Consider the following 72,089-nt stretch of genomic DNA (forward strand, 5'->3'; position numbering starts at 1 on the left):
ACTCAGTTACCTCTGCTGCAGAGGGTAAGTTCATTAGAGTTACCAGCCTCAGAAATTGAAGCCCAAATAAATGCTTCACACAGTTAAAGTCACAGACACATCTCAAAATCAACTGTTCAGACTGCGTGAATCAGGCATTCATAGTCGAATTGCTGCAAAGAAACCACTACTAAAGAACACCAATGAGAAGGGACTTGTCTGGGCCAAGAAATACGAGAAATTGACATTAGACCAGTGGAAATTTGTTGTTTGGTCTGGAGTCCAAATTGGCGATTTTTGGTTCAACCGCCGTGTCTTTGTGAGTCGCAGTGTGGGTGAACAAATTATCTCCGCCTGTGTATTTCCCACCATAAGGCATGGGGGAGTTATCATGGTGTAAGGGTGCTTTGATGGTGACACTGATTTATTTAGAATTCAAGGCACACTTAACCAGCATGGCTACCACAGCATTCTGCAGTGATACGCCATCCCATCTGGTTTGGGCTTAGTGGGACTATCATTTGTTTTTCAACACTTCCAGGCTGTGTAAGGGGTATTTTACCAAGAAGGAGAGTGATGGAGTGCTACATCAGATGACCTGGCCTCCACAATCCCCCGACCTCAACCAAATTGAGATTCTTTGGGATGAGTCGGACCGCACACTGAAGGAAAAGCAGCCAACAAGTGCTCTGCATATGTGGGAACGCCTTCAAGACTTTTGGGAAAGCATTCCAGGTGAAGCTGGTTGATAGAATGCCAAGAGCGTGCAAAGCTGTCATCAAGGCAAAGGGTGGCTATTGGAGAATCTCATATATCAAATATATTTTGATTTGTTTAACACTTTTTTGGTTACTACATGATTCCATATGTCTTATTTCATAGCTTTGATGTCTTTACTATTATTCTACAATGTAGAAAATAGTATAAATAAAGAAAAACCCTTGAATGAGTAGGTGAATCCAAACTTTAGACCGGTAGTGTATATTCTTGTCAGTATATGTGTCCAGCATGTCTATATAGTTTCATATCCTCTCCAAAAGTGTAGTAGTTCTAATGCATTTATATATTCTACATTTTGGGTAGATTCACACAACCCAACAGTGTGTTTACCAGGACTATACACAGGATACATAGAGACGTGCCTGGGAGAAACAGGAAAGAGACAGGGTAGAAACAGGAAATAGATAAGAGAAACACAAATTGGAGGACATCATTAATGGACTTCCAATACACTACAATTGTACATGTCAACTGATTGAAAATAGGCCATATAGATTTTTATTGTAATTATGCCATGTGATCAGCTCTTAGATAATTACCTGTGATGTGTTCATTATTGGAAGATTCATTAGCTGTGGGAAACAGTGAGACATAGTAGAAAGGCAGACAGCAAATTATGATGGAAGTCAAACGTTGCACCATACAGCACAAGCAAGACCTTGGCACCTTGCTGGTGTTAAAAACATTGAAAAAAATTATACATTTATTAACTGATTTTCAATTATAAAAAAATAAAAAGGTGAAACAAAGACAAAAAGGAGCCTCTAATGCTATGTTACATTATATTGCATGTTTTGACTATACCACCCCTTAGTTGTTACATAGGCAAAGGGGAACCACAAGTGATTGGTCAGGAAATGTTACATCAAGATGAAAAAGACATACCTTTAAGGTGGAACTCTGTGGTGAGGATACCGCCACTTGGCTCTGCTTCAGAAGGGAGGCTTCTGGCAGTGCACGGGCCCTTAAAAAATATTAGAAGATAGTGTTTAATAATGACCTCTTTGCTGATCAGAGCTGTATACAACCAACTCCTGATAAATGTGTGTTGTGAATGCACTAAATTGGAATATGCAGATAAGTAAAAAGTATGCATTTTAATAGGACAGTGAGTAGAAAGCATTGCACTTAAGCAGTTTTTAGGTGCAATGACAGTTTGCATTCATGGGTCATTCTATAAATTAAGGGGCCAACATCAGCGTCAACATTTCAAAATTGTTGGATATACATTTAAATATGATTTTCTTGCAGCTTCACATTTGTAGTTACAGGAATAAGAGTCTAGATAAGCACAATGATGCCATAACTCCACCTAGCAACAACAAAATATTCAAAAGGTCACATGAAACATGGACACCACATGTTTCTTTGCCTATTAGCCAGGTCTGTTTGTGCTTTAGTCAACTTCTCTATCATTTACAGCCATGCTAAACATTGCTTTAGAATGGATATGATCAACAGCATTTATGTTTTAGTTAATATAACAATGTAATACAATGGGTTCTGTCAGAAAAATCATTGAAAATAACCAATAATGAAATCATTAAAATCAGTAAACTCTTCAATATTGTGTTTGGACATGTTTTAACTATTCTTGTGGGGACCAGAAGACCCCACAAGAATAGTAAACTAACAAACATTTTACCAACTGGGGACTTTGTTAGTACCCATGAGGTCAAATGCTATTTATCGGGGGTTTGGGGTTAAGGTTAGAATTAGTGTTAGGGTTAGAATTACACTGAGTCTAACCCAGCTTTTGGGTTAGGGTAAGTGTACTGGTTAGGGTTAGGTTTAGCGGTTAGGGAAAATAGGATTTTGAATGGGACTGAATTGTGTGTCCCCACAAGGTTAGCTGTACAAGCCTGTCTGTGTGTGTGTAGTGTGAGTGAGTCTGTATCTGAAAACTAACCATCAAATTCTTGCTTCCTCTGTCTTTTTCCAATACTCCTTGCAAGTCCTTGAAAGTGCATTGGAGCCCGAGGGGAGGAACCTTTAGTTCTCTCCCACAATGTACTTTGAGAGGGAGGTGAGGAATGGAGGGAACGAGGGAAGAATCTCAATTGCATTTCCTTGATTCCTCACATACTCTCTCCTCGCCTCCTTCTCAAAAGCCATTAGATAAGAAGTTGAGGAGAGGGGCCTCTGACGAGGAGCGAGGATGCAATGAATCATGCAATTGAGATTCTCAAGGACAGAGGATGCAAGTAGTTGACAGCTGTTCATATTTTTAGACAGTGTCAGACTGACTGAGAGACTGAGCTACCCCTAGCCCCTCAACATCTGCTCTGTACAACTGTCTGGAAGAGGTTAAGTCTTGGCTGCAGAACAACTCCAATTCATCAGCAGCAAGACAGAGGCAATGATTGTAGGCACACCCAACAGATCACCAACTCATCTGCCCTGCTATCAATGGCCACATCATTCCCCTCTCCTCAGTCATCACCAACCTTGGCGTTAAATTCGACCCTGCACTCTCCTTCAATGCCCACGTTAGTCACGTCTGTAAAACAATCATCACCTGAAGTACATCTCCCGCCTAAGACCCTCTCTCAGCGCTTCTGATGCAGAAAAGCTTATCCATGCATTCGTCTTCTCCAGAATTGATTATGGGAATGCAGTACTTGGGGGGGCCTACCTGCAAACTCAATTAATACATTACAGCTCATTCAAAAAACAGTGCTGCAAGGATTCTGACAAACCAAAAAGTCTGCCAACATCACCCCTATCCTTGTTGACCTCCATTGGAAACCTGTCCCTCAAATAATTGTCTAAATAGCATTGGACCTGCGTCCCGGTCAGATCTACTCTCCTCCTATGAACCTCCATGCACCCTTTTTTAAATATATGTATTTTTTTTGTTCACCTTTATTTAACCAGGTAAGCTAGTTGAGAACAAGTTCTCATTTACATCTGCGACCTGGCGAAGATAAAGCAAAGCAGTGCGACACAAACAACACAGAGTTACACATGGAATAAACAAGCGTACAGTCAATAACACAATAGTTGAGGGTGAAGCCACGCCAAATGGCTTCATGCACCCAGGAACCATCTCCAAACTATGGGTGGACTTTTCTCCCCATGCACCATGGCTTTGGAACTCCCTTCCTGACAATCTCAGACTATTTTTTTTAATGCACTTTTAGTTTATTCATGTACAGTATCACGAAAGGCGCTTTACAAATGTAATACATTATTATTAATACTGCACAGAGTCTCGACATTTGTGGAGATCTGAGAGGGCTTGATGGGTGGTGACATGGTCAGCTCTCCATCTAACTCTGATAGGCTTGGCGGAATTTTTGTGGTATTGCTTACACCTGTCCAATCCTCTCAGTGTTTAGGGGTAGGGGTAGGTGCTCAGGGTTGTTTCTGGACATGACCCCACAACCCTTTGGGTGTGTGGTGGACCTACAGTACAACACTTGTGGCATTGTTTGGATGTTTCATTCCATTGCTATACAGATTTGCACCGGTGTAAGCTGGACACACCTATGTCACCCTATTATGTGTGTATTTCAGGAAATGACTTCCTGAAGTCCTAAGCAGCTGATTGGTTCGCCCCATTGATGATTGGAGCTCTGCCACACCCTCTCGTCAGAAGATACAGCTGTTTTCAATTACCGACTCCTTCTGCAGTTTTAAAAGCCAGTGTTCCGTTGTTAGGAGGAGAGAGCTTCTTGGTGTGTCCTGTGTTTTGTTGGGCTTTCTGAATTTTTGTCAAGTATTTTTATTATTATTTATTATTCTGTTTCATTTGTTCCTGGGGGGGAAGGGCAAGGCACCTCGGGAGTGCTTAGGCAAGAGGCCTGCACACTAGGTAAGACCTGGGTGGACCATCCCCTGTTTTTGGTTAGTGCACCCGTTAGTGCTAGTTAGGTAAGTTGTGGGTGGGTAGGTAAGGTAGGAGAGGGGGCTCTTTAACTAACTTTCTTTGCTTCCGTCCAGCCCATTTTCCCCAAATGACCGTGTGACGGAAATAAATTCCCTGTAAACGGTAATATATTCTGCCTCGTCATCCTTACCCGCATCTGCAGTCACATACCTCTTTCACTCCACGGGGAGTTGAGTGTAGCAGGGTGTTGCGTTCCCTCAAAGACGCGTGCGTAACTTATATGCAGAAAATTGAAAAATAAGACATCTTACCTCAGGAATCTTGACCGCCTAACATAGACACAAATGTTCTGTCAATCCTCGAGATCCACATTAATTCCCTCACTTTGGCTGTTGTTCAAAACATGTGCAGTATCACACAAGCTCTTTATCACTTGACTCTCATTCATAAAATCCTTTCCTGAATCAACTGGTATTGTGCAATAATGTCCCTACACAACTAAACAGCTAGACAAATACTATGCGTGATTATTGCAGAACCCCCTTAATGACAGTATAGATTTTTTTATTAGTCATGTTAAAGTTACTCGTTCTGTTAAAAGCATTCCATTTTGAAATCGCATAATTATTTTGAATATGTGTGCCCATGAAAACCGAGTCCAACAGCAATATCCAGGAATGTTACAGTATCAAGTTCAATGTGTAATTCAATTCTTAAATTATTAGTATATGATATAACAACAAACAGTATCATAAATGCAAGGAAAGAAAGTTAATGTTTTGTCACATATTTGCCAAATCCGTGAAGACGCCAAGCATGAGAAAGGTTTTGATTTAACTCATGAATTAAAATGAATGTATCCATGTTCCCCCTTTATATCTTAATGTATTCAAATGAATTTGTTTAGCTAATTATTATTGACTTTGTAACAGTTCTAAGCAGTTGTCCACAACAAGAAATGCTCACTGGTACCCTAGTTTATGGAAAGAACCTTATCCAGTATCGACTTCCTGGCGACTACGCAAATGTAATGACTCCGTTAGTTTTGCTTATTTATCACAAATGTCCCATGTTACATATGTAGGATGGTAAAATATCATACTTACTGGCTGACATGATAGTTTTTCCCCGTCACAAACCCCAACCTCGCAGTGAAGCCAAACAGTGGACACCTTCTCCTGGCGCTGGAAGCGGAAGGAGTTGAACTTGAACATGGAGCGGCTGTCTTTGGCATTCTCGAAAATGGTCACAGTTTTGTCATACGAGCAGCTGTGAATCAGAGACCTCAATTGATTGAATGTTTGATCAAATGTTTGAAAAATATAGGAACAGCTGTATCACCTGTACGAAAGTTCAATGCAATTCAGTATGAATTTGTTTATTCCACAAAGTTGGGTTTTGATCGGCAAGCAGTGCAAATTAGGTTGGTTACCACTGAAATACCTGTTGATGATGAGATTCCACCTCTTCTTGTCTATTGAGTAAGGAGTGGGTGTCGCCCAGCAGTTGCTTATCACCACTTTGAATCTGGGGGAGGAAAGAATGTTGGACAATTATATTCAAGATAGGGGGATTCGGGGGCACCTCCCCCTGATTTGTGTTTTGAATTATCATCCGCTTCTATTTCTTCATTTCTATCCAGAGAAGTGATCTCTTTAAGGGTGAATGGATGTTGCATGATACAAATACAGTGCTTTCAGAAGTTATTCACACCTCTTGACTTTTTCCACATTTTGTTGTGTTACAGACTGAATTTAAAATGGATTACATCATTGGCCTACACACAATACCCCATAATTTCAACGTGGAATATTGTTTAGAACGTTTTACAGATCAATTAAATGTGAAAAGCGGAGATGAAGGAAACCGCTTTCACCATGAGGCCAATTGTCACGTTGTATAAAGGAATGGAGACATACGTAATAGGGGGTTTTAATACTCCACCCAAAATACAACATGCCATGAAAGCCACGGGGACAAAGCCCAAAACAAACACGTATACAAAACAGGTATGTAACCCAAACAAAAGAGCGAGGTTAAACCGCAAATACACGGGACGAGACCTGGAATAACGAGTACACAACACATGCAGCTTGGAAGCCGATACAACAGCACAGGACCAACGGACGTGGTAACAATAACCAACAAAACAATGGTGAACAGAGGGCACGTATACAACTACTAATCAGGGGGAATGGGAAGCAGGTGTGCATAAAGAAACAAGTTCAGCGATGCCTAGAGGCCGGTGACGTAGACCTCCGGAGCTGGTGCACGGAATGAGCAGCAGTACCGGGGGAATCCTTGACACCAGTGGTTACAGAGTTTACTGAGTGTGATAGGATAAAACAACTACATTGTAGTTACTCCACAATACTAACGTAATTGACGGAGTATAAAGGAGGAAGCCTGTACAGAATAAAAAATATTCATTAACAAGCATCCTGTTTGCAACAAGCCACTAAAGTAATACTGCAAAAAAATGTGTCCAAGAAATTTACTTTTTTGTCCTGAATAGAAAGTGTTGTTTGTGGAAAATACAATACTATAAGGGCACAGGGCGAGACCCAGATGCAGACACAGGAGGCAGATGGTTCGAGTCTCTGATATTTATTAGTAACCAAGGGGCAGGCAAGATAATGGTCGTGGACAGGCAAAAGATCATAACAAGGTCAGAGTCTAGGAGGTACATAGTGACAGGAAGGCTCTAGGGCAGGCATTATGGTCAGGCAGGTGGGTTCAGAGTCAAGGCAGGCTTGGGTCAATACCAGGAGGACTAGCAAAAAACAGAGAAAAGGAAAAAGCAGGAGCATGGAGTAACACACTGGTTGACAAAACAAGACCAACTGGCACAGACAGAATACACAAGTATAAAAACCCAGGGGACAATGGGGAAGATGGGTGACACCTGGAGGGGGTAGAGAGAAGCACAAGGATAGGTGTGACACACAGATCAGGGTGTGACAGCAGTGGAACGATGGACTCTAGAGATGAGGAAAGGGCCAATGAAACAGGGGGAAAGTTTGCGGGATTCCACCCGAAGGGGCAGGTCCCGTGTGGATAGCCATACCCTCTGCCCAATGCGATAGTGAGGGGCTGGAGTCCGGCAGCGGACCGCTTGTCGACGATACCTGGAGTTGGTCTTGAGAAGCGCCACCCAGGCTCTTCTCCAGGTATGCCGACAGTGGCGGATGAACATCTGGGCCAAGGGTATGTTGACTTCTTGCTCTTGTTCTGGGAAGAGCGAAGGCTCATACCCTATGGAGCACTCGAAAGGTGAAAGTCCCGTGGTCGAACAGGGAATAGTGTATACTATATTTCTGTATTTAATTTTCAATACATTTGCCAACCTTTCTAAAAACATATTTTAATGTTGTCATTATGGGGAATTGTTTGTAAGTGTGTGTAAATGGGTGAGAGAAAATGGATAAATGTAATCAATTTTGCATTCTCGCTGTAACACAACAAAATGTGGAATCAGTTAAGGGGTGTAAAAACTTTCTAAAGGCACTGTTTGTCTCCAACACCTACAGTTGAAGTCAGAAGCTTACATACACTTACGTTGGAGTCATTAAAACTCGTTTTATAACCACTTCACAAATGTCTTGTTAACAAACTATAGTTTTGGCAGGTCGGTTAGGACATCTATTTTTCAAAAAATTGTTTACAGACAGATTATTTAATTTATAATTCACTGTATCACAATTCCAGTGGGTCAGAAGTTTACAAACACTAAGTTGACTGTGCCTTTAAACTGCAGGAAGGAGACGAGCTCTGTCACCTAGAGATGAAAGTACTTCGGTGGGAAAAGTGCAAATCAATCCCAGAACAACAGCAAAGGACCTTGTGAAGATGCTGGTGGAAACAGGTACAAAAGTATCTTTATCCACAGTAAAATGAGTCCTATATCGACATAACCTGAAAGGCCGCAATGCAAGGAAGAAACCATTGCTCCAAAACTGCCATAAAAAAGCCAGACTACGGGGTGCAACTGCACATGGGGACAAAGATCGTACTTTTTGGAAAAAATGTCCTCTCGTCTGATGAAACAAAAATAGAACTGTTTGGCTATTATGACCATCGTTATGTTTGGAGGAAAAAGGGGGAGGCTTGCAAGCCGAAGAATACCATCCCAACCGTGAAGCACGGGGGTGGCAGTATCATGTTGTGGGGGTGCTTTGCTGCAGGAGGGACTGGTGCACTTCACAAAATAGATGGCATCATGGGTCTTCCAAATGGACAATGACCCCAAGCATACTTCCAAAGTTGTGGCAAAATGGCTTAAGGACAACAAAGTCAAGGTATTGGAGTGGCCATCACAAAGCCCTGACCTCAATCTTATAGAACATTTGTGGGCAGAACTGAAAAAGCGTGTGCGAGCAAGGAGGCCTACAAACCTGACTCAGTTACACCAGCTCTGTCAGGAGGAATGGGCCAAAATTCACCCAACTTATTGTGGGAAGCTTGTGGAAGGCTCCCCGAAACGTTTGACCCAAGTTAACAATTTAAAGGCAATGCCACCAAATACTAATTGAGTGTATGTAAACTTCTGACCCACTGGGAATGTGATAAAGGAAATAATAATCTGAAATAAATCATTCTCTCTACTAATTATTCTGACATTTCACATTCTTAAAATAAAGTGGTGATCCTAACTGACCTAAGACAGGGAATTTGGTACTAGGATTAAATGTCAGGAATTGTGAAAAACTGAGTTTAAATGTATTTGGCTAAGGTGTATGTAAACCTCCGACTTCAACTGTATTTCCCCCCCACTTTCACATATTGTTGTATTTGGTCAAGTGTATTTGCTTTATGCAGGGCAAGGAATATCTATACTGAACAAATATATAAACGCAACATGCATAGTGTTGGTCCCATGAGCTGAAGTAAAAGATCCCAGAATTTTTCCATATGCAAAAAAAGCTTATTTCTCTCCAATTTTGTGCACAAATCCAAGATAATCCATCCACCTGACAGTTGTGGCATATCAAGAAGCTGATGAAACAGCATGATCAGTACAGAGGTGCACCTTGTGCTGGGGACAATAAAAGGCCACTCTAAAATGTACTGTTTTGTCCACTAGAGCTGTTGCCAGAGAATTTCATGTTAATTTCTATACCATAAGTCGCCTCCAACATTGTTGTAGAGAATTTGGCAGTACCTCCAACCGGCCTCACAACTGCACACCACATGTAACCACTCCAGCTCAGGACCTCTGTATCTGGCTTCTTCACCTGTGGGATCATCTGAGACCAGCCACCCCAGACAGGTAATGGAACTGAGGAGTATTTCTCTCTGTAATAAAGCCCTTCTGTGCGGAAAAACTCAATCTGATTGGCTGGGCCTGGCTCGCGCAGTGGGTGGGCCTATTCCTTCCCAGGCCCCCCATGGCTGCCCAGTCATTTGAAATCCATAGATTAGGGCCTAATGAATTGATTTAAATTGACTCCTTATATGAACTGTAAATTGTTGCATAATGCTTTCATATTTTTGTTCAGTATAAATAAACATTTGCTAAATATATATACATACAGTTGAAGTCGGAAGTTTATATACAACTCAGCAAAATACATTTAAACTCAGTTTTTCACAATTCCTGACATTTAATCCAAGTGAAAATGAGTTAGGATCACTTTATTTTCAGGTTATGTCGATATAGGACTCGTTTTACTGTGAATATAGATACTTCTGTACCTGTTTCCTCCAGCATCTTCACAAGGTCCTTTGCTGTTTTCGCACCAAAGTATGTTCATCTCTAGGAGACAGAACGTGTCTCCTTCCTGAGCGGTATGACGGCTGCGTGGTCCCATGGTGTTAATACTTGAGTGCTATTGTTTGTACAGATGAACGTGGTACATTCAGGTATGAACCAGACTTGTGGAGGTAAACAATTTTTTTTCTGAGGTCTTGGCTGATTTCTTCTGATTTTCCCATAATGTCAAGCAAAGAGGCACTGAGTTTCAAGGTAGGCCTTGAAATACATCCAAAGGTACACCTCCAAATGACTCAAATTATGGCAATTAGCATATCAGAAGCTTCTAAAGCCATGCCATCATTTTCTGGAATATTCCAAGCTGTTTAAAGGCACAGTCAACTTAGTGTATGTAAACTTCTGACCCACTGGAATTGTGATACAGTGAATTATAAGTGAAATAATCTGTCTGTAAACATTATTTTTTTAATTACCTGTGTCATGCGCAAAGTAGATGTCCTAACCGACTTGCCAAAACTATAGTTTGTTAACAAGAAATGTGTGGAGTTGTTGAAAAGCGAGTTTTAATGACTCCAACCTAAGTTTATGTAAACTTCCGACTTCAACTGTATATACTGTATATTTTGAGTACCTGTTGCTGAGTCCTTTGGCTTCCATCCCAATGAACACTTCAGAGCCAATCTCTGATGTGTCAATCACATAGGGGGCGTCTTTGGCATACAGGAACTTGGAATTCTAAAGACATGAACACAGGTCAGTCAGTTATATTTATGTTCACATTAAGATGACTTTTACGACTTGAGTGATCCTTACAAGTAATGGACAAATGATTATCTCCATAATATTACAAAACTAATGTTAGCATTACGTTTGACACTCGGCAGCTAAGAACCTGTTTCGCGGGGCCAGACTAAGCCTATTCCTGGACTAAAAAGCAACACTTTATGGATCATCTCCATTTAATGTCCAAGACTAGGCTTAATCTGTGTCCGGGAAGTTGATGAGAACCTAAACCTGAGGTACTCACCGTGAACACGTTCATAGACAACTGTGAACTAAAAGTGCCTAAACTCCCGTTGTTGACAAAAACTGTAGCCACTCTGGAAGAAGCAAAGGGTTTAGTAAAAACGCTGAAAGTCATTGGGTTAGAATGCAAACGCTTTCCAGAAGGTACCGGCGGTGACCTAAATGCCAGGATCGGTGCTTACCTTTGGCTGAAGACGGCGTTGTTGACCAAGTAGGCGGCCCGGTACGTGCAGCTGAACGTGTAGTTGACCGGCTGGTTTCTGACTGTTAGTGAAGTGTCATTGGACACAATGGAGTTGTAGAAGACATACTTGGGGTCTTTACCACCAATATACTGGGAAAAAATAGCAGACACGCCAAAGAATGAGGATGGGTTGTTGATTCTTTAGGCCTATCGCTTTGCATTTAGCTGGAATACCTTGCTCAGACCTGCAACTCTTCATGTCTCAGGCAAGCTTACCCCCTCCATTAAAAGTACTTTCTCACCTCGGCGTGAGTGCCACAGTACGAGTTGTTTTTGGGCGTCAGGTCAGGGATGGTGAAGCGAAAGTACCCTGGGCTGTTGACACCGCTGTAACACAGCCCCCCTAGGGACAGCTGGCCGATCTCCCAGCCGTAGGGACACTCCGGGACGTTAGCAATGATGGCATTGGGGAAACATGACACCATCACATAGTCTGATAAACAACAAGCACAGAGAAAAGACGATCTTAGAGGATGCTGATAGAACCTGTTCCATAGTGTCATATGGATAGCGATTCCACTCTCTTTAAGGGAAAAAATACTCACCTGCTTTCTGGGGGGCACAAGTCCATGCTACCGGCAGTAGAAGTAGTAGAGCGCTTACAGCAGCCATTGTCAAAGGCTGAAAATAAATATCAGAGATAAATTGTAACACATTGATATGATAACGTCAATAAGAATTTAAAATCGTATATTCTCACCATATATAATAAGGTTTATTTGAGCTTGTACACATGCATGCACAAGCTGAATTTCAGTGTACAAACAAAAAGGAAAGAAAAATAAGAAGATTTTAGGGTGAAATTAAGTTCGGGACTGCAGTGGAGGGATGAAGCATCGTTGGTCTCTGAGCGGAGGGGGGGATCACAATAGCAGCCAGGGGAGTCAGATCCCAAGCCATTGTTTTGTTTAATCATGGTTTAATAACCAGCCACTCCTTCACAACCGCTGCACAGTCACAGACAGACATGACCAGTACATAGTTCTAGTATTAATTGGCATGAGCTGATAACGTCCGTTCCCGTTCGGATTTCTACATGGTCTAAAAATGCTCTCAGGGAGATGTCGGATGTTTAAAATAAAATAAAAAACTATTTAAGAGACTTAAAAATGGAATGAAATGACAACACGTTAGGTAAGGCCTAAATAAGGTTAAACCTAAGTGAACCATCTCTTTAACCTTACCATAGAAGATTCATGAAGGGTAGGCGGCTAGTTCTAGTCTGGCTAGGTTTCCGTCAGAGGGTCTTCGTGGTCTGTATTGACTGACTTGGAACTATAGCCACCACTGACAGCTAAACAGCCAAGAGGATGGATTTTATACTTTTACCGGTAAGAGGAACCCCCCCCCCCAACCCCGCTCACCTCTCCTCTATCTCAAGTCCCCTACTTGGCAGTGCCAAATTGGTAGCCCTATTGTGGAGCTACTCACAAAAGCTCTCTGTGAAGTAAACGACATTGACTTTCAAATGACTAACTTCTCAGGGGATCAGTGCAGCACACTCAACATTGCGTTAGTCTTTAACATTCCTTTCATGTCTTACTCTACTCTGATACTTCTAAGTTATATTCGATAATCAAGGGTTGAGCATGACTATGTTGCATCCCGAGACATATTTGAATCAGTATTGTGTTGATTCTAAGCATGCTCTCAGCTTAAAAATTCTATGCAAGTTAGATGCTCTGAAAGGGAGAGGTTCCCTCGCTCGCACGCACGCACGCACGCACGCACGCACGCACGCACGCACGCACGCACGCACGCACGCACACACACACACACACACACACACACACACACACACACACACACACACACACACACACACACACACACACACACACACACACACACAGTCACTCTTCCTAGCTCTTTGTAGATCACCTAGCATGTTTTTCGCGACTGGAAGTGTGGGATGCCAACCTTACATAACATGATGGAATCTGGGGGCTTCTCATTGTTAGCATGGGTAAAGAGCTGTAACTCTACCGGTCCCCTGACCCTTCCTCTGATTTGTATCTTCCATCAATCTCCCTCCAAGAATTCCCCAATGCTCTATTCTGATGCTAATGCTAACGCTATGCAGCCAGCTATGCCTCTTCAATAGCACTGTAATGTTTCCCAAACTGGTATATGAATGACAGGAGTGTCTCGATCTGCTCCTATCATTTTACACTTGATTAGTGGAAATGGCCTATTCTGTCAGACCAGACGATAGTTGTTCAGATTAGGATTTTTAATTGATGTAGCGTTTCATTACCATGGGTAAAAGGGACATTATCTATCACGTAGTCATCTCATTTCAAGTTCACAACACAAGCCATCGGTTGTGTGGATCCAGCTATGTCTCGATCCCACATTATATTTGCCATTTAGCAGACCCTTTTATCCAAACATACATTTTTTACACTGAATGACCCAGGAATTGAACCCACCATGCTGGTGTTGTAAGCACTGTGCTCTATCAACTGAGCCATACAGGACCTTCACCCATTAGACATTAGACTGCTTTTGAAGTATTAAAACATTTGACAAACTTAATGTTATGACCAGGGTTGGAGTTAATTCTACAAATTCCATTTGAATTAAATTCCCTCTCACTCTAAATTCCATTGAATTCAATTCAAATTGCAGGTCAGTCATGTTAGGTAAATTCCAATAATTAAATTCCCAATTCAATATTATCCTCAACAATTTCACAAATTCAAATTCAATTACCTCCACCTTTCAGGCTGATCGTGTCACTGTTCAGACAGCCTAGCTGGAAATATAGAAATTCAAGTTGAAATGATTTAAAACAAATCATGTTTTATACTAAATGCATGAATTCCATTAACTGGGAAATGCATAAATATTGAATTCCAATATCATTCCATTTCAAATATGGAATGTTTTTAACAATCCAATGCAATTCCAATTCTAACAGTCTAATTTAAATAAAAATGTCATAACTTGAGGATTGTGGTAATAAAAAATGTATTCAACGTATTGTCCACTTCATGAGTGAGTTCAAGAATTGAATTGGAACGTCAAACCCTGTAAGGAGCATGGTATGGGCTGCATGGTATGGGCCATCATCATGGAGAGAGGGGTCAATTAGGACACTTTCCCCCAGTCCCTCTGTCCTCATACATACAAGAAAGGGACACCAGACCAGGGACAAAAGCTGCCTCTATTTCATTGTATCCCACTGGGCTCTGTGAAACCCTATATCTCTGAATGATGAGAAATGTCTGTGAAACAAAGTCTCCCATCTCATCTCCACTTTGGAACACTCATTGGTAGTGTGTCTTGTCTTATCAGAGCCTCCATCACAGTTTAGGGATATCCACACATGCCTGTTTGCAGTGTTGTTCCGCTAAGATGGTGTTCTGTTCCCGATACCTTTTAAAGATTCCTCAAATAATGACGATGTCATTATTGTGTGGCGGTCCCTGCTTTTCTCGTGTTTGGTTCAATGAGAGGTAGCGATCACTATCAGTCTGTCCGAGTCGGTGACTTGACAGGAATGCTGAAAGGTCTGTACTTTGACATCCTCATGTATATATACAGTGTGTACAGTATGTTCCATTAAATCTATGTTCACATAAAATGAGCATTATTTGCATGGTCTAAGATAAATGGGTCCGTTCCAGAGTCAAAGGTAATTCAGGTCTGTATGGGGAACACACGTTGTGAAATGTTGGATCTGGATTGAGCAGGCAGCATGAAGTAGAGGCAATTTTCAAACATTTAATTTTAGGACGTGGTTGTCTTCATGAAACATTCCAATCAAGTTCCGAACACCAGTGGTTTGTTCGTTCAGCAGCCTTTGCTTTGCTTTCGCGTTTGTCAGTTACTCTATTGCCATTCGGCTTTTACTTTAAAAACCACGCTAGTTAAAATCACAAACATACTGTACAAAACACACAGAAAACAAAAAGGGACACAGGAAGTGTGTGTCTTGTAGGCATGTGGACATTTTATTTCATCATTCAACTAAGCACAAACTGTAATGTGCTCTCACCAAACAAGCTGCTATGTTAGCTCTGCACTAAGGATCCACTTGGAACATTAGGGCCGTGCTCCACTGCTCAGGCATTGGATTGCATCAACCAATGGGTGAACTTCTGCCAGTTCATGCTGGGTTCATAGACGAAAAAAAGTGTCCCGGCTGTCTCAGTGTCACTGCTTGCGTCGCTGAAATGGCCGCACCCTGCAAAGCGCTGTAGTAGCTCTCCACTGCCTGGCTCAAGCAGCAACACTGCTCTACAAACTCCAGCTCAGAGTGTTATGCTTGTTAATGCCCTCTACACGGGAGGTGTGAATTGCAGGAAATTACCACGTGCCATGTGCTAAGGTAGAAGTCATTAGCCATAGCCATTAGCCCAACAAAGAGAGCATGTTTCAAAGTTCAGGTATACTAGTTTTCAGGTATACTTATTTAATATTTTTATATTTGAGTTATTTAGCAGATGCTCTTATCCAGAGTGACTTACAGTTAGTTCATTCATCTTAAGATAACTAGTTGGGACAACCACATATCACAGTCAGAGTAATTGTCCTCATTAAAGTAGCTATCAGAAAAGCTATAAGCAAAGTCAGAGCTAGTTAGGGCTAAAAGAGTCAAGTGTGAGTGTTTTTCTTTGGGGGGGATTATTTAAGATACTCTTTGAAGAGGTAGGGTTTCAGATGTTTTTCGGAAGATGGGCATAAAAGCTGGTTCCACCACTGGGGTACCAGGAAAGAGAAGAGCTTGGACTGGGCTGAGCGGGAGCTGCCCTCCCATAAGGGGTGGGAGGACCAAGTGACCAGAGGCGGCAGAACCGAGTACTCGGGTTGGGGTATAGAGTTTGACCAGAGCCTGAAGGTAGGCAGGGGCAGTTCCTCTTGCTGCTCCGTAGGCAAGTACCATGGTCCTGTAGTGGATGCGATCTTCAACTTGAAGCCAGTGGAGTGTGTGGGGAGAACGACAAGGTGTTGTATAGAGAATGACAGGCTGTTGTCCAGGGTCACACCAAGGTTCTTTGAACTCTGGAAGGGGGACACCGTGGAGTTGTCAACTGTGATGGAGAGGTCTTGGAGTGGGCAGGCCTTCCCTGGGAGGAAGAGCAGCTCTGTCTTGTTGAGGTTGTGCTTGAGGTGGTGGGCCGACATCCAAGCTGAGATATCTGCCGGTGACGGAGAAAGAGAAAGTAGTTGAGTGTCATCCGCATAGCAATGAAAGAAGAGACAATGTGAGGATGTGATGGAGCCGAGTGACTTGGTGTATAGAGAGAAGAGGGGACAGATAGAACTGAGCCCTGGGGAACACTAGTAGTGAGAGTACGTGACAAAAAGAAGAGCAGTCTTGGTTGAGTGACCAGTCTTGAAGCTGACTGGTTAGGGTCAAGAAGATCGTTCTGAGAGAGATAGTCATAGAGAGTTGGTCAGAGAGAGATAGTCAGAGAGAGATAGTCAGAGAGAGATAGTCAGAGAGAGTTGGTCAGAGTAAAAAGAAAATAAAGAAGTGATACCGGTCTTTGACACATATTACATCAGCACCCGTCATGAATGTCCTTTTCTTCCTGAGTCCAACCTCATCCAACCCTCTGATATATTGCTGGAAATACCAGAAATGTTGAATCTCTGCTTGGTTTTGTGGGGATGCCTGCAGTAACTTCAAAACTGTTCTAGCTGTCGGATTTTGCTCTGCATAAATATTCTCAATAGCCTCTTTCCTCTGGAAAGTTTGTGACAGCACTTCTCTTGCAGCATCCAACATATTATCAAGAGCATACTTTGGCTTCTGAATGAGTTACTTATGTGCTACCTGTAAAGCACAGCTCTTGGGTTAGGTACTGTACACCCCCCCCCCCATGCTGTTCAGGAGATCGATCAACTTGTCTTGATCTTCGATCTTTAGATCCTCTTTAAGGGCTTTAACAACAAGATCTCTCTCAGAATGACTTAAAGTAGACACTAAATGCTCTCCAAGAATGAATGCCTCAGTAAAGGCAGATGCAAGTCGGTTAGCGAAATAGCCATTACCTTTCAATCCCTTTGCCAGTACTCTGCCGATAGATTGCCATTCGTCTTCTTGCCATCTCGGGATGAGGGACGGGACCCTCATATCCTCGCCATCAGCCGCAACGTCAAAAAATTCAGACCCAAAAAATCCAGAGTTAACACCCTTGAAACACCTTGTGCATGATCTCCTCTCTCATCAACCAAGGTGAACTTTACAAGGAGATCGACAATTTGGGGATTTTTTAATAGCGAATTGATCTCTATAAGTAGATTGACTCTATGTATTTTTATTGTGGCATGATCTCTGTTGCCTGGAGGGGTTGTGGCTTGACCTTTGACGTCTGGATGGGTTGTGGCGTGAACTACAATGTCTGGAGGGGTTATGGCTTGACCTTTGACGTCTGGATGGGTTGTGGCGTGAACTCCAATGTCTGGAGGGGTTGTGGCTTGACCTTTGACATCTGGATGGGTTGTGGCGTGAACTCCAATGTCTGGAGGGGTTGTGGTGTGACCTCTGATGTCCGGGTGGGGGGGGGGGGGGGGGGTTGTGGGAGGACTTCTGACATCTGGAGGGGTTGTGGCATGACCATTCACATCTGGAGGGGTTGTGGCATGAACTCTGACGTCTGGCGGGGATGTGGCGTGACCTCTGACACCTGGAGGGGTTGTCGAGTGACTTCTGACATCTGGGGGGCTTGTAGCATGACCTCTGTTTTCTGGAAGAGTTGTGGCGTGACCTATGACGTCCAGAGGGGTTTTGGCATGCCTTCTTAAGTCTGGAGGGGTTGTGGCGTGACTTCTGTCTTCTGCAGGGCATGTGGCGTGACATCTGTTGTCTGGAGAAGGATCAAGTGTAAAAGCAATCAGGTGGCAAGGTGTAAATACCAGTGTGTCATCCAGCTGATACGGAAGGAGTTCTCACAGGTGTGGTGCAAACTGTATCTCTGATATGTCTGATAGGTCTGAGCGACAGCTAACATCAATCCCTTCAGTGTTGGTTAAAGTGACAGCAACTGTAACTCATTTTGCATTATGAACAATTTCCTGTTTCAGCTCCTTGGTGATAAGGTAACATCTCAACACCCCACATTTCTTAAATTCCCACTGTGGGAAAAACTGTTATTTTGCTTGACACAAAAGTTCCTTTTTACTGAAGGTTTTTGGTACATTGATAACTCTGGTCCCCGCAAAACACAGTTTCCTAACTTTGTTTCCCCTCGTGTATCCACCTTAATTCAGTTGTTCTTGGGTTTCCTTCAGTAAGCTAGTTGCTCCTCAAGTACGCCCTTGAACTTTTGGAATGCGGCTCTACAGTGTCCTCTGATGCTGTGGGTTCTTTAGCCCCTTTAGATCACAGTTCACTACCTTTCTCAGTTTTTCAAAAAGGACAGTTCTTTGCATCTCTCACTGTGGACTCAATCCAAAAACGCCTTGTGGCAATCCTGTCCCCATAGTTCGACAGATAAACTGACAAAGCACTGTCCTCCATCTCCTCAAGTTTGTTGTGTCTATCTGCAGAGACAGAAAGGTAGGGAAATACTGTTGTTTGCTGGTTGAATAATTATAATCATGATTTCTATCTGATGATACGTCTGAGTCACGAGACCTATTCTGATACGCACTCTAGCTACACTCCTAACTCCAAACTTAACCCCAACATCCTTATGGTTTGCCTTACAATGCTGTCAGATAAAGCAAGATTGATAATGATTCCAATAAACACTACAACATGGGCTGCAAACGTGAGCTCTGATAACTGAAAGTACTGTGTTCCTTTGGGAACAGGAGAAGGGACAGGATGGAAAACACCTCATAGTCAGGGCTTTTCTGTTGAAAAACCTTTTCTGTACGCTATTCTTGCATGACTTTGGACCTTTGATATTTGGATGGGTTGTGGCGTGAAGGTTGTTCCTTGCCAGTGTCTGCTTTCCCAAATGTGAAAATGACACTATAAAAATGTCTTGTCTTAAAATATACAGTAGCCTAACTTTAAGGAATAAGATTCAACAATGTTTGACAGAGCTCCAGAGTTCCTCTCTGGAGATGAGAGAACTTTCCAGAAGGACAAACATTTTTGCAGCACTCCTCCAATCAGGCTTTTATGGAAGATTGGCCAGACGGAAGCCACTCCTCAGTAAAAGGCACATGACAGCCCTCTTGTGGTTTGCAAAGAGGCACCTAAATGACTCAGACCATGAGAAACCAGATGCCCTGGTCTAATGAAACTAAGATTGAACTCTTTGGCTTGAATGCCAAGCGTCACTTCTGGAGGAAACCTGGCACCATCCCAACGGTGAAGCATGGTGGTGGCAGCATCATGCTGTGGGGATGTTTTTCAGCAACAGGGACTGAGAGACTAGTCAGGATCGAGGGAAATATGAATGTAGAAAAGTACAGAGAGATCCTTGATGAAAATGTGCTCCAGAGCACTCAGGACCTCAGACTGGGGTGAAGGTTCACCTTCCAACAGGACAATGACCCCTAAGCACACAGCCAAGACAACGCAGGAGTGAGTGGCTTCGGTATAAGTCTCTGAATGTCCTTGAGTGGCCCAGCCACAGCCCGGACTTGAACCCCATTGAAAAATACCGCATTTGTGCTGCATCAGTTGCAATCAGCGGTGGACACAATAATTGCTGCTACAGTGCCTTGCAAAAGTTTTCATCCCCTTGGCGTTTTTCCTATTTTGTTGCATTACAACCTATAATTTAAACAGATTTTTATTTGGATTTCATGTAATGGACATACACAAAATAGTCCAAATTGCTGAAATGTAATGAAAAAAATTACTTGTTTAAAAATAAATAATAATAATTGAAAAGCATGCATATGTATTCACCCCCTTGCTATGAAGCACCTAAAGAAGATATGGTGCCAGAAGTCACATAATTAGTTAAATAAAGTCCACCTGCGTGCAATCTAAGTGTCACATGATCTCAGTATATATACACGGAGCACCATTAAATCCATTATTAAAACATTTAAAGAATATGGCACCACAACAAACCTGCCAAGAGAGGGCCACCCACCAAGCAAGGAGGGCATTAATCAGAGAGGCAAAAAAGAGACCAAAGATAACCCTGAAGGAGCTGCAAAGCTCCACAGTGGATATTGGAGTATCTGTCCATAGGACCACTTTAAGCCATACACTCCACAGAGCTTGGCTTTATGGAAGAGTGGCCAGAAATAAGCTATTGCTTAAAGAAAAAAACAAGCAAACACATTTGGTGTTCGCCAAAAGCCATGTGGGAGTCTCCCCAAACATATGGAAGAAGGTACTCTGGTTCGTGGAGACTAAAATGTTTTGGCCATCAAGGAAAATGCTATGCCTGGCACAAACCCAACACGTCTCATCAACCTCTCATCAAAGAACACCATCCCCACAGTGAAACATTTAAATGTCTTGGAATGGCCTAATCAAAGCCTAGACCTCAATCCAATTGAGAATCTGTGGTATGACTTAAAGATTGTGGTACACCAGCGGAACCCATCCAACTTGAAGGAGCTGGAGCAGTTTGCCTTGAAGAATGGACAAAAATCCAAGTGGCTAGATGTGCCAAGCTTATAGAGACATACCACGAGAGACTTGCAGCTGTAATTGCTGCAAAAGGTGACTCCACAAAGTATTGACTTTTTGGGGGTGAATAGTTATGCACGCTCAAGTTTTCAGTTTCCTGTTTGTTTCACAATAACAAAATATGTTGCATCTTCAAAGTGGTAGGCATGTTGTATAAATCAAATGATACAACCCCCCCCCCCCAAATAATCAATTTTAATTCCAGGTTGGAAGGCAACAAAATAGGAAAAATGCCAAGGGGGGTGAATACTTTCGCAAGCCACTGTATAGTCTACATTCAAATGCCGTGGCTAAAGTATTGAATAAAATAAGAATATATTTAATAGGGAGACCATAGAGAAGTATGATTCATACATCTAACCCATCTACATCTAACACTTTGAATAACCCTTTTGGTTCCAGGTAGACATAATCCATTGAAAAACACTACAGTCACAACACACTTTCTGTTCAGAGGCTGCTAACGAACAGCAAGCAGTACGTCAGTCTACAACTTCTATAATTAACAAGCTCAAACAAATTTGGCAAAACAAATAGATCACAAACCCGGGACCGGCATTCTCCCTCACTGACTGTTGCAATAATCCAAGATTAGGTGCATTTCCCCCGGCTAATGAACACACCCTGGCTTTACCTACTTTTCCCCTTGGACTTATGGCCTGCCTTTATACATGAATGACTAACGGTACCGTGAAGAAGAGGCATGCAAAATCTCCCAAATTCACATGTCTGAATTTGCATGATTGTATCATGGCCATGCATGTCTTGTTCAGTTATGATATATTGTTTGGCTACTTAATAGTTTGTTATGGGCCCTATTGGCATTGGGCTTTAGCCTATTGAAATGTTCGGCTATAGCCCAATAAAGTGTTCTTTATCGTAATAATGATATATTTCTCTTACGAACAATATTTTTGATTTGTTCTTATCTCATAATAATTATATACAAATATATATATATTATGAGTGGCAGCAATACTCCACTATAATTTTGTTATCAAAGCTTGAGTTTTGAAATAATATATGGTTTGATAAGAACCATATTGGCAGGCCAGGCATAAATCCATTATCCTGTGATAATGTATTAGTCCTACTGCCCAAACCTCATTCCTAGAGAACTGTTTTATTGGGTTAATGTTAAATTTTTTAAGAGATGTTTTTTAACTTTTTTTATCTGAGTGGTATAGATAGTGGTATCAGCTTGCTTTTTGATCACTTTGAAAGTGATCTTGACTCAGAAAAGGTTGGTGACCATTGCTGTAGACCAAGGGTCTCCAACAGTTCGATCGCATACTCCCAGGAGCTCGCAGCCCACCTATGAGTTGGTCACAAGTATCCGACACTGTGTGCTCCCAGCTACTATCCAATCAAAATATCATTGACATTATCACACCCCTGTTAAGTGACAATTGGCTTAAAAAGCCAAACGTAACACAATATCTGCCAATACATTTCCAGCAATATCGCCCCTGTCTGTGTGGTGTGCCATCGTGTAGCCAGTTGGATGGTAGACAGAAAGACTACCTGGCAGAATTATAGTGTGATTATTTGTGTCAATCAGTATGCCTCAGGAAGTAGGGGTCTGCAGCATCCTCTGAAAAATCTGAATTAAACCCATTAAAAAAAATGAAAATGGAAAAAAAGTGTGCACTGGGCCTTTACTAGTCCTGTATTAGCAGACTGATATATAAACACATCAATGACCTGGGGAAGAGTTGCAGGGGAGATGAGAAGAAAAGAGTATGCCTGTTTGAAAGCTAGAAGAAAAATAGTAGGTCGGGACATGTTCTTTTTTTTTAAGTAGAAAAGGCTGGAGAACCCTCTAGACCATTACTTTACTTACATTTGCTCTCCACTAGAAAGCGTCAAAGTCTCTCTTTGACACTGTCTGTCCTTATCTGTTGTCAGACCAGTGTTGATGACCCTCAGTCATCCATTTAACTGTACCACTAACAACATACACATATCTCAATGCTAGACGCAGTAAACTTTTTACAAAGGACACAATAGAAATATAAACCTCCCAAATGAGCCCATTATGATGTAAGTATTAAAAACAGCAAACGATCATCATAGGCTGCTTATGACCTCTACATAATGGCATCGTAGCAGGTTGTGAAAGGTTATGTCTTGTCAACTTTTAATGGATATGTGTACTTTGATGGTGTCCTAATATGGATAGTGTAAATGTAAGAGCTGTGTAGTGTGACAATCAGAGAAAAAGAAAACAAATCACCCATACAAAATAACAGCTTTTATTTTAGCGCTTATTTCGTCAGATGACATTGTCTGACATGACCAGATGGCGTGAATTCGATTTTAATAACGATTTACTTTGACAAGAAAACCCGTGATGGTAATTGGCCTCGCTAAACAGTGCATTTGTTAAAATATACAAAATGGCAACAAATGTAAAAAAAAAAAAACAACAACATGTTTTTAAAAAGACAGCCTATTTGTTGATATTTACATTATAGTACATACAGTCATATCGGTATACACACGATACTGACATAATAAATAACTGGTTAATTGATCAGTGTTCATCAAGGCTTTGGCGCTTGACAGGACCAACTTGTAGTGTCAGGGTGGTAGAAAAACTCCTTCCTGGAGAAACAAGGAAAAATAATGTGGTCAGAATCTGTCTAACATCATGCCATAAACGACATAGATCATGGGTTGTAATTATTACTGTATGACCATCGATGTTGTAATGATTTAGATAGTCCTCTGCTGCACAGGAGGCTACTGAGGGGAGAACAGTTCATACGAATGGCTGGAACGAAGCAAATGGAATGGCATCAAACACCTGGGAACCATGTGTTTGGAGTATTTGATATCATTCCACAGCAGTCATTTACCGCAAGCCCATTCTCCCCAATGAAGGTACCAGCAACCTCCTGTGCTCTGCTGCCATTCTTAAGTCTTTTATTGTGTACTCACTCTCTCCATTTGGGCTCAACAGCGCCACGACACAGCAGGCCTTCATCACATGGGCAGATCTGGTTGATGCTGAACGCTAGGCCACCTTCGGGAACGAAGCAGCTCTCATCTCGCAGCAGACGCCGCTTGCACAACTGCTCACCGTGATGACGGGCACAGCACATAGACTCGCCGCAGTCCCTGTCTACTTTACACCTAGCACCTAGACAAGACAGAGCCAAACCGTGAATCATTTCATGAAAGTGAATAATAATTAAATGAATGAATTAGTTAATGAAGGCATGAATTATACAAATCACTACTTGATCAATTAGTCAGTAAACATCCTGTCACCCTGTGGTCATCATGAAACATTTATCTCTTGTATTATTATTTGAAATGCAGACAGGTCCCTCCCTTAGTGCCAGCACTCAGTATAGCAAAAAAGAAGTAGCACAACATTTTTTTTTTAAAATCACCATGAGGTACATTTACTTCAATAAACTGTACTGTGTCCACCACAAATGTTCAAGTGAGTCGCAATGGCCTTGTCACTTAGCCTACCCTCTTGTCCCTCAGAAATGCGCCGGTGGCACTTCCCAAACATGCAGCTGAGTCCTCGGACACACTGGGCATCTCTCCTGCAGTACTGGCCCTCCCCACGGAGAGGAAAACACAGGCCAAAGTGACGGTCACAGGAGAAGCTTCGACCACAGGCGCGGTCATGGTCACACACACCCTGAAAAACAAAGCAAGAGCTTAGAAACTGTGATAATGATGACACACACCCATAAGAAAATCATTGCATTCACATCTGGTATAACATATACTCTCTTGAAAGAAATATTAAAATAATGGTAGTTGTCATGTTTTATGGGAAATAAAGTGAAAATAAGTTGTGGTATTAAAGACTGAGTCAGATGCCGTTGCAACATGCACAGTTACTCTGTGCGCTTCACGCTGGTAAAAAAAAGTGTTAGTATTGGGAGCAAAACAGCAGAGAAGTTTAGCCTAAGGCTTCAATGCTCTTAGATGTTACGGAAATTGACCCGATATCGTGTTCACTTCATGCACGCAACTTCATTGTGCATTTAGGTTTTAGGTACATTTAGGTTTGCTTAACTGGATTTGAGCTAGTGAAGAAAACCAAGAAAGGAAACCAAGGAAGATCAATGATGATACACTGAGAACCATCTAAGTAAATAAACCATTCAGAGTGTTGCTGCCCATTTACTGCTGCTGTGATTGAGAGCCATTATCAGTCGAAGATTGGTGCTCTAAAGGTCCTAATTTTTTCTAACCACTTCCAACACAATACAAACAGAGAAAGCTACTGGAATGGAGTAGCGCCGTCACTAACATGCTAATGTGCCATTTACAACTCTGGAGTATTGACAATGGTTCAGCTACTACTGAATACATCCAGCCTTTATGCTTGACTAAGCTACTTCCCGAATCTTGAAATGTGTGTGGTTTTTATCTGGACAAACAGATAGAGACAATGTGTCGTTGACTTTTAGCAAATTGCATTCTTCGACCAGATTGACCATGTGAAAATGCTACAAAAGCAGATACACATGTGTGTCAATTCAAGCTCAGGTAAAATAGCAAGAGATTACCACTTCATTAATTAGGAAATTCAAAAACATTTCAGAACTCCTTCAGTAGGGCAAAACCTGTTTAAGCAAACAAGATGCTTTCAAACACAATAAAATGATGATCTGGGTCTTACCGAGGATCCTTTGGTGTTGACTGGAGGGGTGCTCTCCATGAGAGCCATGGGTCCTTTCTTGGGGGGACTGTGGGGCATGTTGAGCATCCAGGCCCAGATACGGCCCTGGGCCAAGGGCATACACAGCCAGAGAGAGAGGAGCCACAGAATCTTGGTTGACATCATCTCCACAAAATGTGCAATTAGGTAGGAAAAGAGAGAACGAGAGAGGAAGAGAGAAAAAAAATTAGCTTGTCCGAATGGAGTTGAAGAGGTATTGAGACAGAGAGGGAAGAGAGTTTCCAAAACGGAGGGTCTCAGCCGATATAGATGTCCTGTGTGTACAGTCTAGGCAGGAGGGTTTGATATCAAGCTCCTCTTGTGCCCCATGGCTTATAAAGGCTCTGGAGGCCCCTCTCTCTCCCCCCTGCTAGGCTGTTTGTTCAAGCCACAATGTGGGAGGAGACAATTAGTGGTTAATGGCTAAATTGACTGAGACACCCCCTACGAGCAGAAAAGGATGGCAGAATTATCAGCTGCGGAGGCAGAAAGGGGGAGAGTAGGGGTGTTGATCCAGGGGTGGGGTAATGGGCTTGATGGATTGACAACATTGACAACAGGGGCCACACAATGGAGCAAGACAGGCACCTTCAAGGCTTATCTCACTCAGACAAACAAGGTGGGGAGTGTGAAGACAAAAGCAGACAGAAACGACATGTCACAGATTCATGGCCTGGGTCGTTAAGTGGCAGCTCCACAGGGCCAACGCAGTTGACCCTAGCTAGTGGCCCTCTGTGCTGGACAAGGGCCCCACACTGGGAGTAATTTGCTTCAGTGCACACTGCAGACAACCCCCAGATCTCATTAAACGTAATTATCATCAGGGAGGTTGGAATACAAACTCTGGCGGGACGGCTCGCTTTCTCAAGCTGCCATTTAATAGATGTTGGTCCTCTTGTGTCTTCCTCCGAACTTTTTACACATTTCCAGAGTTAGGACACTAATCATACTAATTTGGTTATTGTATATGATCAAACTTCAAAATAATATTGTTGATTCAAATGATCCCCCCCCAAAATAAACAACTGACAAACAAAGATAAAAAAAAGAGGTCTCCTGATGAAGACCAAAGAGTAGAGATGTTGTGTTTACAAAAGGACACGGTTTTGTCTACTACTAATTGCCTTAAAGATGATGGGTAGTTGTGGTTGCCTTGCATGACAGAGGCAAAACTCTCATGTATAATAACCACAAATGTCAAAATCATCAAAAAATATTTTCTAATACTTGTTTTGTTTCTATAGCTCAACCAAGCACACCTTAAATGACTTATTCGACATAAAAAAACATATTTCACCCAGATCTGATAAAAACCTTTTTTGTCGCTCGGGAGAGCCATGACAATGAAGTATGACCTACTTGATTCACTATCTCTTAGCAATTCTGGGCAGCTAAAGATGTTGTGCCCTCTTAAGCCCTCTGTTTGGAAAAAAGACTGACATTTAATATATGTGTATTTTGAATTTATAAAAGTATTTTCTTTGTCTGTTTACAACCTTTTTTCCACCCATCTTACAGATTCCCTTTCTTGACTTTTGATGCAGCAATCTTCAGACCAAAGTAGGTCTAATTTACAATGTGCTTTGCAGCATGGCTACCTGGAGTGAGTTGTTGTCTGTTTCTTTAACATCTGGTCTTTTTTGGGGTTTTTTTTCTTCAGTTTTATGCTAGGGCCCAACTCTGGTTACCTAAGCGGATGTTGCTGACTATATTATCTGCTCTGTGGGTGACAGTATCAATCTATGTGTTACTCACATATCTGTCACAACTTTAATTACGTATTTGGACAGACTGGAATACAGAGTTTGGCAAAAACTTGACTGTAACATGATTACCATACTCAATATTTATTACACCCTTTACAGCATAGAGCAGAGATTTATCCTTTCACCCTGACTCCCCTTACTCTCCCTGTCCCGCTCTTTCTTTCCCTACCCTCCTGTCTTTCCCCATCATTCCATCTTCTAGAGACAGTGCAGTCGATCTCGCCTCATCTGTTCTGGTTTTGGAGGTGGCAGTTAATGAGGGACACTCAGCATGCCTGTGTTTGGCCGTTTAGCACTAAATGGATAGCATCACTAAATCCCCAGCCGTTGGTGCACCAGAGCTTACTGCCTGGCCCCAGAGGCCTGGGAGGAGCCTTTATGTGGAGCTCTAACTCCCACCTCATTTAGGGAGTCAATTATACTGAGCAAAAATACACTGAACAAAAATATAAACGCAACATGTAAAATTACTGGTCCCATGTTTCATGAGCTGAAATAAAAGATCCCAGAAATGTTCCATACCCACAAAAAGCTTTATTTCTCTCACATTTTGTGTACAAATGTAATTGCATGTCTCATGTTTCAGCATGATAATGCACGGCCCCATGTCGCTATTCCTGGAAGCTGAAAATGTCCCAGTTCTTCCATGGCTTGCATACTCAGCAGACGTGTCACCCATCGAGCATGTTTGGGATGCTCTGGATCGACATGTATACCAATATGCAGCAACTTCACACAGCCATTGAAGAGGAGTGGGACAACATTCCACAGGCCACAAATAACAGCCTGATCAATTTGATACGAAGGAGATGCTACATGTGGCAAATGGTGGTCACACCAGATACTGACTGGTTTTTGGATCCACACCCCTACTTTAAAAAAAAGGTATCTGACCAACATATGCATATCTGTATTCTCAGTCATGTGAAATCCATAGATCAGGGCCTAATGAATGTATTTCAATTGACTGATGTCCTTATATGAACAGTAAGTCAGTAAAATGGTTAAAATTGTTGCATGTTGCGTTTATTTTGTTTGGTATAAATAAAAACAAGCAAAATCAAGTATGAAAACTAACTGAAACAAAACAGAATTTCAAATAAAAATAAAAAAATGAATAGAAATCAAGACGAATAGAAAATCACAAAACTGTAATAACCTTGGTGTCAGCATAACCACCCATTGATTCAATGGCAGATCTTTAGGCTTTGGACAGGTTGCATGATGTTTATATGTTTCTAGTGGTTGTCAGTTTCATCTTCATCATAGACTACCATTGCACAGTTGTCTCTCTTCAACCTTTCCTTGTCAATTCATTTGATAGACTAGGCCAACGTTGTTTTAGCTTCATCCTAGGCCCAATGCAGCTTTTTGATAGCCTACAGCCAGGATTTGAAGGTGGGCCTACACTCTAAAGGGGTTGTCTTGAATTTAACAGTATCTTCCAGGCAGCTCGCTGGCGGGTGAAATGCTGTCGTTCATACTACAGTACACCTACTGTAATATAAATAGTACCAAAGCAAGTACTGTGTAAAGACACAGTGCAATACCGTAAAATTGACTGTATTATACTGTAGAAAAGTTCATGCTACCGTAATAGGAATTAATGAATGAATGAGGGATTGGTGCAAGCAGGTTGGCTGCTATAAGTAAATTGTTTACACATTACAGAATTTAAATGAATATTTGGTATTTTATATCACTTGCACATCTAGAGGCTTTAACAAAGGCTTCCAAACTGGCAGCAACTACAGGACAAAACAGACCAGGACAAGGCAAAATGCTCAACAATTCAAGGTTTAAGACTTGCCGCCACTCCAATATGTCCCCTATACACTTTACATTTCATGGGGCACTATAACCACATAGGAGTTAAATCAGTTAAATTAGTACAGCAATGGCCTCTTACAAGATATGCCTCAAATATGTTAATGAGCCAGAAACAACAATACCACAAGTGGTCAAAAGGTTTCTGGAGCTCCAAAGATATGATACTATGAGGTGGATTTACAGTAACATTCGAAATACAGCAATTTTCACACAATGCACCATCATTTACAGCATTTACAGTAACATGTTTCAGAGCTTTTTGGTGTTGATAGTACCAAAAATTACCTTATAAATGACAGTTTTCCGTTACTGTGTAGGCTTTAAATACGATTCTAAATACGGAAGGAGAAATGTGATTTGCTTATGTGTCTGAGATGTTCCGGTGGCTTTGATTGACAGGTCCTTTAATGTGTGTGTGTGGTGGGGGGGGTGGGGGGGGTGGGGGGGGGGGGCTCCATCTCTTTAATCAGATAGAAAGAAGGACTGGTAAAACTGAAATGAGCATAACAAAAAGTGTCATGATGATCAGCATATGTGTGAGGGTTAGGAATGACGACAGATGCCAGTTTTGTGTTTCCTCTCGCATTAAATGGGATGCAACTGAAGAAAAGGTTGTTCCTTTCATAATTGAATCATCTTAGAATATTTTCAGTAGCTTAAGCTATATTTTTTCATTCTCTTTATGGCGTAGCCAACTCTCTAGCCACTTTAAACAACTCATTGCCAGTGCCACTGCCTTCTCGAAAGCAAAGAGAATGACCACGGAAGCAGGCACTTGTGACATTATGCGAATATTAAAAAGTGGGGGGAAAACACATCGTACTTGGTGTGAATGGTTTTGCGCTTCGAAATCAGAATTCTGAATTTTTTTTAAACAACCCAGTTGGTGGGAAAAGGCCTTTACTTGATTTCTCATCCTTGGTGGTTACCAGGTTTGTCATTACCCTCCAAACATTAAACAATGTTATTATAAATAATACTGTTGTTGTAGGTTTATTGTAATACTTGTATAATATTGTATGCCTTTTTATTTATTGTTGACAGAAATCTGTAAATGGTTCAGTTGGCAAGTGAAAAGTAACCCCCCACTGGGAACACATTGGTTGAATCCATGTTGTTTCCACGTCAATTTCAATTCAATCACGCTGAACCAACGTGGAATACACGTTGAATTAACATCTGTGCCCAGTGGGCGACTCTTGAAAAGTGGACTGCGTACAATCAGTCAAATGTGAACACAGTTCGAGACACCTTGTCAGTTTGGTGACGTGTAGAAATCCATTTTTATTTGATTTGTCCCATGCACCGAATACAACGGGTGTGGACTTTACTGTGAAATGCTCGCTTAGGAGCCCTTCCCTACGATGCAGAGTAAAACAATTAATAATAGTAACACAAAAGGGATACAATATACAAGAATTAAGCTATATACAGAGAGTAGCAGTAACAGATCAATGTGCAGGGGTACGAGGTATTTTAGGTAGATATGTACATGAAGGCAGGGTAAAGTGACTAGACATCAGAATAGATCATAATACGAGTAAGAATAAAGGACAGAGTCGCAGCAGCATATGTTGAGTGTGAAAGTGTGTGTATGTGTGTGTTTCGTGCGTATGTAGTGGTTGATAACTAATTGCAAATAACTTTAGCGAAATAATTCACTTATTTACAGTTAGTTACTGTGGCTGCTGCGTCAGTCTTTGCTCCAAACATAATGCCGCCTCCCACAAATGTATGTTGTCTCCACTTACAAAGACCAAAATAAAAATGGCTAAAATGTTTTCATTTTGATGTTTGCAACAGCTCTACTTTCCAAGCATTTGGGCTGCAAGACTTATAGCCTATAGACACATTTTCAGTTGAGGTCATGTTTATTTTTTATGTTGCAGCCTTTCTCTATGTAGCTCATATCTGAAAGTGTTTTTTGGTCTCTGCTTCTGGCAGTCAAGCATTTATCAAAACACAATGGCGCAGCCTCCCTCTATCCCTTCTCTTCCTCTCTCACTATATCTATCTCTATATCTCTCTACCTCTAATGAGTTGGTCATATCTGTCAATATTTGGAAAGGTCTGGGCCTGATCTTATCAGTGGGCTGTTTTGCACACAAACAAGGGCGCCTCAACAATGGAATTACTAGCCTTACTACGACTCCCACTCCCCTCCTCTATCACGTCTCTCCACGCACACAAATCTGATATAGCCACCCTATAACCACACACACACACACACACACACACACACACACACACACACACACACACACACACACACACACACACACACACACACACACACACACACACACACACACACACACACACACACACACACACGCCTGTTGAGTTATTCCCAATCTACAGCCAGATAACTGTCTCCAAACATTCTCAGCGTCATCTCCCCCCACCTTTCTCCTCCCTCCCCAGCGTTAATGACCATGTTAATGAGGTTCGTAATGAACGTGGTTGCTGTCACAATCAACACTGGGGTCGCACTCCCAATTAGGCAATAACAAATAGAGCCAGGCAGGGTGATTTGTCCATTGTAATGTACCTTGACCCCTGGGGGGAGAACTAAATGGCAAGGGCATGTGTGTATTCAGCATTGAAATGAATGGTAAATCATGTATTGTGTCATTTTAGAGTCACTTTTATTGTAACTAAGAATAGAATATGTTTCTAAACACTTCTACATTAATGTGGATGCTACCATGACTGCAGATAGTTCCTGAATAAATAGTGAATAATGATGAGTGAGAAAGTTACAGATGTTCAAATATCATACACCCAAGACATGCTAACCTCTCACCATTACAATAACAGGGGAGGATAGCCTTTCTGTAATCACGGTAGTATCCACATGAATGTATTAGTGTTTAGAAACATATTCTATTCTAATTTACAATAAAAGTGACTCCAAAAGTTCACAAAACAATTTTTACCATTAATTTAGATTGGACACAAAATAATCTGAAACACAACCATAGCAAACAGCAAATGCATTCAACAAGTTTGTAGATTCACAACCTTGATGTAATCATTGCGTGCTAGGAATATGGGACCAAATACTAAACCTTTCACTAATTTAATACATATATAAAATGGGGGGACTATGTACAAAAAGTGTTGTAATTTCTAAAAGGTTCACCCGAAATGGGTGAAAATACCCTTTTGGAGCTCACAATATACAGTACCAGTCAAAGGTTCGGACACACCTAGTAATTCAAGGGTTTTTCTTAATTTTTTTAAACTATTTTCTACATTGTAGAATAACAGTGAAGACATCAAAACTATGAAATAACAAGTAGTAACCAAAAAAAGCGTTAAACAAATCAAAATGTATTTTATATTTGAGATTCTTCAAAGTAGCCACCCTTTTCCTTGATGACAGCTTTGCACACGCTTGGCATTCTCTCAACCAGCTTCATGAGGTAGTCACCTGGAAAGCATTTTAAGTAACAGGTGTGTCTTGTTAAAAGTGAATTTGTGGAATATCTTTCCTTCTTAATGTGTTTGAGTTTATCAGTTGTGTTGTGACAAGGTAGGGGTGGTATACAGAAGATATTTGGTAAAAGACCAAGTCCATATTATGGCAAGAACAGCTCAAATAAACAAAGATAAATAACAGTCCATCATTACTTTAAGACATGAAGTCAATGCGGAACATTTCAAGAACTTTGAAAGTTTATTCAAGTGCAGTCGCCAAAACCATCAAGCCCTATGATGAAACTGGCTCTCATGAGGACCGCCACAGGAAAGGAAGACCCAGAGTTACCTCTGCTGCAGAGGATAAGTTCATTAGAGTTGACTGCACCTCAGATTACAGCCCAAATAAATGCATCACAGAGTTCAAGTAACAGACACATCTCAACATCAACTGTTCAGTGGAGACTGTGTGAATCAGAAGAAGATATTTGCTTGGGCCAAGAAACATGAGCAATGGACATTAAACAGGTGGAAATCTGTCCTTTGGTCTGACGAGTCCAAATTGGAGATTTTTGGTTCAAACCGCCGTGTCTTTGTGCGAAGCAGAGTAGGAGAACGGATGATCTCCGCATGTGTGGTTCCCACCATGCAGCATGGACGAGGATGTGTGATGGTGTGGGGGTGCTTTGCTGGTGACACAATCAGTAAATTATTTAGAATTCAAGGCACACTTAACCAGCATGGCTACAGGAGCATTCTGCTGCGGTCTGGTTTGCGTTTTGTGGGACAAACATTTGTTTTTCAACAGGACAATGACACAACACACCTCCAGGCTGTGTAAGGGCTATTTGACCAAGAAGGAGAGTGATGGAGTTATGCAACAGATGACCTGGCCTCCACAATCACCCAACCTCAACTCGATTGAGATGGTTTGGGATGAGTTGGACAGCAGAGTGAAAAGCATGATTCTGTATGTGTTATTTCATAGTTTTGATGGCCTCACTATTATTCTTCAATGTATAAACTAGTCAAAATAAAGAAAAACCCTTGAATGAGTAGGTGTGTCCAAACTTTTGACTGGTACTGTATATATATATATATATATATATTTATATATATATATATTTATATATTTATTGTTTATACTGTATGTATGTCTTGGGATTAATATATTATTTATTTGTATGTGTTGGGCTTTGGCCGAGATTATACTTTACAAAGTCATTATATTGGTCCAGGCCTCAATAGTTCCTTGACTAGCTGCATTCCTTCTCGCTGTCGATAATTCTATACTGTAACTTCTAATAGCAACTGTATCCACCGGCGAATTGGGAGAGAGTCAGGTGAATAAAATCTAAGAGCCAGCATCTTTTTGCGTCAGTGCTGCCTGCCAGTAGTCATCGCCTCTGATTGATTGAGATTCAAGGAGCTTTTATCGTTAAGTAACATAGTGGGTGCAATGCATTAAATATGCACTTCAGCATGAATTTTGTAACTTTGTCCCAGAAGCATTTAAATGCATGGCACTTCCTGGTTAGTATGAAGGAATATACCTGATATACCTGATTTAGGGGACACAGTGAACAGTTGGGAGTTGGGGACAATTTCATCGTAAAACTTTTTCTTGGTGTTATATCCAGTCTGTGAACAAACTTAAGGTCATATTTTTCCATATTCTGTTCCAGTTTCATGATTGTTCAGGCCCCTTTTTTCTCAATTTCCGCCTGAATGATGTGCCAAAACTAAACTGCCTGTTGCTAAGGCGCTGAAGCCAGGATATGAATATAATTGATACCATTGGAAAGAAAACACTTTGACGTTTGTAGAAATGTTCAAATAATGTAGGAGAATATAATACAATAGATATGGTAGGAGAAAATTCTAAGAAAAAACAGCCAGAATTTTTTTTGACAGAAAGACCATCCTCTTAGAAAGGCAAGTAAAAGGTCACATTGAAAATTAGCTCCCTGTATGCAATGTATATGGCGTCCACAGGGTGTCAGCAGTCTATGTTCAAGGTTTTAAGCTTGTAGCTTCAAAAACGAATAAGAAATATCAGTTTTAGTACAGGGACACAGTCTTGGAAATTCGTGTTTGCGCGCGCCATTAAGACAGTACGCACCTACTAAAATCGGTTTCCTATTGAACATACTTCTTTTCGTAAGAAATATTATAGTTTGATTACATTTTAGGGTATCTGAGGAGTAAATTGGAATGTATTTTGCCTTGTTGAAATAAAGGTTAGGGGTAGATTTTTGGATTCCTTTCTCTGCAAGTCGAACGAGTGGATTACTCAAATCGATGGTGCCAACTAAACAGACTTTAGTGGGACGCCTATCCCTAATTAATGCCTAGCTCAGAAGACAAGCTTTCCAGGAATAGTTTATATATTATAGATATCAGTCCTTTCTGGAGACCAAATCATGTATTTATAAATCCCATCATTGTATGGTTTGGTAGTTGAATATTCCAAGGGACTCCATAGGCCAGCATAGATTACGTAAATTGTAAATATAAAAATAGGTAATGTCTGGTAATGTCCTGTCTGGCACAGTTGGTAGGGTATGACTGTCAGAATGTTGGTGTCATGGGTTCAAGTCCCATGGGTTGTCATAAGAAAATGGTTACTCTCACTTCTCTAAGTCCCTCTGGATAAGAGTGTCTGCTAAATTGCTGTATTTCTTCTTTTTAAATGTTCTCAAACCTATACTGGCAAGAGTACGGATTTCACTTTTGGACCTTTGGGGGTTGCAGAAGTCTGCCCTCTAGATCGCAATGCATCATTGGAAAATTATATTGGTGATTCCCCTTGCATTTTATTGTTTTTGGTTTCAGTTTGGACTTGCCTTCACCTACTTAACATGGCATCTTATTGGCTGGTTTGCGTGGCTTGCTTATGAGGGAGGATTTTTCAGTTAAAATCGTCCCAGTGAACAAGCACCAAACCAGCGGTAAGTTGTTGGTTGCAAAAGCACTGTACGTCAAAGTGATTTTTATACTCCCAAGTGATGATTTGAATGTACAATTTATATAAATGTTTGTAAATGTTATTCGAACATCACACATAAGATGCAGCGTTTTTGTGCATATTTGTTGTGCATTTTGTTGTAGAGAATTCCAGCTAATGCTAGCTAGTAACTTACTGTGTCTGGTTGGGGGATTGTATATTTTGTACAGTGTGTGTGTAACCGATGTGAAATGACTAGCTAGTTAGCGGTGGTGCGTGCTAATAGCGTTTCAATCGGTGACGTCACTCACTCTGAGACCTTGAAGTAGTAGTTCCCCTTGCTCTGCAAGGGCTGTGGCTTTTGTGGAGCGATGAGTAACGATGCTTCGTGGGTGTCAGTTGTTCGGTGTGCAGAGGGTCCCTGGTTCGAGCCCGGCGAGGGGACGGACTAAAGTTATACTGTTACATTGGTGCCGTATCACTGGTTTCTGCGGAAAAGGAGAAGGTCAAAAGGGGGGTGAGTGTAACCGATGTGAAATGTTGGTGTGCAGAGGGTCCCTGGTTCGAGCCCGGGTAGGGGCGAGGGGATGGACCAATTTTATACTGTTACACGTGAGTACAGAGTTGGATGGTGAGCCGTGCATTGCATGACGTGCAATTTTGTGCTGTTTTGTGCTGAATAAATCTCCATGACTGGTGCTACAAGTTGGAGTTTACGTCGATGATTGATTGTACACAACGCAAGAAGAGTACTGTTCCTGTGGTGCCGTGACCGTTCTTCTGGATCGGATTATCCTTTGCTGGTTTTCCATCTCAGAACTTCACTGTGGTTGCCGTTCGAGAATCAATTAAGATGTTGCTTGTGCAGTTTATGGCGATATCGCATTTCACCACAAGAGGGAGCTACGGCAACATTTTATTTTTTATTACTGAAATGTATGATTTCTCTGAGACTTTCTTTACTGTTTGGGACTTTAACTTCACAGATGAACTATATAACTTTTGTGTTACTTGTTTATTTGCAATTCTAACGTATCTGATATAACTAGTGTGATTTTTACCAGTGTACTAGATATAGGTTAGTGTGTTTTAGTGTGTTGATTTCCCATTAGTAAAATGGAAGGTGTTGGGAGTGGCAGGGGTTTCCTGACATTTAATCTGTCACCATCTGTTGGTAGGGGTTCAGCCAAAATTCCAGTTGCTTCTACACCTATGCCTAAACTGGAGGGTTTTGAGTTCTGATGATAGTTTCTCCATGGAAACGCCCAAGGATGTGAATGAAAGAGGTTTGCCAAATATAAGGAGTGGGGAGGTCTCCATGGATTTCATAACAGACATTGTACAGCAGATTGGTCATTCCATTGGGGAGAAAATTGCCTCCTGTTTGGAGTCAAAGACAATTGTTGGACATGTTGGGGACAATGTTATGGGGAATACATGCAGCTGCAGGGGTATGGATGTGTCAGGCCTGAACCTGGTATTGCATTCTGATATCAGGGAGCTGGTCTACTTTAGGGGGGATGGTTCTGAAAAGTGCACAGTGCATGAGTGGGAGGATATGGTCATTGTTTACATGCATAAGAGGGGCGTATCTGTGATGGACCAAGCAGATGAGGTTATGGTCAGGCTTATGGGAAAGGTCTGCGATGTTGTTAAAGTGGGCATACGCAGCAGTCCCGCTGTTGATTTATCTAAAGGCCAAGTCCCATCTTTGCCATTCTGAAACAGTATTTTAGTGACACTGCTTTTTCAAGCATGCCCCTCGGTAACTTTTATGCCACATTACCTGGGACTGATGAACAACCATTTGACTATTGGCTCAGACTTAACAGTTCTATGGAGGTTGCTGAAGATTGTCTAAAGAGACAAAAAAAGTGTTGAAGACACATCTCGTGAGCTCACAGTCATGTTCATCAGACATTGCTCTAAAGCTGAACTGTCGGTTATCTTTAAGTGGAAGCCATTACAGCAGTGGACCGCTGCAGATGTTCATGAGAGGTTGGATGAATACAGGAGGGAGCGTAAGTACTCTCACTTACAGTATCTAAGGTGAGCCCAACAATGAAGCAGGAAATTGGTGTTGTTGTGCCACTCACCATGCCTGCTGTGAGGCCCCACATGGAATCACCTAATGCGTCGCCTCCCACAGCCCAGACTATTCAGGGCTCAGCTGAGCCGATGATACGGATCCTTGCAATGCTGGAGCGTGTGCTGTAGCAGAGGCCACAACAGTCTAACCGTCAGTTCCAAAAAGGGAATAGGAGCAAATTGAGGTCTAATGGGCCATATGAAGTGTGCGGGGATGCTGGACATGATACTTACTTTCACTGCAGGACCAATCACCTCTGCTTTCTTTGTCATGTAGCTGGCCACGCACACTCTCTGTGCCCCAAGGCCGCAGCTCTGAGCACAGCTGGTGGAGGCCCTACAGTAATCACTGCTCAGCTCCCAGAAAACTAGTAGGCTTGCATGTAGAAGGGGAGAGTGTTGGGCCTTTTGTAGGGTCCCCATCAGTGAGGGCTATTGATTTGGAGTCTGTATGTAAAAGTGTTTGTGACGAAATGGAGTCTGAGAAGAGTATCATAATGCAGAACACACAGAGACTTTCCCCGTATGATGATTTATTCTATGCCAAGGTGTTAACAGGAGAAGTGGAAGTGAGAGCTATGCTTCATAGTGGGTCCATGGCTTTGTACATTGAGCTCTAGGGCATTACCTGAACTGTTGCATGCAGGAGTGTTCAAAATCGGTTTTGTAATAGTCCTGCAACCTTGATGAGCATGATGCTAAACATCTTTCGGGATCAGAACTTTCTTAGCCTGCTGCGTTACCTTCACAACGTCTTGGTCATTGCACCCACTGAAGATCTGGGTATACAGCGCCTGGAAATGGTTTTTGAGCGTCTCAAGGCTCACAACCTGAAACTGGCACCAAAAAAGTGTCACTTTATGCAGAGGTCTGTGAAGTTTCTGGGGCATATCATTAGTGCGGATGGTGTATTTTCAGACCCTGAGAGGGCCATTACAGGAGTAACAGAAGCTGATCTGATGGAAGATGGCACTGACATTCCATCTCAGAAGAAATTGAGGTCATTCCTTGGGATGGTGGTGTATTACCAACAGTTCATTGAAGGTTGCTCGACCATCGCAAAGCCTCTCTTTGGATTGACAACTGGACACAAGGCTCCAAGCTGGAAAAAGAAGAGACGCTCACCTGTCAGGAAGTTGATGGTTGCAGAATGGACAGCAGAATGCAGACAGACCTTATTCCAGCTAAGCAAGCCTTACAGGACCAGGTTCTGTTAGCCCACCCAAACTTCGACAAACCCTTTCTACTCTCGGTGGACACGTCCAGCAACGGCTTAGGTGCTGTGCTGTCCCAAGTACAGGAACAGGGAGCTACATCTAGACCTATAGCCTTCGCAAGCAAGTCCCACAGTTATGGGCAGTCGAGGTATCCTGCGCACAGGTTCGAGTTCTTTGCCATGAAATGGGCTATCTGAGACAAGTTCCACCACTGGTTACGGGGTCAGCAGTTCACAGTATGGACGGATAATAATCCCTTGACATTATCCTGACCAAAGCAAAGCTCGATGCTTGTGAACAGAGATGAGTCGCTGAAGCTGACGCTGTGCGCACAGACAGAGCGCAAGACGTGTTTAGCTGGTCCAACCACCCCTTTGACAAAGCCTCTGACTCCAACGAGGTGGTCATTAGCTGCCAGGCTACTGCTGACCCCCCCCCATCTGGTGCTTTATCAAGACATGAAGTTGCAGCTGTTCTTCATTCACACAAGTGCTGGGTGGGTGAGGTGGGCTCGCATGCACTGCTGTTGCCACAGCTTCCACAGGCTGTTATGTCATCAGAGCAGACCGATTTCGATGTTCTGCCACAAGACCTACTGATGAGTAAGCAGCGCGATGACAACGTGATGAGCAGAGTGATCTTCTTTGTGGAGAGGGGGAGAAGACCATCCCAGGGAAAGCGTGCCCATGAGAGTGTTGAGGTTTTGTGTCTTCTCAGAAGTTGGGACAAGTTGACCTGAAGATGGGTGTACTGTATCGTGTTTCGAAGAATGAGGTTACAAAGGGGAACATGTATATGTGGTTCCAGTCTCCATGAAAGCAATAGTGTTGAAGGGTGTCCATGAGGAAGCTGGCCACCAGGGCCAACAGAGAACAGTCTGTTACCAGAGGTTATTTTTGCATGGTCTGGAGTTTAATTAAATTAATTTATTTCACCTTTTTTAACCAGGTAGGCAAGTTATTAAGAACAAGTTCTCATTTACAATTGCGACCTGGCCAAGATAAAGCAAAGCAGTTCGACACATACAACAACACAGAGTTACACAAGGAGTAAAACAAACGTACAGTCAATAATACAGTAGAAAAATAAGTCTATATACGATGTGAGCAAATGAGGTGGGATAAGGGAGATAAAGGCAAAAAAAGGCAATGGTGGCAAAGTAAATACAATATAGCAAGTAAAACACTGGAATGGTAGATTTGCAGTGGAAGAATGTGCAAAGTAGAAATACAAATAATGGGGTGCAAAGAGGCTAAATAAATAAATAAATAAATACAGCAAGGGAATAGGTAGTTGTTTGGGCTAAATTATAGATGGGCTATGTACAGGTGCAGTAATCTGTGAGCTGCTCTGACAGCTGGTGCTTATAGCTAATGAGGGAGATAAGTGTTTTCAGTTTCAGAGATTTTTGTAGTTTGTTCCAGTTATTGGCAGCAGAGAACTGGAAGGAGAGGCGGCCAAAAGAAGAATTGGTTTTGCTGGTGACCAGAGAGATATACCTTTGGCACCATGAGTGAAGGATGCTTTGTTGCGAAATAGGAAGCCAATTCTAGATTTAACTTTGGATTGGAGATGTTTTATGTGAGTCTGGAAGGAGAGTTTACAGTCTAACCAGACACCTAGGTATTTGTAGTTGTCCACAAGTCACTTGTCTACAAGTCAGAACCGTCCAGAGTAGTGATGCTGGACGGAAGTGCAAGTGCATGCAGCGATCGGTTGGAGAGCATGCATTTAGTTTTACTTGTATTTAAGAGCAGTTGGAGGCCACGGAAGGAGAGTTGTAAAGGCATTGAAGCTCATCTGGAGGGTTAATAACACAGTGTCCAAAGAAGGGCCAGAAGTATAAAGAATGGTGTCGTCTGCGTAGAGGTGGATCAGAGACTCACCAGCAGCAAGAGCGACATCATTGATGTATACAGAGAAGAGAGTCGGCCCAAGAATTGAACCCTGTGGCACCCCCGTAGAGACTGCCAGAGGCCCGGAAAACAGGCCCTCCGATTTGACACACTGAAATCTATCAGAGAAGTAGTTGGTGAGCCAGGCGAGGCAATCATTTGAGAAACCAAGGCTATTGAGTCTGCCGATGAGGATGTGGTGATTGACAGAGTCGAAAGCCTTGGCCAGGTCAATGAATACGGTTGCACAGTATTGTTTCTTATCGATGGCGGTTTAGATATCGTTTAGGACCTTAGCGTGGCTGAGGTGCAAACATGACCAGCTCTGAAACCAGATTGCATAGTGGAGAAGGTTTGAAATGGTCGGTAATCTGTTTGTTGACTTGGCTTTCTAAGACCTTAGAAACGCAGGGTAGGATAGATATAGGTCTGTAGCAGTTTGGGTCAAGAGTGTCCCACCCTTTGAAGAGGGGGATGACCGCAGCTGCTTTCCAATCTTTGGGAATCTCAGACATCACGAAAGAGAGGTTGAACAGGCTAGTAATAGGGGTTGCAACAATTTCGGCAGATAATTTTAGAAAGAAAGGGTCCAGATTGTCTAGCCCGGCTGATTTGTAGGGGTCCAGATTTTGCAGCTCTTTCAGAACATCAGCTGACTGGATTTGGGAGAAGGAGAAATGGGGAAGGCTTGGGCAAGTTGTTGTGGGGGGTACTGTGCAGTTGACCGGGGTAGGGGTAGCCAGGTGGAAAGCATGGCCAGCCGTAGAAAAATGCTTACAATTATAGTGGATTTATCGGTGGTGACAGAGTTTCCTATCCTCGGTGCAGTGGCCAGCTGGGAGGAGGTGTTCTTATTCTCCATGGACTTTAGTGTCCCACAACTATTTTGAGTTTGTGTTGCAGGAAGCACATCTCTGCTTGAAAAAGCTAGCCTTGGCTTTTCTAACTGCCTGTGTATATTGGTTTCGAACTTCCCTGAAAAGTTGCATATCACGGGGGCTTTTCGATGCTAATGCAGAACGCCATAGGATGTTTTTGTGTTGGTTTAAGGGCAGTCAGGTCTGGAGAGAAGCAAGGGCTATATCTGTTCCTGGTTCTACATTTCTTCAATGGGGCATGCTTATTTAAGATGGTGAGGAAGGCAATTTTTTTTAAATAGCCAGGCATCCTCTACTGACGGAATGAGGTCAATATCCTTCCAGGATACCCGGGCCAGGTCGATTAGAAAGGCCTGCTCGCTAAAGTGTTTCAGGGAGCGTTTGACAGTGATGAGTGGAGGTCGTTTGACCGCTGACCCATTACGGATGCAGGCAATGAGGCAGTGATCGCTGAGATCTTGGTTGAAAAAAGCAGAGGTGTATTTAGAGGGCAAGTTGGTTAGAATGATATCTATTAGGGTGCCCGTGTTTACGGCTTTGGGGTGGTACTTGGTAGGTTCATTGATAATTTGTGTGAGATTGAGGGCGTCAAGCTTAGATTGTAGGATGGCTGGGGTGTTAAGCATGTTCCAGTTTAGGTCACCTAGCAGCACGAGCTCTGAAGATAGATGGGGGGCAATCAGTTCACATATGGTGTCCAGAGCACAGTTGGGGGCAGACGGTGGTCTATAGCAGGCAGCAACGGTGAGAGACTTGTTTTTTGAGAGGTGTATTTTTAAAAGTAGAAGTTCAAATTGTTTAGGTACAGACCTGGATAGGAGGACAGAACTCTGCAGGCTATCTCTGCAGTAGATTGCAACACCACCCCCTTTGGCTGCTCTATCTTGTCTGAAAATATTGTAGATAGGGATGGAGATTTCAGAGTGTTTGGTGGTCTTCCTACGCCAGGATTCAGACACGGCTAGAACATCCGGGTTGGCAGAGTGTGCTAAAGCAGTGAATAAAACAAACTTAAGGGAGGAGGCTTCTAATGACATGCATGAAACCAAGGCTTTTACGGTTACAGAAGTCATCAAAAGAGAGCGCCGGGGGAATAGGATTGGAGCTAGGCACTGCAGGGCCTGGATTCACCTCTACATCACCAGAGGAACAGAGGAGGAGTAGGATAAGTGTACGGCTAAAAGCTATGAGAATTGGTCGTCTAGGACATCCGGACCAGAGAGTAAAAGGAGGTTTCTGGGGGATAATGTACAGCCAAAGGTATGGTAGGATGTGACTACAGTGGAGGCAAACCTAGGCATTGATTGATGATGAGAGAGATATTGTCTCTAGAAACATCATTGAAACCAGGTGATGTCATCGCATGTGTGGGTGGTGTAATGAGCAGGGCTAGAGGCTCTACTGTGAAATAAGCCAATAAACACTAACCAGAACAATGGACAAGACATATTGACATTAAGGAATGGCATGCTTAGCCGAGTGATCATAAGGGTCCAGTGATTAGTGAGGTTGGTTGGGGTCACGGCGATTCAGACAGCTAGCCCGGGCCCTGGTAACAAGCTAGCAGAGTATGGAGGTCTGTTTTTAGCCACCTCGTGCAGTTCCGTCGGTAGATTAGTGGGGTTCCGTGTGGTAGAGGGGACCAATCCAATTGGCAAAATAGATATAGTGACCCAAGAAAATTGTCCGATAGACCTATTCAGATAGCAGCCGATAAAACAGCTAACGATTAGCGGGCCGCAGATGGGCATTCAGGTAATGTCGCGACGGAGGGGCCAGTTGGATAACTCCCTCAAGGCAGATAACGTCGGTAGTCCAGTCCTGAAGGCCTCGTGGGGCACCGCGTCGGCAGTAAAATGGGTCCGGATAGGTGATTGTAGCCCAGGAGTGGCTGATATGGAACTCTTCAGCTGGCTAGCTCCGGAATAATTGATGTTTGCTCCGGGACCGACGTGAAGATGAGATTTTTCGAAAAAATATATATATAAAAAGACATGCGAGGAAAATATGTAAATATATATATACACGGGACACGACAAGACGAGGACAAAGGACGTCTGACTGCTATGCCATCTTGGGTGATAAGTGGGAGGTAAAGGAATATGTGAAGTGCTGCAGGAGATGAAGCAAGAGCTCCTCTTGAGAACATAATAACAACTGAGCCTCTTGAACTAGTGTGCATAGACTTTTGGTCTGCAGAAGATTCTTCAAACAAGTCCCTGGATTTGCTTGATGTTACTGAGCACTTTACCAAATTGGCTCATGCCTTCTTGTGTCCAAACCAGTCTGCTAAGTCTGTAGCTCATCAGTTGTGGAACAACTATTTCCGTGTCTATTGGATGCTTCGCCGTACACACTCAGATCAGGGAGCCAACTTTGAGAGCGCTCTAATAGCCAAACTGTTGAGTGTTGCAGGTGTTCAGAAGTCTCATACCACGCCGTACCATCCGATGGGGAACGGGTCCTGCGAAAGGAAGAATAGAGCGTTGGGAAACATGATCTGTGCCCTGCCAACGAGGGGAAAACACAGATGGCCTCAGGCGCCGAAATCCCTCACGTTTGCATACAATTGTACAATTCACGAGACCACAGGCTTGGCCCCTTTCCTGCTAATGTTTGGGAGGATGCCAAGACTGCCTGTTAAAACCTCTTGAAGCTAGGGGGCACTATTTTTATGTTTGGAAAAATAACGTTCCCAAAGTAAACGGCCTATTTCTCTGGACCAGATGCTAGAATATGCATATAATTTGGATAGAAAACACTCTAAAGTTTCCAAAACTGTCAAAATATTGTCTGTGAGTATAACAGAACTGATATTGCAGGCGAAACCCTGAGAAAAATCTAACCAGGAAGTGGCTTCTATTTTGAAAAACTCCATGTTCCATAGCCTCCCATTGCTCCATTTAAAGGGATATCAACCAGATTCCTTTTCCTATCGCTTCCTCAAGGTGTCAACAGTCTTCAGACATAGTTTCAGGCTTTTATTTTGAAGAATGAGCGTGAACGACCACATTGCGTAAGTGGATAGGTGGGGGCTTTCATTGTGAATTGTGCGCAAAAGAGAAAGGCGGCCATTGTTACTCCCGGTCCTAGTGAAAAGCCAACTGTCCCGGTTGATATATTATCAAATAGATATTTGAAAAACACCCTGAGGATTGATTATAAAAAAACGCCTGGCATGTTTCTGTGGACATTATGGATATAATTTGGAATTTTTGTCTGCGTTGTCGTGACCACTCTTTCCGGTGGATTCCTGGGCATAACGCACCAAACTAACGGAGGTATTTGGATATAAAAAATATCTTTATGGAACAAAAGGAACATTTGTTGTCTAACTGGGAGTCTCGTGAGTGAAAACATTTGAAGATCATCAAAGGTAAATTATTAATTTGATTGCTTTTCTGATTTTCGTGACCAAGTTACCTGATGCTAACTGTACTTATTGTTTTGTCGAGCGATTGATAAACTTACACAAACACTTGTATTGCTTTCACTGTGCTTTACAGTGAAAGCAATACAAGTGTTTGTGTAAGTTTATCAATCGCTCGACAAAACAATAAGTAATCTTCATAATTTCATAATCTGAGACGACAGGTGGATTAACGAAAGGCTAAACTGTGTTTTGCAATATTGCATTTGTGATTTCATGAATATGAATATTTTCTAGTAATATTATTTGACTGTGGCGCTATGCTATTCAGCGTTGCTGATGACAATTATCCTGGATCCGGTATGAGTGGTTCAGAGAGGTTAACATAGTCTTCGGCTCTGTCATAGAACCCAGAAGTTGTCAACTATGACCAGTTTATTCAGTCCTTGAGGAGAGATCTGAAAGAAGACATGAATAGAGCACAGGCATCTGCAGCAAAGCAGTTGAAGAGGAATGCTGACCTGTATGACAGAAGAGTCAGAGGAGCACCCGTGGAGATTGGTGATTGAGTGTTGCTGGCTAACAAGAGGGAACGCGGAAAGCGGAAGCTCGCTGACCGTTGGGAGGACACTGTCCACCTTGTCACTGGATTGAATGCTGACAATCAAACGGTTAAGATTCAGAACAGCTCCACTGGACAGGAAAAGTTGGTACATCACAACCTGATAATGCCAGTCAACTTTCTTCCTCTTCCCCATGCTGCCGTTGATGATGGAACAGACATGTCTGGATTAACAGAGTCTGAGGACATGAATGACGGCCTTGTCGTCACAGCTGCCATGGACACTGCAGTGGATGATGATGCTGAGTACAGAACAAACGTGTGGGTGTCGGAGTTGCATTCTGAAGGAACAGATGACACAAGCCTGGAGGGTGATATGCAATCCTTGGATATTCCAGTGTAGTGAGGGAGCTAATTGACCAGTCTGCTTACAATATCCGTACTGACCTACCAAACTCGGACCATTTCTTACCTGATCAGTTATGCACTGACTGTGTTGACAGACCCACTATTGCAACAGCACACACTGTCACTCCTTATGCAGTTGAAGGTACTCTGGGTCGTTTTATGTCAAGGGCAGGAAGACTATTTAAACCCGTGTCAAGACTGATTGAGATTATGACTCAGCAGAAAGTTCGCTCTTGAAGGTTAAATATGTGAATAGAGGGTCAATGGTATTGACATGTTTTATTTGTTTTGTATTTACATCATTGTGACCATGATTAGAGGTTGCAGGATGGTAACGTGACGGATATGATAAAGTCACTTATGGTGGTTTATTTTATTACTTGGCTGTTTTAAAGTTGCTGAGTGTACTTAACATGTGACAGGCATGTTTACCTATGAGGGCTAAGGTGATTGATTAACCACTTTTCACTCTAATTCTCGTGGAGAATAGTCTAATGGCGGGAATATTTCGTGACTGTTTTAAAGTAGTGTCTGCATCCTTGATATACACAGCTTTACCTTTTAGTTTTCTCTATTAGGTGTCTAAAAATATGTATTTTTTTCTCTGGATTATTCTGTACATATGTTGAGTGTCTCTTTACCTGATATGTTTGCACAGTGCAGTTTTGTATTTTTATTATTTTAGTTTGCAATTGGAATTCAGTTATGGGGAGTGTAACAGGGTTATATTGGTGATTCCCTTGCCATTTTATTGTTAAGCCAATGTGTGTTTGGTTTTAGTTTGGTCTTGCCTTCACCTACTCAACATGGCATCATATTGGCTGGTTTGCGTAGCTTGCTTACGAGGGAGGATGTTTCAGTTAGAATCGTTCCAGTGAACAAGCACCAAACCAGCAGTAAGTTGTTGGCTGCAAAGCACTATACGTCAAAAGTGATTTTTATACACCCAAGTGATGATTTGAATGTACAATTTATATCAATTTGTTTGGAAATGTTATTCGAACATCACACATAAGATGCAGCGTTTCTTTGTACATATTTGTTGTGAATTTTGTTGTAGAGAATTCCAGATAATGCTAGCTAGTAACTTACTGTGTCTGGAGAGGGGGTTTGTATATTTTGTACAGTGCGTGAGTGCAGAGTAGGATGGTGAGCCGTGCATTGCATGACATGCAATTTTGTGCTTTTTTTGTCAGGTACATTGTTGAAATGTGTATTTTGTAATTGCTGTATTATTTTGGTAACTACATTGGCCCAGTGAACAAGAACCAAACCAGCGTGCATGAGTGCAGAGTTGTATGGTGAGCCATGCATTGCATGACGTGCAATTTTTATCAGAATAAATCTCCATGACTGGTGCTACAAGTTGGAGTTTGTGTCGATGATTGATTGTACACAACGCAAGAAGAGTAATTTTACATGGGCATGCTATTGTGATTCCCAGTTACATCATTTTTCAACTTTGCGGCAGAAAAAAATTGTGTGAGCAATAAAATGGGAACAAGGTTACTTTACTTTACATTTACAAGACCACCCCTTCCAGGGCGATAGGAGACACTCTATACTCAGCCAGGAGTCAGACGAATCATGTCTAAACCCATTTCTCAACCCATTTGCAAGTTTATTAATTTCATCCAGGCTTGCTTAACTTTCCTGTTATTAACATGTCTAAGGGATTGCCATATAGTATTTTAATCATATTTATGAAATTGGAGCCAAGTCCCATATGTTCGAAAACTGACCAAAGATATGACCATTCTTGTCTATCAAAAGCAATTTTTGAAAATGGTTTAATATCTGCGATTATTAAATATGGTGAGATCACTTGGTGGCGTACTTAAAATAAAAGCAAAAATTGTGCGGTATTTCCATCCCTTCCAAATGAACATTTGTGATTGGATGTATTAATCATTTCAAATAACAGTGGACCTAATTGGTTCCAAAATGCTAAATAGACCTTAGGGGGAATCCCAACCAGGTAATTTGCCTTTATTCATGTTATCTAATGCCCTTTTGAGGTCAAGGAGAGAGATTTGGGTTCCCAGCAAGCCAGCTTCCTCAGTTTAGAGAAGATGAGATCTTATATCTTTTAAAAAGGACTTGATCTGGTTTCGTGTGGATACAATCAGAGGTGTACAATTTTAGAAACCGGAGAATCTTTTGTTGATTAATGTGGGTTCTTATAGTAATTCACCGGATTCAATAGTTGCAATATCTACTAATTGATCATTACTGCAAAGCTTTTTAGCCAGTAGACGACTGGGTCGATTACCATGGAAGCAATGGTTGAATCTAACTCGACATTGAAGAGAGTAGTCGCTACCTGTTCGCATTGTTTTTAATAAAACAATGAATGCCGTCCTATAAAACCGAGGACTGAATTTTTGTTAATAATTTTATATGAATTCTATTCAGTGTCAAATTGTTCAAAGAAAATACGATTTTGTAGTAAGTCAACATTAAAGCGGCATCTTGTGGCTCTTTTAGGAGATTCTGAAATGTGTATCTGGCAGAAATAAGCATGATGATCAGATAGGCTCATATGTCGAATTTCTATTTTTCTTGATAAAAGAAAATAGAGGAGTAGATAATAGTAGGAAATCTATTTGGGCTGTTTTGTGGCTGTTTGAATTGAAAGTGTACTCTTTTGCTTTAGAGTTATGAGCTCGCCAGGCAACAATGAGGTGTCACGCCTACTCTCGTTCCCTCTCCCTGGCACTTGACATCGTCTACTAACCACTGATCATGGCAACCCACATTACACACACCTAGCAACCATCATTACTCACACCTGTTCCCCATCGTTATGCACACCTGGACTTCATCATTACCTTGATTACTTCCCCTTTATTTAGCCCTCAGAAGCCTCAGTCTTCAGGCAGCATTTGTTTCGTTCACGTTCAGTACGCTGCTCCTGTTTTTGTTCATCTGCTTATTCTCATTATTAAACTAACCTTGTGCACCTGCTTCCTGCCTGATAGCATATATGTTACAGAATACTGCCTCAGAAAATAACGGAAGCAGCAGAAGATAACACCATATTCCGGACGGTCAAGGAACAGGGTCATCTACTCCACCGCCTCGACACCCCCGATGAGGTTCTCCATACCTCTGATGGAAAGCCCCCTACCACGGGTCATCACAGTGAGCCAGTCCCTCTGCCTACCCAGCCATCCGCCCAGGTCAGCGATGCCCAACTGTCCCTTCCGGAGAAGTATGACGGTACTCCATCGCAATGACGTGGCTTCTTACTCCAGTGCTCCCTTTATTTTGCCTATCAGACAGGAGCACCAACCACCGAGAGGTCCAAGGTTGCCACAGTAATTTCCCTGCTGACCGGACATGTGTTGGAGTGGGCTACGGACATCTGGGAGAGAGGAGAGGAGGAGCTGGGTTCCTACGAGAGGTTCACGGCTCTGTTAAGGGCAGTCTTTGACGATCCTCCAGAGGGCAGAGAGGGAGGTGAGTGACTTTTCCAACTCCAGCAGGGTGCCCAGACCGCTGCGGAATACGCCCTCACCTTTCAGACTGTGGCAGCCTCCAGCAGATGGAATGAGCCGGTGCTCCCCACTCTATTCCGCAGTGGACTGCTCCGAAGTAGGTTATCCAGACGGCGTTGGTATGTTGGGATGACGACATATCCTTCGACACTTTCATCGCAATGGCCATCCGTCTGGATAACCTACTTCGGGAGAGCTGGTGTCCACCTTGCCACTCGCCTCCCTCCTTTGGCTGTCCTGAGGCAGAGCCTGAACCCATGGAGGTAGTTGCCACGCACCTCTCCATGGCAGAGTGGGGTCTCCGGAGACAGCTGGGGCTCTGTACCTATTGCGGCCAGGAGGGGCACCAGCTTCAGCGGTGTCTGGTTTGTCCCAACCCGTGGTCCACTAGAGCAGAGGGGCGGCCCGTGACCTCCTGTCCTCCCAGTGTAGGAGTGAGTATTCCATTATCATTGTTTCCTACTGAACCATTTCTGGTTCCCATTTCACTGGCGGCCTGTCCCTCAAGTGTTGTTTCTATAGCTCTAGTGGACTCTGGTGCCGCTGGGAACTTCATTGACCAGGCCCTCGCCTCCTCCCTGAACTTAACTTCACACCCGCTTTCCTTTCCTTTCCTTTTCCTGTCCAAGCCCTGTATATGAGACCATTGGGATCTGGCACAATTATAGCACCACTCACCCTCACTGTGGGACACATGCACCAGGAAAGCCTTCCCTTCCTCATCACCACCTCACCTGTACACAAAATCATTCTTGGCCTCCCGTGGCTCCAACTTCATAACCCCAACATCACCTGGTCGAGGATGAGGATCACCGCCTGGGGACCAGGATGCCCGAGGACCTGCTTTCCCACACCCTGTGCTTCTACGTTGGTGGAGGATCCTGTGAGTGTCCGACCAGCCTATCAATCCGTCCTCCTGAATCATTGGCCCTGTGTGTTGGGACGTAGATGTGGACATCCACCATGCTCTGGAGAGGGAATCCGCTCCTGCTACCTGCCCTCCAGAGCACAACCAAGTCCCCACTGGAGTGAGAGATTGGCTGTTGACCTGGGCACACAAATCCCTCATCGTTGGAAACCCAGGTATCACCCGCACCATCCAATCCCTCTCCGATAAATACTGGTGGCCTACCTTGGAACAGGACATTGCACACTATGTAAACTCATGCACCGTATGCATCCAATCCAAATCTCCACAGCACACTCCAGCAGGGAAACTACTTCCCTTTTCCATGTCTCAGCAGCCTAGGTCACATCTGTCCATGGACTTGTAACTGATCTCCCCTGTTCTGATGGTTTTACCACTATTGTGGTCGTTGTTGACAGATTCTCCAAATCCTGCCATTTGATCCCTCTCTCTGGTCTACCTACGGCTCACCAGGTTGCTGAGGCAGTATTCCAGCAACTCTTCCGCTCAGAACTCACTTCGTTACTCCTCCACGGGGCGAACTCCTTTCCAGTGCGTCCTGGGACACCAGCCGGCCCTGGCTCCGTGGACTCCGAGCCAGACCGAGAGGTCCTGACACGCAGAGGAGGTGTGGCACGTCACCCACTTGAGGCTCCAGAGAGCTGTCCACCATCAGAAGGACGAGGTGGCCAGTGTTATGCTTCGGGGCCGGGGGGCTACCAATATAACACCACATTCCGGACTGTCGAGGAACAGGGTCATCTACTCCTCTCTCTGGCTCTCGACTAACCACCGGGCCTGGCAACCCGCATTATGCACACCTGGACTTCATCATTGTCTTGATTACTTTCTCTTTATTTAGCCCTCAGTAGCCTCAGTCTTCAGACAGTATATATGGCTACTTGCTAAAATATCAAGACAGCTGGAACGTTTTAATTCCACAAGAGAATCGTTTAGTTTTTTTAACATAATTGTTATCTTTAGAATTGATAAGCCCATGGATGTAAAATGAAAAGCAGGACCCACAGGAAGCAGGAACCACAGGGAAACCAATCAATCAAATGTATTTATAAAGCCCTTTTTACATCAGCCGATGTCACAAAGTGCCCACCCATTGGTCGCTACCCACCCAGAAGACCCTCTCTATAAACCGTTCCCCCTTCCCCCAGGGACAGACCATTTATAATGAGTTTCTGGAGAGTGAATGTGTACTTCAGTGTAGAGTGTAGCAATGAACAGAGTCTTTCGTTAATTATTTTCTATATTATATAAAAACATATGAGTAACACTTGACTTACAGCCAACCAGTATAAAGCTTTATTAGCCTACTTGTTACATGCATGTATGAGCCTCAATAATGTCTTATTATAAAGCTTATAATATGTTATTGTATATCTCTCTATGTATGACATTTAGGACTCAAGGTGTGTGCTATTTAATCAGGATAATTTTGAGATGATCATAAAACATTATAAGGGTGTCATAGCTGCTTATGACAAGCCTTATAATGGATCATTGCCGCATCATAATGTTCTCTCAAGGGGAAAGCTGATTTATTTGTCCCTAGATAGGCCTGATGATTATTTTGACAATAGGTTAATTGCAACTGCTCCACCCACAACCGTAAGGCTCTCCAGAGGGTAGTGAGGTCTGCACAATGCATCACCGGGGGCAAACTACCTGCCCTCCAGGTCACCTGCACCACCCGATGTCACAGAAAGGCCAAAAATATCATCAAGGACCACAACCACCCGAGCCACTGCCTGTTCACCCCGCTATCATCCAGAAGGCGAGGTCAGTACAGGTGCATCAAAGCAGGGACCGAGAGACTGAAAAACAGCTTCTATCTCAAGGCCATCAGACTGTTAAACAGCCACCACTAACATTGAGTGGCTGCTGCCAACACACTGACTCCACTCCAGCCACTTTAATAATGGAAAGATTGATGTAAAAATGTATCACTAGCTACTTTAAACAATGCCACTTAATATAATGTTTACATACCCTACATTACTCATCTCATATGTATATACTGTACCCTATACCATCTACTGCATCTTGCCATCTTTATGTAATACATGTATCACTAGCAACTTTAATAAACAATGACACTTTTATGTTTACATACCCTACATTACTTATCTCATATGTATATACTGTACTCTACACCATCTACTGCATCTTGCCTATGCTGTTCTGTACCATCACTCATTCATATATTTTTATGTACATATTCTTCATCCCTTTACACTTGTGTGTATAAGGTAGTAGTTGTGGAATTGTTAGGTTAGATTACTCGTTGGTTATTACTGCATTGTCGGAACTAGAAGCGCAAGCATTTCGCTACACTCGCATTAACATCTGCTAACCATGTGTATGTGACAAATAAATAAATAAATAAATAAATAAAGGTTGCAGGACTCAGTTTAACAACATCTTGCAAATGTCCTCGAACACCAACAGCTGGTTGCAGAGCAGGGAACACAGTCAAATGGGCTTAGCTGTTCTGGCTTAGGATATAAATACTTTGCTGGTGAATCTGGATAACTCACATCAACAAGGGCTATCCAATATTCTCTCCAGATATTATGGGGAGAAAGTATTTTTTTTAATACATTTGTGTTAAACCATTAATGTCCAAGGCAGAATTCCTTCTGTTGTGCATTTGCTTATTGTACTAAATGTAGTTCATGGACATTAGTTAATACATGATGAGTTTAGTTGCTGTCAAGCACCTAATGTTTTACACAATTATGGGGTTGTGATAATGAGTTCACCAAATGATGTGTTGATGGTGGCAGTAAGAATGATAGCTTTCTAGGAGTTCCATACTAACTGACTGTATGACGCTAAAGCTGTCAACAGTCTTCAGCCATTAACAGGTGAAAATATTACTGACATGACTATGAGTAGCATAGCAAAGTTTCAGACCAAATCAGAAGAAATGTGCTAACCACCCTAGACTGTCTACAGCTGCGCAACATGTTTCCTTTGTAAACACTAAATAGACTTGGGCTGATGTGCTGGTAAACTGTCTGGTGTGTTGTAGTCATGTCTGGGCCTTCTGCTCTCTACACAGATGCCGATTCATAAGCATTCACAGAAGGCTATACTTAGTGGCGGACCTGGATTCAAATATGATTTGCTTTCTTAAAATACTTTCTATGCGCTTGATTGAACTAACCTACTGAAATGGAACTAATGGAATAGTCCCAAAAGTGCAAACAATACCCATCTGGCACTTAATGTAGGCTCAATCAAACACTCAATGCATTTGAAATAAATACTATTTGAACCAAAGTGTGCATTTTGTGTGCTATGAAGAACCTTTTGCATAGAACCCTCTATAAATGGTTATTCCTAGAACCCTTTGATCTTCTAAAGGTTCTTCCTAGAACCCAAAGCTTTTTTACTATCATTCTTTATGTCATTTATCTTTGTTTCATAGTCTAGTTTATTTTGTATTATTATTCAGTTTAGTCATTTGCCAATCGGCTGTGCAGCCAGACTTATTTGCCATTCCTTTTGCCTCATCCCTATCAACCATACCATTTTTCTATTCCTCATCAAGCCATGAGAATTGAACTGTTTTTACAGTCATTTTCATAATGGGTGCATCAAATCAAATCAAATCAAATTTATTTATATAGCCCTTCGTACATCAGCTGATATCTCAAAGTGCTGTACAGAAACCCAGCCTAAAACCCCAAACAGCAAGCAATGCAGGTGTAGAAGCACGGTGGCTAGGAAAAACTCCCTAGAAAGGCCAATACCTAGGAAGAAACCTAGAGAGGAACCAGGCTATGTGGGGTGGCCAGTCCTCTTCTGGCTGTGCCGGGTGGAGATTATAACAGAACATGGCCAAGATGTTCAAATGTTCATAAATGACCAGCATGGTCGAATAATAATAAGGCAGAACAGTTGAAACTGGAGCAGCAGCACAGTCAGGTAGAAGTTGAAACTGGAGCAGCAGCATGGCCAGGTGGACTGGGGACAGCAAGGAGTCATCATGTCAGGTAGTCCTGGGGCATGGTCCTAGGGCTCAGGTCAGTTGAAACTGGAACAGCAGCATGGCCAGGTGGACTGGGGACAGCAAGGAGTCATCATGTCAGGTAGTCCTGGGGCATGGTCCTAGGGCTCAGGTCCTCCGAGAGAGAGAAAGAAAGAGAGAAGGAGAGAATTAGAGAACGCACACTTAGATTCACACAGGACACCGAATAGGACAGGAGAAGTACTCCAGATATAACAAACTGACCCCAGCCCCCCGACACATAAACTACTGCAGCATAAATACTGGAGGCTGAGACAGGAGGGGTCAGGAGACACTGTGGCCCCATCCGAGGACACCCCCGGACAGGGCCAAACAGGAAGGATATAACCCCACCCACTTTGCCAAAGCACAGCCCCCACACCACTAGAGGGATATCTTCAACCACCAACTTACCATCCTGAGACAAGGCTGAGTATAGCCCACAAAGATCTCCGCCACGGCACAACCCAAGGGGGGGGGGGGGGGGGGCGCCAACCCAGACAGGATGACCACAACAGTGAATCAACCCACTCAGGTGACGCACCCCCTCCAGGGACGGCATGAGAGAGCCCCAGCAAGCCAGTGACTCAGCCCCTGTAATAGGGTTAGAGGCAGAGAATCCCGGTGGAAAGAGGGGAACAGGCCAGGCAGAGACAGCAAGGGCGGTTCGTTGCTCCAGAGCCTTTCCGTTCACCTTCCCACTCCTGGGCCAGACTACACTCAATCATATGACCCACTGAAGAGATGAGTCTTCAGTAAAGACTTAAAGGTTGAGACCGAGTTTGCGTCTCTGACATGGGTAGGCAGACCGTTCCATAAAAATGGAGCTCTATAGGAGAAAGCCCTGCCTCCAGCAGTTTGCTTAGAAATTCTAGGGACAATTAGGAGGCCTGCGTCTTGTGACCGTAGCGTACGTGTAGGTATGTACGGCAGGGCCAAATCAGAGAGATAGGTAGGAGCAAGCCCATGTAATGCTTTGTAGGTTAGCAGTAAAACCTTGAAATCAGCCCTTGCTTTGACAGGAAGCCAGTGTAGAGAGGCTAGCACTGGAGTAATATGATCACATTTTTTGGTTCTAGTCAGGATTCTAGCAGCCGTATTTAGCACTAACTGAAGTTTATTTAGTGCTTTATCCGGGTAGCCGGAAAATAGAGCATTGCAGTAGTCTAACCTAGAAGTGACAGAAGCATGGATTAATTTATCTGCATCATTTTTGGACAGAAAGTTTCAGATTTTTGCAATGTTACGTAGATGGAAAAAAGCTGTCCTCGAAATGGTCTTGATATGTTCTTCAAAAGAGAGATCAGGGTCCAGAGTAACGCCGAGGTCCTTCACAGTTTTATTTGAGACGACTGTACAACCATTTAGATTAATTGTCAGATTCAACAGAAGATCTCTTTGTTTCTTGGGACCTAGAACAAGCATCTCTGTTTTGTCCGAGTTTAATAGTAGAAAGTTTGCAGCCATCCACTTCCTTATGTCTGAAACACATGCTTCTAGCGAGGGCAATTTTGGGGCTTCACCATGTTTCATTGAAATGTACAGCTGTGTGTCATCCGCATAGCAGTGAAAGTTAACATTATGTTTTCGAATAACATCCCCAAGAGGTAAAATATATAGTGAAAACAATAGTGGTCCTAAAACGGAACCTTGAGGAACACCGAAATTTACAGTTGATTTGTCAGAGGACAAACCATTCACAGAGACAAACTGATATCTTTCCGACAGATAAGATCTAAACCAGGCCAGAACATGTCCGTGTAGACCAATTTGGGTTTCCAATCTCTCCAAAAGAATGTGGTGATCGATGGTATCAAAAGCAGCACTAAGGTCTAGGAGCACGAGGACAGATGCAGAGCCTCGGTCCGATGCCATTAAAATGTAATTTACCACCTTCACAAGTGCCGTCTCAGTGCTATGATGGGGTCTAAAACCAGACTGAAGCATTTCGTATACATTGTTTGTCTTCAGGAAGGCAGTAAGCTTCTCTAAAATTTTTGAGAGGAATGGAAGATTCGATATAGGCCGATAATTTTTTATATTTTCTGGGTCAAGGTTTGGCTTTTTCAAGAGAGGCTTTATTACTGCCACTTTTAGTGAGTTTGGTACACATCCAGTGGATAGAGAGCCATTTATTATGTTCAACATAGGAGGGCCAAGCACAGGAAGCAGCTCTTTCAGTAGTTTAGTTGGAATAGGGTCCAGTATGCAGCTTGAAGGTTTAGAGGCCATGATTATTTTCATCATTGTGTCAAGAGATATAGTACTAAAACACTTGAGCGTCTCTCTTGATCCTAGGTCCTGGCAGAGTTGTGCAGACTCAGGACAACTGAGGTTTGGAGGAATACGCAGGTTTAAAGGGGAGTCCGTAATTTGCTTTCTAATAATCATAATCTTTTCCTCAAAGAAGTTCATGAATTTATCACTGCTAAAGTGAAAGTCATCCTCTCTTGGGGAATGCTGCTTTTTAGTTAGCTTTGCGACAGTATTAAAAAGGAATTTCGGATTGTTCTTATTTTCCTCAATTAAGTTAGAAAAATAGGATGATCGAGCAGCAGTAAGGGCTCTACGGTACTGCACGGTACCGTCCTTCCAAGCTAGTCGGAAGACTTCCAGTTTGGTGTGGCGCCATTTCCGTTCCAATTTTCTGGAAGCTTGCTTCAGAGCTCGGGTATTTTCTGTGTACCAGGGAGCTAGTTTCTTATGAGACATTTTTTTAGTTTTTAGGGGTGCAACTGCATCTAGGGTATTGCGCAAGGTTAAATTGAGATCCTCAGTTAGGTGGTTAACTGATTTTTGTCCTCTGGCGTCCTTGGGTAGGCAGAGGGAGTCTGGAAGGGCATCAAGGAATCTTTGTGTTGTCTGTGAATTTATAGCACGACTTTTGATGTTCCTTGGTTGGGGTCTAAGCAGATTATTTGTTGCAATTGCAAACGTAATAAAATGGTGGTCCGATAGTCCAGGATTATGAGGAAAAACATTAAGATCCACCACATTTATTCCATGGGACAAAACTAGGTCCAGCGTATGACTGTGACAGTGAGTGGGTCCAGAGACATGTTGGACAAAACCCACTGAGTCGATGATGGCTCCGAAAGCCTTTTGGAGTGGGTCTGTGGACTTTTCCATGTGAATATTAAAGTCACCAAAGATTAGAATATTATCTGCTATGACTACAAGGTCCGATAGGAATTCAGGGAACTCAGTGAGAAACGCTGTATATGGCCCAGGAGGCCTGTAAACAGTAGCTATAAAAAGTGATTGAGTAGGCTGCATAGATTTCATGACTAGAAGCTCAAAAGACGAAAGTGTCATTTTTTTTTTGTAAATTGAAATTTGCTATCGTAAATGTTAGCAACACCTCCGCCTTTGCGGGATGCACGGGGGATATGGTCACTAGTGTAGCCAGGAGGTGAGGCCTCATTTAAAACAGTAAATTCATCAGGCTTAAGCCATGTTTCAGTCAGGCCAATCACATCAAGATTATGATCAGTGATTAGTTCATTGACTATAATTGCCTTTGAAGTAAGGGATCTAACATTAAGTAGCCCTATTTTGAGATGTGAGGTATCATGATCTCTTTCAGTAATGACAGGAATGGAGGTGGTCTTTATCCTAGTTAGATTGCTAAGGCGAACACCGCCATGTTTAGTTTTGCCCAACCTAGGTCGAGGCACAGACACGGTCTCAATGGTGATAGCTGAGCTGACTACACTGACTGTGCTAATGGCAGACTCCACTATGCTGGCAGGCTGGCTAACAGCCTGCTGCCTGGCCTGCACCCTATTTCATTGTGGAGCTAGAGGAGTTAGAGCCCTGTCTATGTTGGTAGATAAGATGAGAGCACCCCTCCAGCTAGGATGGAGTCCGTCACTCCTCAGCAGGTCAGGCTTGGTCCTGTTTGTGGGTGAGTCCCAGAAAGAGGGCCAATTATCTACAAATTCTAACTTTTGGGAGGGGCAGAAAACAGTTTTCAACCAGCGATTGAGTTGTGAGACTCTGCTGTAGAGCTCATCACTCCCCCTAACTGGGAGGGGGCCAGAGACAATTACTTGATGCCGACACATCTTTCTAGCTGATATGCACGCAGAAGCTATGTTGCGCTTGGTGATTTCTGACTGTTTCATCCTAACATCGTTGGTGCCGACGTGGATAACAATATCTCTATACTCTCTACACTCGCCAGTTTTAGCTTTAGCCAGCACCATCTTCAGATTAGCCTTAACGTCGGTAGCCCTGCCCCCGGGTAAACAGTGTATGATCGCTGGATGATTCGCTTTAAGTCTAATACTGCGGGTAATGGAGTCGCCAATGACTAGAGTTTTCAATTTGTCAGAGCTAATGGTGGGAAGCTTCGGCGTCTCAGACCCCGTAACGGGAGGAGTAGAGACCAGAGAAGAATCGGCCTCTGACTCCGACCCGCTGCTTAATGGGGAAAACCGGTTGAAAGTTTCTGTCGGCTGAATGAGCGACACCGGTTGAGCGTTCCTACAGCATTTCCTTCCAGAAACCGTGAGAAAGTTGTCCGGCTGCGGGGACTGTGCCAGGGGATTTACACTACTATCTGTACTTACTGGTGCCACAGACGCTGTTTCATCCTTTCCTACACTGAAATTCCCCTTGCCTAACGATTGCGTCTGAAGCTGGGCTTGCAGCACAGCTATCCTCGCCGTAAGGCGAGTACAGCGGCTGCAATTAGAAGGCATCATGTTAATGTTACTACTTAGCTTCGGCTGTTGGAGGTCCTGACGAATCGTGTCCAGATAAAGCGTCCGGAGTGAAAAAGTTGAGGAAAAAATAAATAAATATATGAACGGTAATTAAAAAGTGAAAACCGTAAAGTTGTCAGGTAGCAAAACAGGTTGGCAACAAAACGCACAGCAACTCGAAAACAAGCCTGCAAGTTGTGACCGGAAATGACGTCAGACGTTTACAAGGTAGGTGCACACAGGTCGAGAGAAACATAGGTGACACATGGACAGACAGTGACACATTCAATACCACCTGCATGCTTATTAGTAATGGGGATAAGCAATTCCATAAATGTGTCAAGTGCAATGTCTGTTTGTGCCTCATTACACACCACGGACCAACAAATATTATTTACATCAACAACATAGGAATCACTACAAAACTTTGTAAGACCTCTTATACACTATATTAGTCCCAGCCTTTGGAACTTGTTTATCCTAGATTTAGTGGAGGTTTAGGGTTTTGTGAATGATTTTCCCAAATACAATGCTTTTAGTTTTTGAAATAGTTAGGACTAACTTATTCCTTGCCACTCATACTAAATCTAACTGCATGTTTTTGTAAAGTGTTGCAGTCATTTCAGTCATTTCATTTCTATAGTAGCTGACGTGTATACTGTTGAGTAATCTGCATACATACTGTAGACACACTCACTTTAATCAAAGCCAGTAGCATGTCGTTAGTAAATCATTTTAAAAGGGGCCGAGACGGGTGCTCTGGGGAATTCCTACTTCTACCTGGATTATGTTGGAGAGGCTTCCATTAAAGAACACCCCCTGTGTTCTGTTTGACAGGTTACTCTTTATCCACAATATAGCAGGGGGTGTAAAGCCATAAAACATACGTTTTTCCAGCAGCAGACTATGATCAATAATTTTAAAAGCCACACTGTAGTCTAACTAAACATCCCCACAGTCTTTCTATCGTCAATTTCTCTCAGCCAATCATCAATTTGAGTAAGTGCTGTGCTTTGGTGAGTATCCTTCCCTATAAGCGTGCTGAAAGTGTGTTGTCAATTTGTTTACTGTAAATTAGCATTGATCTGGTCAAATATAGTTTTTTCAAAAACGTTACTAAGTGTTGGTATGATGGCATCGCTGTGAGAGAGAGTGTTTTCTGGTTTGTCCAAGCAACTTTGAGGGTTAGGTAGTTATCAGTCTAATAGTGGCTATCAATGTAGCAAGAAAATAACTAAAACTTGTTTTCGCTACATATGGCAAGTTTAGAGTTCGTTTTTGAAGAACACGACAGAAAGGCAACAGAAGACGGAATATCCAAGCTTCACAGAAGTCAGCAGGCATGTAGCTACGACAAGAGCCAGAGCAGCATGGATACACAAGATGCAGCGAGCTCAAGCAAGAGAAAGAACAAGACAGATCAGGACGAGATCGTTGCAACCTCTTATTTTAAATACTTTTTTGTATGTATTTAGTATTTTCTTATTTATTTGTTAGACATTTTTGATGTAGGAATGTAAGTTGTTGATAATTTTGTATGAAAAAAGACAGGAGTATTTCTGTCTGTAATAAAGCCCTTTTGTAGTGAAAAAACTAATTCTGATTGGCTGGGCTTGGCTACCACGTGGATGGGCCTGGCTTCCAACTGTGTGAGCCTATGCCCTCCCAGGCCAAACCACAGTTGTGCCCCTGCCCAGTCATCTGAAATCCATAGATTAGGGCCTAATTTATGTATTTAAATGAACTGATTTCCTTATACATTGTATTTGATACACTGCCAATTTTCCTACTTACAAAGCATGTAGAGGTCTGTAATTTTTATCATAGGTACACTTCAACTGTGAGAGACGGAATCTAAAACAAAAATCCAGAAAATCACATTTTATGATTTAAGTAATTCATTTGCATTTTATTGCATGACATAAGTATTTGATACATCAGAAAGGCAGAACTTAATATTTGGTACAAAAACCTTTGTTTGCAATTACAGAGATCATACGTTTCCTGTAGTTCTTGACCAGGTTTGCACACACTGCAGCAGGGATTTTGGCCCACTCCTCCATACAGACCTTCTCCAGATCCTTCAGGTTTTGGGGCTGTCGCTGGGCAATAGGGACTTTCAGCTCCCTCCAAAGATTTTCTATTGGGTTCAGGTCTGGAGACTGGCTAGGCCACTCCAGGACCTTGAGATGCTTCTTACGGAGCCACTCCTTAGTTGCCCTGGCTGTGTGTTTCGGGTCGTTGTCATGCTGGAAGACCAATCTTCAATGCTCTTACTGAGGGAAGGAGGTTGTCCAAGATCTCGCGATACATGGCCCCATCCATCCTCCCCTCAATATGGTGCAGTCATCCTGTCCCCTTTGCAGAAAAGCATCCCCAAAGAATGATGTTTCCACCTCCATGCTCTGTGTTCTTGGGGTTGTACTCATTCTTCTTCTTCCTCCAAACACGGCAAGTGGAGTTTAGACCAAAAAGCTCTATTTTTGTCTCATCAGACCACATGACCTTCTCCCATTCTTCCTCTGGATCATCCAGATGGTCATTGGCAAACTTCAGACGGGCCTGGACATGCGCTGGCTTGAGCAGGGGGACCTTGCATGCACTGCAGGATTTGAATCCATGACGGCGTACTGTGTTACTAATGGTTTTCTTTGAGACTGTGGTCCCCGCTCTCTTCAGGTCATTGACCAGCTCCTGCCGTGTAGTTCTGGGCTGATCCCTCACCTTCCTCATGATCATTGATGCCCCACTAGGTGAGATCTTGCATGGAGCCCCATACCGAGGGTGATTGACCGTCATCTTGAACTTATTCCATTTTCTAATAACTGCGCCAACAGTTGTTGCCTTCTCACCAAGCTGCTTGCCTATTCTCCTGTAGCCCATCCCAGCCTTGTGGAGGTCTACAATTGTATCCCTGATGTTGGAGGTTAGAGTCTGTTTGATTGAGTGTGTGGACAGGTGTCTTTTATACAGGTAACGAGTTCAAACAGGTGCAGTTAATACAGGTAATGAGTGGAGAACAGGAGGGCTTCTTAAAGAAAAACTAACAGGTCTGTCAGAGCCGGAATTCTTACTGGTTGGTAGGTGATCAAATACTTATGTCATGCAATAAAATGCAAATTAATTACTTAAAAATCATACAATGTGATTTTCTGGATTTTTGTTTTAGATTCCGTCTCTCACAGTTGAAGTGTACCTATGATAAAAATTACAGACCTTTTCCTACTTACATGCTTTGTAAGTAGGAAAACCTGCAAAATCGGCAGTGTATCAAATACTTGTTCTCCCCACTGTATATGAGTAAAATTGTTGATATTGTTGCATGTTGTGTTTATATTTATTTATATTTTTTTGTTCAGCATAACATTCAAAATTGGTGAACCTTTCCTTTTAAGCAGGAAAACAGGGATTCAAGTGGTGCTGAGGAGAGTTTAAAGAGAGCTTGTGATCTCCATATGGAAGAAAATGAGGGCGGGACAGTGGCACCTTATAAAGAATAGTGTTCTCCACTAGTCGCCATGCTTCCTGTCTGTCTACGACAGACATTGTGTGATTGGAGCTTCCTGTGGTCTCTCCCTGTAGTGGCTTGTTCTATATGTGAGATACCGAAACAAGCATTTGAAAGAGAACCCTTTCATCTTTGAACGGTTCTTCCTAAAACTCTCTATGAATGGTTCCGCAAGCCTTATTAGTCTTTAAAATGAAACACTTTATGACAATACTGGCACACCCTGATCTGTTTCAACTGTCTTTGTGCTTGTCTCCACCCCGCACCAGATGTCTCCCATCTCCACTCAATGTCCCCTGTGTATTTATATCTGTGTTCTCTGTTTATCTGTTGCCAGTTCGTTTTGTTCGTCAAGCCTACCAGTGTTTTTCCCCTTGCTCCTGTCTTTTCTTTTCCCGGTTTTGATAATTTTGACTGCCCTGACCCTGAGCCTGCCTGCCGTCCTGTCCCTTGCCCCACCACACTGGATTATTGACCTCTGCCTGCCCTGACCCTGAGACTGCCTGCCGTTCTGTACCTTTTGCTTTTTCAAGCAGAAATTTGCTTCCTGCAACACTAACTCAAAAAAGTTCTGGGACACTGTAAAGTCCATGGAGAATAAGAACACCTCCTCCCAGCTGCCCACTGCACTGAAGATAGGAAACACTGTCACCACTGATAAATCCACCATAATTGAGAATTTCAATAAGCATTTTTCTACGGCTGGCCATGCTTTCCACCTGGCTACTCCTACCCCGGACAACAGCACTGCACCCCCAACAGAAACTCGCCCAAGCCTTCCCCATTTCTCCTTCTCCCAAATCCATTCAGCTGATGTTCTGAAAGAGCTGCAAAATCTGGACCCCTACAAATCAGCCGGGCTAGACAATCTGGACCCTTTCTTTCTAAAATTATCTGCCGAAATTGTTGCCACCCCTATTACTAGCCTGTTCAACCTCTCTTTCGTGTCGTCTGAGATTCCCAAAGATTGGAAAGCAGCTGCGGTCATCCCCCTCTTCAAAGGGGGGGACACTCTTGACCCAAACTGCTACAGACCTATATCTATCCTACCGTGCCTTTCTAAGGTCTTCGAAAGCCAAGTCAACAAACAGATTACCGACCATTTCGAATCTCACCATACCTTCTCTGCTATGCAATCTGGTTTCAGAGCTGGTCATGGGTGCACCTCAGCCACGCTCAAGGTCCTAAACGATATCTTAACCGCCATCGATAAGAAACATTACTGTGCAGCCGTATTCATTGATCTGGCCAAGGCTTTCGACTCTGTCAATCACCATATCCTCATCGGCAGACTCGACAGCCTTGGTTTCTCAAATGATTGCCTCGCCTGGTTCACCAACTACTTCTCTGATAGAGTTCAGTGTGTCAAATCGGAGGGTCTGCTGTCTGGACCTCTGGCAGTCTCTATGGGGGTGCCACAGGGTTCAATTCTTGGACCGACTCTCTTCTCTGTATACATCAATGAGGTCGCTCTTGCTGCTGGTGAGTCCCTGATCCACCTCTACGCAGACGACACCATTCTGTATACTTCCGGCCCTTCTTTGGACACTGTGTTAACAACCCTCCAGGCAAGCTTCAATGCCATACAACTCTCCTTCCGTGGCCTCCAATTGCTCTTAAATACAAGTAAAACTAAATGCATGCTCTTCAACCGATCGCTACCTGCACCTACCCGCCTGTCCAACATCACTACTCTGGACGGCTCTGACTTAGAATACGTGGACAACTACAAATACTTAGGTGTCTGGTTAGACCGTAAACTCTCCTTCCAGACCCATATCAAACATCTCCAATCCAAAGTTAAATCTAGAATTGGCTTCCTATTTCGCAACAAAGCATCCTTCACTCATGCTGCCAAACATACCCTTGTAAAACTGACCATCCTACCAATCCTCGACTTTGGCGATGTCATTTACAAAATAGCCTCCAATACCCTACTCAACAAATTGGATGCAGTCTATCACAGTGCAATCCGTTTTATCACCAAAGCCCCATATACTACCCACCATTGCGACCTGTACGCTCTCGTTGGCTGGCCCTCGCTTCATACTCGTCGCCAAACCCACTGGCTCCATGTCATCTACAAGACCCTGCTAGGTAAAGTCCCCCCTTATCTCAGCTCGCTGGTCACCATAGCATCTCCCACCTGTAGCACACGCTCCAGCAGGTATATCTCTCTAGTCACCCCCAAAACCAATTCTTTCTTTGGCCGCCTCTCCTTCCAGTTCTCTGCTGCCAATGACTGGAACGAACAACAAAAATCTCTGAAACTGGAAACACTTATCTCCCTCACTAGCTTTAAGCACCAACTGTCAGAGCAGCTCACAGATTACTGCACCTGTACATAGCCCACCTATAATTTAGCCCAAACAACTACCTCTTTCCCAACTGTATTTCATTTTTATTTATTTATTTATTTTGCTCCTTTGCACCCCATTATTTTTTATTTCTACTTTGCACATTCTTCCATTGCAAAACTACCATTCCAGTATTTTACTTGCTATATTGTATTTACTTTGCCATCATGGCCTTTTTTGCCTTTACCTCCCTTCTCACCTCATTTGCTCACATTGTATATAGACTTGTTTATACTGCATTATTGACTGTATGTTTGTTTTTACTCCATGTGTAACTCTGTGTCGTTTTATCTGTCGAACTGCTTTGCTTTATCTTGGCCAGGTCGCAATTGTAAATGAGAACTTGTTCTCAACTTGCCTACCTGGTTAAATAAAGGTAAAATAAATAAATAAATAAAAAACTTTTGGACTCTGATCTGGATTACTGATCTCTGCCTGCCCTTGATCGTTTTGCCTGCCCCCTGTTCTAGTAATAAACTTTTGTTACTTTGACACTGTCTGCATCTGGGTTCTCTCTAAAACGTGATAGTACGAACTGGCCATGAACAACCCAGCAGACTCAGACCAGCTCCACAATGCTGTCTCCCTGCAAGACACCACCATTGGATGACACAAGGAGTTACTGCAAAGTCTTATGGAGGGACTCCATAACCTGGCAGAACGCCATGACCAGGCGTTCGAGCAATTCTGCGGATTCCCCACTGGGCAGCTGGTCGCGTCACACCCGTAATCTCCCAGCCTACCCCAGTGTCCCGAGAACCCGGCTTACCTCCTACAGAGCGCTACACTGGATATTCCGGATCCCGCCGGGCTTTTCTCTCCCAGTGCTCCCTCATTTTCGAGCTACAGCCTTCTTCATTCCCCTCAGACCGCTCGAGGATAGTGTACATCATACAGTGCCTTGCGAAAGTATTCGGCCCCCTTGAACTTTGCGTCCTTTTGCCACATTTCAGGCTTCAAACATAAAGATATAAAACTGTATTTTTTTGTGAAGAATCAACAACAACTGCAGACGCAAAACGTGGAAAACGTAAGCTGACTCCTAGCTCCTCCACAGCCATATAAGGAGTCATTGGAATGAGGCGGTTTCAAAAAATGCGGCACTTCCTGATTGGATTTTTATCTGGGTTTCGCCTGTAACATCAGTTCTTTGGCACTCACAGACAATATCTTTGCAGTTTTGGAATTGTCAGAGTGTTTTCTTTCCAAAGCTGTCAATTACATGCATAGTCGAGCATCTTTTCGTGACAAAATATCTTGTTTAAAACGGGAACGTTTTTCATCCAAAAATTAAAAGAGCGCCCCCTATATCGAAGAAGTTAACTCAAATCAAATCAAATCAAATTTTATTTGTCACATACACATGGTTAGCAGATGTTAGTGCGAGTGTAGCGAAATGCTTGTGCTTCTAGTTCTGACAATGCAGTAATAACCAACAAGTAATCTAGCTAACAATTCCAAAACTACTACCTTATAGACACAAGTGTAAGGGGATAAAGAATATGTACATAAGATATATGAATGAGTGATGGTACAGAGCAGCATAGGCAAGATACAGTAGATGGTATTGAGTGCAGTATATACATATGAGATGAGTATGTAAACAAAGTGGCATAGTTAAAGTGGCTAGTGATACATGTATTACATAAGGATGCAGTAGATGATATAGAGTACAGTATATACGTATACATATGAGATGAATAATGTAGGGTATGTAAACATTATATTAGGTAGCATTGTTTAAAGTGGCTAGTGATATATTTTACATAATTTCCCATCAATTCCCATTATTAAAGTGGCTGGAGTTGAGTCAGTGTGTTGGCAGCAGCCACTCAATGTTAGTGGTGGCTGTTTAACAGTCTGATGGCCTTGAGATAGAAGCTGTTTTTCAGTCTCTCGGTCCCAGCTTTGATGCACCTGTACCGACCTCGCCTTCTGGATGATAGCGGGGTGAACAGGCAGTGGCTCGGGTGGTTGTTGTCCTTGATGATCTTTATGGCCTTCCTGTGACATCGGGTGGTGTAGGTGTCCTGGGGGGCAGGTAGTTTGCCCCCGGTGATGCGTTGTGCAGACCTCACTACCCTCTGGAGAGCCTTACGGTTGTGGGCGGAGCAGTTGCCGTACCAGGCGGTGATACAGCCCGACAGGATGCTCTCGATTGTGCATCTGTAGAAGTTTGTGAGTGCTTTTGGTGACAAGCCGAATTTCTTCAACCTCCTGAGGCGCTGCTGCGCCTTCTTCACGATGCTGTCTGTGTGGGTGGACCAATTCAGTTTGTCTCTGATGTGTACGCCGAGGAACTGAAAACTTACTACCCTCTCCACTACTGTTCCATCGATGTGGATAGGGGGGTATTCCCTCTGCTGTTTCCTGAAGTCCACGATCATCTCCTTAGTTTTGTTGACGTTGAGTGTGAGGTTATTTTCCTGACACCACACTCCGAGGGCCCTCACCTCCTCCCTGTAGGCCGTCTCGTCGTTGTTGGTAATCAAGCCTACCACTGTTGTGTCGTCCGCAAACTTGATGATTGAGTTGGAGGCGTGCGTTGCCACGCAGTCGTGGGTGAACAGGGAGTACAGGAGAGGGCTCAGAACGCACCCTTGTGGGGCCCCAGTGTTGAGGATCAGCGGGGTGGAGATGTTGTTGCCTACCCTCACCACCTGGGGGCGGCCCGTCAGGAAGTCCAGTACCCAGTTGCACAGGGTGGGGTCGAGACCCAGGGTCTCGAGCTTGATGACGAGCTTGGAGGGCACTATGGTGTTAAATGCCGAGCTGTAGTCGATGAACAGCATTCTCACATAGGTATTCCTCTTGTCCAGATGGGTTAGGGCAGTGTACAGTGTGGTTGAGATTGCATCGTCTGTGGACCTATTTGGGCGGTAAGCAAATTGGAGTGGGTCTAGGGTGTCAGGTAGGGTGGAGGTGATATGGTCCTTGACTAGTCTCTCAAAGCACTTCATGATGACAGAAGTGAGTGCTACGGGGCGGTAGTCGTTTAGCTCAGTTACCTTAGCTTTCTTGGGAAAAGGAACAATGGTGGCCCTCTTGAAGCATGTGGGAACAACAGACTGGGATAGGGATTGATTGAATATGTCCGTAAACACACCAGCCAGCTGGTCTGCGCATGCTCTGAGGGCGCGACTGGGGATGCCGTCTGGGCCTGCAGCCTTGCGAGGGTTGACACGTTTAAATGTTTTCCTCACGTCGGCTGCAGTGAAGGAGAGTCCGCATGTTTTAGTTGCGGGCAGTGTCAGTGGCACTGTATTGTCCTCAAAGCGGGCCAAAAAGTTATTTAGTCTGCCTGGGAGCAAGACATCCTGGTCCGTGACGGTGCTGGTTTTCTTTTTGTAATCCGTGATTGACTGTAGACCCTGCCACATACCACTTGTGTCTGAGCCGTTGAATTGAGATTCTACTTTGTCTCTATACTGACGCTTAGCTTGTTTGATTGCCTTGCGGAGGGAATAGTTACACTGTTTGTATTCGGTCATGTTTCCAGTCACCTTGCCCTGATTAAAAGCAGTGGTTCGCGCTTTCAGTTTCACACGAATGCTGCCATCAATCCACGGTTTCTGGTTTGGGAATGTTTTAATCGTTGCTATGGGAACTCCCTCATAGCCTTGACCATCCGGATCGATGGGCAGCATCGAGAACGTGGGAGGGATAGGGAATCTGGGCTCTGTCGCACTTGTTCGCCCTCGATTCCCACCTTGCCTCCGAAGAATTCCGGAGACCCCCGAAGTCTACATTTCAGAGTGAACCCGAGTTCTTTTGGGAATCACGAGGACTGCCAACTCGCCTCCTTCGAAGTCCAGGCACATGGGTAGGGCTAGATTGACTCCGGCTGAGCGCTTACGCCAATTCCACACCCAGAGCTGTCTATATTGTGGAGCTAAGGGACATTTCATAGCTACTTGCCCATTAAAAAAACAGGCTCATCAAGATGGGGAGAGTACTCTGGTTGGCCTTATGGAGAACTTTTACTCTCCCCTTACTCCAACCCCTTTCCATGCCATCCTGCTGTGGGGGAACCAGTCGAAATCTCTCCGGGTACTCATCGACTCTGAGGCCAATGATAGTTTTTTGGATGCTACCCTGGTGTCCGAGATGGGCATCCCCACTCAGCCCCTCTCCATTCCCATGGATGTTAGAGCGCTGGACGGGAGCTCTATAGGCCAGGTCACTCAAAATACCACTTTCATTACCCTACGAGTGTCAGGGAACCACAGCGAGGCAATCCAATTTATGCTGATTAAGGTTCCTCAGGTTCCGGTGGTATTGGGATTCTCTTGGTTCCAGCTACACAATCCCATCATAGACTGTACTGTTGGTGCCATTATGGACTGAACCCTGTTCTGCCATACCCATTGTCTGAAGTCAGCGCAGCCTGCCCATGGTCTCCGCGTTCATCACCGCCTGCACGGTCTATGCGCAGGACAAGACTCCTTGGCAAGCTCCGGCTGGTCTTCAACTAATGCCTGTCCCTCACCATCCCTGGTCTCACATATCCCTGGACTTCGTCACGGGTCATCCCCCATCAGATGGCAACACCGCCATCCTGACAGCAGTGGACCGGTTTTCCAATGCCGCCCACTACATTCCTCTCCCCAAGCCAAAGAGACGGCCCAGCTCATGGTGCAGCATGTCTTTCGGATCCATGGACTCCCGGTGGACATAGTCTCCGTCCGAGGTCCTCAGTTCTCGTTACAGTTCTGGAAGGCGTTCTGAACGCTCATTAGGTCGTCGGGCCAGCCTGTCCTCAGAGTTCCACCCCCAGTTCACGACCGTCCAACGGCCAGTTGGAGTGAACCAACCAAGACTTGGAATCAACTCTTTGCTGCCTGGTCTCCACCAACCCCACCACCTGGAGCCAGCAACTAGTGTGGGTCAAATACACCTGCAACACCCTTCCTTGCTCTACAAAGGGTCTCTCGCCCTTTGATTTTTCCCTGGGCTATCAGCCCCTGCTCTTCCCTGAGCAAGAGGAAGATGTTGGCATACCTTCGGCCCAGATGTTTGTCCACCGCTGTCGTCGTACCTGGTAGAGAGCCCGGTCGGCCCTTCTCAAGACCATCTTCAGGTATCGACGACAAGCAGACCGCCACCGGACCCCGGCTCCCCGGTATCATCTTGGGCATAAGGTATGGCTGTCCACCCAGGATTTGCCCCTCCGGGTGGAGTCCCGCGAACTTTCCCCCTGGTTAATCGGCCCTTTCCCATCTCCAAGGTCATTAGCCCCTCTGCTGTTCGTCTTCTGTTGCCCCGTACCCTCAGTATACAAGCTTGGCACACTGTATTTGGGGAGTTTCTCCCATTCTTCTCTGCAGATCGTCTTAAGCTCTGTCAGGTTGGATGGGTAGCATCGCTGCAGAGCTATTTTTAGGTCTCTCCAAGTCTGGGCTCTGGCTGGGCCACTCAAGGACATTCAGAGAATTGTCCCAAAGCCAATCCTGCGTTGTCTTTGCTGTGTGCTTAGGGTCATTGTCCTGTTGGAAGGTGAACCTTTGCCCCAGTCTGAGGTCCTGAGCGCTCTGGATCACGTTTTCATCAAGGATCTCTCTGTACTTTGTTACGTTCCTCTTTCCCTCGATCCTGACTAGTCTCCCAGTCCCTGCAGCTGAAAAACATCCTCACCAGAAGATGCTGCCACCACAATGCTTCACCGTTGGGATGGTGCCAGGATTCTTCCAAACATGACACTTGGCATTCAGGCCAAATAGTTAAATCTTGTTTTTATCAGAACATATAATCTTGTTTCTCTGAGAGTCTTTTGGTGCCTTTTGGCAAACTCCAAGCGGGCTGTCATGTGCCCTTTTACTTAAGACTGGCTTCCATCTGGCCACTATACCATAAAGGCCTGATTGGTGGAGTGCTGCAGAGATGGTTGTCCTTCTGGAAGGTTCTCCCATCTCCACAGAGGAACTCTGGAGCTCTGTCAGAGTGACCATCGGGTTCTTGGTCACCTCCCTGACCAAGGCAATTCTCAAGGCACTTAGTATTCAAGGCACTTAGGTATTCAGTTTGGTTGGGCGGCCAGCTTTAGGAAGAGTCTTAGTGGTTCCAAACGTCTACCATTTAAAAATGATGGAGGCCTCTGTGTTCTTGGGAACCTTCAATGCTGCAGACATTTTTTTGTACCTTTCTCCAGATCTGTGCCTCGACACAATCCTGTCTAGGAGATCTATAGACAAGTCCTTCGACTTCATGGCTTGGTTTTTGCTCTGACATGCACTGTCAACTGTGGGACCTTATATTGGCAAGTGTGTGCCTGTCCAAATCATGTCCAATATATTGAATTTACCACAGGTGGACTCCAATCAAGTTGTAGAAACATCTGAAGGATGATCAATGGAAACAGGACGCACCTGAGCTCAATTTTGAGTCTCAGAGCAAGGTGTCTGAATAGTTATGTAAATAAGGTATTTCTGGTTTTTATTTTTAATACATTTTCAAATGTATTTTTTTTACATTTCTAAAAACACGTTTTAGCTTTGTTATTATGGGTATTGTGTGTAGATTTATGAGGATGTTTTATTTATTTTTTGTCCATTTTAGAATAAGGCTGTAATGTAACAAAATGTGGAAAAAGTTAGGTGTCTGAATACTTTCCGAATGCACTGTATCTTTTTAAAATGATCAGATTACTTTAACATCAAGGTGAACTGAGGTAAATACTAATGCTCAGACACAATTTATATTCATTTTTACAAAAATAAAATTGGTTGGATTTGCAAAAAGTAAGAGATTTGTCTCAACTCAACTAAATTCAATGACATGGTGACATTTTTTGTTGATTTCACGTTGAATTCACGTCAGTGAAGAGTTTTGCACACACGGATTGTACAATATTAGCCCATTATTCTTT

The 72,089-nt window shown here is 43.2% G+C and overlaps 1 protein-coding gene across 1 annotated transcript; it reads right to left on the reverse strand.

Moving 5' to 3' along the window:
• Window positions 1-974: 974 nt before the first annotated feature.
• Window positions 975-12,186, reverse strand: tectb (tectorin beta). Its single transcript, XM_031798818.1, has 9 exons — window positions 12,120-12,186; window positions 11,817-12,007; window positions 11,513-11,664; window positions 11,332-11,404; window positions 10,936-11,039; window positions 6,035-6,118; window positions 5,698-5,860; window positions 1,645-1,723; window positions 975-1,121 (listed from the first exon to the last, which is right to left on the reverse strand). Exons 1-9 carry the CDS (start codon window positions 12,184-12,186, stop codon window positions 1,048-1,050), a joined length of 987 nt encoding a protein of 328 aa, XP_031654678.1. The 3' UTR covers window positions 975-1,047.
• Between the last annotated feature and the right edge of the window lie 59,903 nt (window positions 12,187-72,089).

This window comes from Oncorhynchus kisutch, linkage group LG20 (genome assembly GCF_002021735.2).
Source record: "Oncorhynchus kisutch isolate 150728-3 linkage group LG20, Okis_V2, whole genome shotgun sequence".
Taxonomy (NCBI): Eukaryota; Metazoa; Chordata; class Actinopteri; order Salmoniformes; family Salmonidae; genus Oncorhynchus; species Oncorhynchus kisutch.

Bases quoted from the DNA above. Each gene is read 5' to 3' on its own strand.
- tectb (XM_031798818.1), bottom strand. From the start codon at position 12,186: ATGGCTGCTGTAAGCGCTCTACTACTTCTACTGCCGGTAGCATGGACT. The intron at 12,008-12,119 runs GTGAGTATTTTT...GTTGTTTATCAG, and splicing joins TTGTGCCCCCCAGAAAGCAG to ACTATGTGATGGTGTCATGT. The intron at 5,861-6,034 runs GTATTTCAGTGG...TCTGATTCACAG, and splicing joins TGGAATCTCATCATCAACAG to CTGCTCGTATGACAAAACTG.